Here is a 58,630-nt window from a genome sequence, read left to right as displayed (position 1 = left end):
TTTACAACTTTGACCTGGCCAAGATAAAGCAAAGCAGTGTGACAAAAACAACAATACAGAATTACACATAAACAGACGTACAGTCGAAAACACAATAGAAAAATCTATGTACAGTGTGTGCAAATGCAGAAGAGTAGGGAGGTAAGGCAATAAATAGGCCATAGAGGATACATAACTGCAATTTAGCATTAACACTGGAGTGATAGATGTGCAGATGATGATGTGCAAGTAGAGATACTGGGGTGCAAAAGAGCAAGAGGGTAAAGAGTGCTATATAAAGGGTAGGTAATCAAGGGAGTAATGAAGTCCAGGTGTGACTGATGCTGAGAAGCAAGTGTACGTAATGATGGTTGCCAAGTGTGCGTTAAGATGGGTTGCCAGGATAAAATCAAATCAAATTTATTTATATAGCCCTTCGTACATCAGCTGATATCTCAAAGTGCTGTACAGAAACCCAGCCTAAAACCCCAAACAGCAAGCAATGCAGGTGTAGAAGCACGGTGGCTAGGAAAAACTCCCTAGAAAGGCCAAAACCTAGGAAGAAACCTAGAGAGGAACCAGGCTATGTGGGGTGGCCAGTCCTCTTCTGGCTGTGCCGGGTGGAGATCATAACAGAACATGGCCAATATGTTCAAATGTTCATAAATGTTCAAATAATAATAATCACAGGCAGAACAGTTGAAACTGGAGCAGCAGCACGGCCAGGTGGACTGGGGACAGCAAGGAGTCATCATGTCGGGTAGTCCTGAGGCATGGTCCTAGGGCTCAGGTCCCCCGAGAGAGAGAAAGAAAGAGAGAAAGAGAGAATTAGAGAGAGCATACTTAAATTCACACAGGACACCGGATAGGACAGGAGAAGTACTCCAGATATAACAAACTGACCCTAGCCCCCCGACACATAAACTACTGCAGCATAAATACTGGAGGCTGAGACAGGAGGGGTCAGGATACACTGTGCTCCCATCCAATGACACCCCCGGACAGGGCCAAACAGGAAGGATATAACCTCACCCACTTTGCCAAAGCACAGCCCCCACACCACTAGAGGGATATCTTCAACCACCAACTTACTATCCTGAGACAAGGCCAAGTATAGCCCACAAAGATCTCCGCCACGGCACAACCCAAGGGGGGGCGCCAACCCAGACAGGAAGATCACATCAGTGACTCAACCCACTCAAGTGATGCACCCCTCCTAGGGACGGTATGAAAGAGCCCTAGTAAGCCAGTGACTCAGCCCCTGTAATAGGGTTAGAGGCAGAAAATCCCAATGGAAAGAGGGGAACCGGCCAGCAGAGACAGCAAGGGTGGTTCGTTGCTCCAGAGCATTTCCGTTCACCTTCACACTCCTGGGCCAGACTACACTCAGACTACACTCAATCATATGACCCACTGAAGAGATGAGTCTTCAGTAAAGACTTAAAGGTTGAGACCGAGTTTGTGTCCCTCACATGGGTAGGCAGACCATTCCATAAAAATGGAGCTCTATACGAGAAAGCCCTGCCTCCAGCTGTTTGCTTAGAAATTCTAGGGACAATTATGAGGCCTGCGTCTTGTGACCATAGCGTACGTGTAGGTATGTACGGCAGGACCATATCAGAGAGATAGGTAGGAGCAAGCCCATGTAATGCTTTGTAGGTTAGCAGTAAAACCTTGAAATCAGCCCTTGCCTTGACAGGAAGCCAGTGTAGAGAGGCTAGCACTGGAGTAATATGATCAAATTCTTTGGTTCTAGTCAGGATTCTAGCAGCCGTATTTAGCACTAACTGAAGTTTATTTAGTGCTTTATCTGGGTAGCCGGAAAGTAGAGCATTGCAGTAGTCTAACCTAGAAGTGACAAAAGCATGGATACATTTTTGCATGTAGTGTGTTTCTATTTGGGCTGCATGCATCTCGTTCCGCGCTCCTCTCCTCGCCAGGACTGGTGGTTAGTAGACCGTTGATGTTGAACACCGGAGTGGGGGAGCGGGATTGGACGTGACAATTATGTGACTAGTTAAGCACATTTTTACTCCTGAACTTATTTATCTTTCCATAACGAAGGGGTTGAATACTTATTGACTCAAGACATTTCAGCTTTTCATTTTGAATTCATTTGTAAACATTTTAAAAAACAACGTTTCATTTTGACATTATGCGGTATCGTGTGTCCGCCAGTCACACATTTTCTGTATTTAATACATGTTTAATTCTGGCTGTAACACAACAACATGTGGAATAAGTCAAGGGGTGTGAATACTTTCTGAAAGCACTGTATATGTACATAACTACCTTAATTACCTCGTACCCCTGCACATCAACTGGGTACTGTTACTCCCTGTCACAGGAGTAACAGGCACCTTAATTGGGGAGAACAGGCCTGTGGTAATGGTATCAAATACATCAAACATGGGATCCATACTTTTTATGCCATTCCGTTCGCTCCTTTCCAGACATTATGATGAGCCACCCTCCCCTCAGCAGCCTCCACTGCTCCCTGTGTATAGCCATGTTATTTTTAATCATTATTTTTATTCGTTATTCACGGTGTATTTTATTCACTATTTATATATTTTTATGTTTAACTCTGCATTGTTGGAAAAGCATTTCACTGTTCGTCTACACCTGCTGTTTACGAAGTATGTGACAAATAACATTTTGTTGGATATTTTTATATGATTTCAAATCGTTATGGGAAAGGCTGATTGCTAAAACTCTTGTCTTTCTTCGTTCCTCATAAGAAGGATATGAAAAAAAAACAGTTGTGTTGGATCACACCTTGCTATTCACATTAAAGTCCCTCTCCTTTGTCTGCATGGTGGAGAGTGATTCACTGACCCAAAGCTTCCCTGGAGGCTAGATGCAGTACCTCCAATTTATAGAAGCTCATTTGATTATTCCCATAGTTGATGGGTGGCAATAGTCACTGCTTTATTCCGGTACGTTGTGTGGACCTGGCTCGGCAGAATATGCAATGTAATTCATATAAAAGGCAACACTCTAATAGGCATTTTGTTCTAGGAGCTCTTGGGGAATATGGATTATGAATGAGGGCAGAAACAGACCTGCTGTGGTTTCAATATGTATGAACCCTTTCATGTTCAGAGCACTGGCTCTTTGTCTGCCTCAGCAGGTGAGAGGAGAGGAGGAAGGAGCACTTTCACAGAGTCAGAGAGAGAGAGGGAGAGAAAGAGGGAGAGAGGAAGGAAGGAAGGAAGGAAGGAAGGAAGGAAGGAAGGAAGGAAGGAAGGAAGGAAGGAAGGAAGGAAGGAAGGAAGGAAGGAAGGAAGGAAGGAAGGAAGGAAGGAAGGAAGGAACAGACAGTGTTCTGCTGATGTCCTACAGATTAGGTAGATATATAAAGTGCAAAAGCTACTGTAAACCTCATTATGACTTAACCTGTAAGCCATCCAGCAGAATGCTGTCTGACATGCTACCAGATTATAATGAAGTTTACAGTAACTTTTGCACAGCACATTGTTTTTGCACTACGAAAATGTCCCCCAAAACTGAGGATGAGGGTAATCTTAAATGATAAAGGTGCTATTGGATACAAAGCTTTGGTCAATGTGCTCACTAAATTAACAGGTTTCTGCATACGAGATATGTACTGCTAGCTTTGTAAATACCAGACTGATTACAGTCATAACACATGCATGAAAGACACACACACACAGTAGACCGTTCAGATGGGGCTGGCTGGTGGAATGTTCTTTTTTTACGGTCACTCCAGAGAAGTATTCACAGCACACTGACAGACTGGTTCAACTGGCCCTCCAGCCTCAGCTTAATTAAACACACTTTCATTGCTCCTCCTGCATGTGCCCCTTCTACTCTACCCCCTCCCTCCCTCCCTCCCTCCCTCCCTCCCTCCCTCCCTCCCTCCCTCCCTCCCTCCCTCCCTCCCTCCCTCCCTCCCTCCCTCTCTGCCTGTCTTCTTCCCTGTCTCTCTCCCTTTCTGCCTGTCTACCTCCCTCCCACTCTCTCTGTCTCCTTCTCTACCTCCTTCCACTTTACATTGCTTACTTCCTCCTTCCTCCTTCCCTTACACTCTCCCTCCCTCCCTCCCTCCCTTGCTGCCTTTCTCCCTCTCTCCTTCCCTCCCTCCTTCTATTCCTCCCATCCTCAGCTCCTGTCGGAATTCAATGAAGCGCTCTCCCCCATCCATCGCGTCCATGCCACGCCACGCCACGCTGCTGCCTTTGTTTGCTGGCACCAAGCCATTTGGCTGGGCTCTGTCAGCTCCTCTCCTCTTCTTTCTCCTAATTAGCTGTGTTGTTCTCCTCCTCCCAAGATCCCCCTGTTTCAAGTTCAGACAAACAGCACCAGGCTTTAATCCCACTTCCCCCACCTCCCTCACCCCTCCAGCCACAGGTCTAGGGCCCACCATGGCCCAGATGTGACCTCTGGTGTTGACCTCTGTGTGGAGGCTGTGACCCCTGACCTCTGGTCTGTCTACCACTCTGGGTCTGGTCTGGTACTACAGTTTAACCCAATCACCACCAGGCACTCTGGCTGCCACAATGATCTCTGCCTTTGAGCTGTGAACCTCAGAGTGATGTGGAAGAAAAGGGGATTTTGGACAATGTAGCGTGAGTGATCTGTATCCTTCAGGCACTTTAGGGTGATTGGGATGCAATGTTTTAGTGATGGTTAGGCAATGCATGAGGTGTATAATGATTTAGAGAGAAGAATAATGTTGCTGGAGCTGTTCCTGGGCTGTTCAGGGGATGCTCTCATTAATTAGCTATGTTTCCCTCTCTATCAGCCCTACCCTAGGGTACACATTAACATTCCATTCACATTGTGCTACATCAACGCTAACAGTTAAGACATACTCATCAGCAGAGTAAATATACACCCAAGCTGCCGCATGAAACTTAGTCCTCTTAAACTCCTGCTTCCGTGAGAAAAAGACCCTCAAGTCAAGCGATTCAGACTGAACTCGAAGGAATCCGGAGGTATTGGTTGCTTCAATTCTAATAGACACTTTAAGGTGAGAAGGAACAGGGTTTTTCACAGATCAGACAGTATGCAATTGAGTCATTATTCGGCTATAATTCACACCCATTAGTCCAATTTAATATCCAAGAGTCTGCATGACAGCTAGATATGTAATTATGTTCAATAGTGACCAGTAATTAACTGTTAGCACTGGAGGGGAGACTACTGTGTGTGTGTGTGTGTGTGTGTGTGTGTGTGTGTGTGTGTGTGTGTGTGTGTGTGTGTGTGTGTGTGTGTGTGTGTGTGTGTGTGTGTGTGTGTGTGTGTGTGAGTGCGTGCGTGAGTGAGTGCGTGCGTGTGTGCGTGTGTGTGCGTGTGTGGAGCTTCAGAGACACTGGGAGTCTGCATGGTGCCAGAGACAGGGTGAGCTGCACTCTGGGCCACAGCTTTATTCAGGAGAACTGGGGAGGATATGGGGTTTCTCCATTTAATCGGATCTGACGAACAAACCCCAAAATGTGGAATAAACACATTCATTCTTACTGTATTCTCCTCTCCTCCTGCCCCCCTCCTCCTCAGTACAGGCCTGCAGCTCGCTCTTGCTCTCTAATGGTGAGAAAAGGGAATTGCAGCTCATGAATAAACTGTCCCAGCAGGCCAGGGCCATAGATATGAGTTGAGAAATCTGTATGTTGAAAACAATTAGACCAAATGGGATTTAATTGTGTAATTCTGCACAATGATTTGAATTTACAGCTATTATGTTCAATTAAAGACATCTCAGGCAATAAGTCTGGAAATCAAATGCATGATTTCTGTAGTATTGTGCACCTGTTATTACACTATTATGAGTGTAAACACAGGCAGTTATTACCATATCAAGTGAATCCATAATTCACCCTGTGTCTGCCAGAGCTTTGTGACAGACATGTGTGTACTTAAGGCACATCTGGCTAAGTGAGTAATTAATGATTGGCAGGGTTTGGTACAGTGACAGTACAGTCCATCAGCTGTAAACCTCAATGCTGCTGTATCAATGCAGTGCAGACGTTCCCCACGCAAGGCTGTCACGGCGGGCTGACAAGCCTCAGAAACACACATCTAATCTTAGCCTGCTTTTAATCTCATCCTCAACCACATGTGTGGAGAATACAGGGAGAATGACATGCTGTACAAATATTAAACATCCTTCCAGCGTATTCATACATCATTTTTTCTCTAAAGCTTTTTACATCTCGGCTTTCCCCTATTTTTCTATTTCCTCTTTCACTCTTTCCCCCCTTCCCTCTCTCTCTTCCTCCCTCTCTCTCCGTGTCATTGTCTCCTCAGAAGTCCTGGCAGCGGGATCATCTTCATCTCTTAGTGTCAATTAAAAGTGAAATATCTGCATTTGTCAACGTATCATTTGTGGCCGGCGTGACGCTCCTCTGATTTGTCGGCGATTCCTGACACGTGGGAGAGAGCAGGAGACGGCCGTCTCCCTCATTAGAGCGAGAGCTGGCATCATGATGGCTGACACTGGTGCGCGCCACCTCTTCCTGACATGATACTTACCCAGGAACAGCCCTCATCTGTCAGGGCTGTCACACAACAGCGCTGGGGGAGCAGGCCCCTGCACACCAGGCACCCATCTCTCAGGGCTCAGGAGGAGAAGGGGGAGGGAGGAGGGGTGTTGGAGATCAGTGCAAGGCTGGGTGCTGGATTGTCTTTGTCCAAGTTTTCTATTGACTGTGTCTATCTTTATTTATCTCCCTTCTGCCCTCCTTATCTATACTTAGTGTAGTCTGAGTAATCAGATCAAGGAAAATGTAGTTTATTAGATGAGACCAATCATCTTTTTTTCACAGAAATAGTGTAGCATTCACAGCTTTAAATTGTCTTCATCAGGCTTACCTAAGCTGAGAACATTGTGTATAAATTGTGTTGGAGTCTGTGAAAGCTTTTATGATATATCTACTGTAAGGTGTCAGATACCTGGAAGGTTGTGTTAAGATAGTAAAGTAATAGAAAAGTAAATGCGTTCTACATTGTACAGTAGATTACATCATATCTAGGTAAGGAACCTTATTTTATGGCTACGAGGGGTATCGGAATTCGAGCTGCCCAGTGTGTGTGTGTGTGTACGTGGGTGCGTAGATTCCAGCCCAGCATTCCTGCCTCCTCTGCCCCCACGCTGTGGAAGTCAGCCAGCAATCCTTTCCTCTACAGTTCTGTTCATTAGGGAGGGAGAGAAGCACTGACCACCACTGCACTGCCCTGAGGGTGGGAGTTATGACACAAAGGAATTCACCATGAGCTTTTCAAAGAGGCCAGAGAGTGAGGAAGGAGGGATGGTGCAGAGTGAGAGGAGAGAGGAAGAGAGAGAAAGAGGAGGAGATAAGACAGAGACTGTGATGTTAAAGGATTTTTCTATAAATTGAATGATCTCTCAGGATATTCAGCCACCATCAATGTTCTAACTTTTTCACATATCATAACCTTTAAATGTAAGCACCTTTGTCAGCAATACTGTAAACTGTAATAATAGTCCTTCCCAAATGTTTCTTCTGAGCTCAGCACTCCCTCCTGTGGGTCAGGCTTCACATCTCTGTCTCTGGCTCTTATCCTGGCTGTGTCCCTCTCCCTCTTGGTTTACTTGAGTGAAATCATTGTAGTGCCCTGAGTTGTTCTCATATTATGTCAGCAGAGAAGATTTCATTTAGAATTATTTTCTTGGACCGGATGGGCCCCTCCGTTTCAAAATCATAGGCCAGTTCCCATTCTCTTGGATCTGTGAGCTAATTTTAAATCTGGAATCATACTCTTGGTTTCATTTGGGATGAGCGAGAGAAGATTTCTGTGTCGTGTCTGAAGGGTCCCTTCTTACTTGGTTTTTCCAGACAATTTCCAGGCGGTAAATGTGTTACTTTATGAGAAGAAACAGACCGTGCTTGTGAGAGACTGTATCCCTGTATCATGTATTTTTCAGTTAAGGCGTTGTTAGGCGTTACAAACATGCACTGTGCCACTCTACTCCCTCCCTGATGCCCTTCTTTTGCTACAGCACTGAGAGAGGGGATCCATTCAGGAGCATTGCATTCATTTACAATACACAAACCATAGGCAGTGAAATGCAAATTCTATTTAACAAATAGATAGTCAAACCCTTATAGCAGGGATGTCAAAGTCATTCCACGGAGGGCCGAGTGTCTGCAGGTTTTTGATTTTTCCTTCCAATTAAGACCTAGATAACCAGGTGAGGGGAGTTCCTGACTAATCAGTGACCTTAATTCATCAATCAAGTACACGGGTGGAGCAAAGACCTGCAGATATCTGTCCCTCCGTGGAATGAGTTTGACACGTGCCTTATAGGACAACTGTTGACTTATACGCTAGTTACAAACAGAAACGTACACAGCAGATCCATTACTTTTTATTATCCTCCTTTTATATGAGCTCTTTTGCAGCAGTTCAACTGTTGAAATCCAACAGAAACGTTTACGTTTTGAATAAATCACATTATATACAATTACATCATGTTACAGTGTTACTATCCAATCACATTTTACAGAATCACAGAATACTCCTTGTATATACCAGTGTAGCCTACCCAGCATCCCATACGGTTGAGTATACTGTACTTTGTACTGCGTGAGTAGAGATGCGTCCAGTGTAGGCTCCTACCATACTGTTCAGTGCTGAAATACAGGTCAGTCCAGTCTATCCCCTGTTGTAGATTAATCCAGGGTGTACCAGGATTGGGGTCAAATTAGTTTTTAAATTGACAATTGACTTTGTGAATTGAAAAATGCCCATAGAAAGCCATGGGCTATGTTCACTTCCTGAATTGACTTTATTGAAAACTGAATTGAACACAACCCTGGCATGTATTCTGTGAAATCCAGCACTGGAACAGAGATGATGTCAGTGTATACACAGTCACATGTCTGTACAATATCATCCAGCCCTACAGGAATAAGAGGAGGCCCAACAGAGCTGGAACAGAGATGATGTCAGTGTACACACAGTAACATGTCTGTACAATATCATCCAGCCCTACAGGAATAAGAGGAGGCCCAACAGAGCTGGAACAGAGATGATGTCAGTGTATACACAGTACGATGTCTGTACAATATCATCCAGCCCTACAGGAATAAGAGGAGGAGGCCCAACAGAGCTGGAACAGGCAGCATGCTCTGTCTATCTGTCTGTCATACTGCTCTACAGCATTCCACAAAGACATCAATAACATCATCACAGTGAGTTTCCCTTTGAGACAGTACGTGGCTCCATCAAACATTTAGATACAATATTAAGGAGTAAAATGTTGGGTTTGTCAGCATTCCATCCATTCCGTTAGGAAGGCACATACAAACACCTCATTCATAAAGCAATTTAGAAGTCAATTCATAACAAATACTGATCTTGCAATTATTTGCCTTCAGTAGGGTCTGCATGATCTTCATATCTAGCTAATTTGATAGAAAAATATAGTGCCTTACTTTCAATCAGCTCAGTTACAGTGTAAATGTAGTACAGCATCCATAGTTACAGAGAGCGAAAACGTCCATTGATCACTTGGCTGGTTGAGTTAGTGGCACCGGTGAGCAAAGACTAAGAGACAGGAGTGTAGGTTTGGGTAAATGCAACCTGTCTAAAGACTGTGGCATCAGAGTTGAAGTTAGCTGATAACATTAACATGGTCTCAATCCACTTTCTAGGAGTTTTAGGAGCACCTCGTACATTTGCATAAGACAGTGACATGAACAAAAACACATAAAATATTTAGAAATAGATCATTATTTACATTGTTGGTGTAGCCTGTTAACTTACATAGTGCACATCCCGGGAAAAATACAATGTTTTACCATCAAAGTCGTCGTTCGTGTGAACTCACACATAATCAATGTGGGGTACAGAATGTTCACAGGTAGGTATTTTATAGAAAGACACTTTATGGGTCATCACTCCAGAGAAGGGATTAGCTGAGGAGACTCAACACGACAGCATTTCTCGAGTCTTGGGAAGAAGACAGTCTCTATCCTGCCTTTCTCTGAGGCTCTGACAGATCACATCACTTCTTTCCATAGAGGGATGAGCTCTGGGTTTAACCACCCCCACCACCATGACCCAGCAGCAGCAGTGTGGTGGGGCCACCACTATAAGGGCATATGTCCACACCACTGGTGGCCTTTCACCCCTTGGAAACCTCTTAATGAGTCTGACCAGTCCTCGCCTGTCTGTGTGTGTGTCTGAACCAGATAGTGTAGGTGTATGAAGCCAAGCAAAGGAAGTGTGTTTCTGTTGTGTGTAGGACTCATATGAGCCTCTCCTCAGGGGGTACTTTGAGCACGCTGCCCATCTCCAGCCGTGCCCCTGCCACCTCCTGGGCACTGGGACTATAGGTGCCCTCTGACTGGCGCTTCTTGCGGGCGGTCAGCACCATGAAGACCAGGGCCACCACAGCCAACAGCACACACAGGCTGGCCAGAGGGATGGCCACCACTAGCCAGGGCACACGCTCCCTCTGCTCCTGTCTCTACAGAGGGGACAGAGCAGGACAACAGGCCTAACTTACTTCTCACTCAAACTGAGATTAGAGGAACTACAGTTCAAATAGATCCGATCAGATCTTTTGATCCAATCTGGTCTGTGTATAAGCTTTTGATACTCAACATACATTAGCATTACATACTAGACTACTGTAACATTTAAACCTACACTATGTACTGCTTACATGCAGACTGTCAGTTACTGAGTGCGATATGGGGAGATACAGTATGTGGTCACCTACATTGCTTTCACACTGTGTGCCGCTGAAGCCCGGCAAACACATACACTGGAAGCTGTTGAGTCGGTCCAGGCAGGTAGCACCGTTGAGACAGGAACTGGACTCACACTCATCTATCTCTGCCTCACACCTGGGGGAGAACTTTAGGGGTTCAACACAACACTGACACACCAGCAGTCCCACAGCTCGCTGTACTTACAACAGGAATGGCGAGCCACCCTTGGAGAACACTGAATTTGCACTGCCATACTACGGTGTGGTATGATTTTTCTTGCAAGACATCATTGTATCATACATTGCAGTGGGATTGTTATTATAAGCACATGCACATCTTACAGTGTTTATTGATAAGCACAGTCACTCACATTTGATTCCATGTCTTAGTGGTTTATAAGTCAGTATTTGTGAATTGGGTTGTGTTTTCTGTGGATTCATGTTTATTGTATTGCTATTGAACTTTGAACATTGAAATCTGAGAGACCCTCAGAATAAAATAGAGTTGGGTGCACCCTAGTAAACTATAGGCAGGATATATGTTAGATAGAGTTGGGTGCACCTTAGTAAACTATAGGCAGGATATATGTTAGATAGAGTTGGGTGCACCCTAGTAAACTATAGGCAGGATATATGTTAGATAGAGTTGGGTGCACCTTAGTAAACTATAGGCAGGATATATGTTAGATAGAGTTGGGTGCACCCTAGTAAACTATAGGCAGGATATATGTTAGATAGAGTTGGGTGCACCTTAGTAAACTATAGGCAGGATATATGTTAGATAGAGTTGGGTGCACCTTAGTAAACTATAGGCAGGATATATGGCCGATATCTAAGTCTATTGTACCATTGATGTATTTCATTCATATTGAGCTCATTGTACAAATGTCACATATTAATATTTACTCAAGGTGATTCAGTTTTTGTAAGTATTTTTATTTACAAAATACTAGCAGGCATTCTTTTCCTAAATGATTCAGTTATGTGCTTTTCATTTCTCCCTACTACTCCAGTAGTGAACCTAACTGGCCCAATAGAGTTTAAGCTTAAACATACAATAGCCCATAGTGTTAAGCAATTGTTACACATTCCTCATGAAGCTGGTTGAGAGAATGCCAAGAGTGTGCAAAGTTGTCATCAAGGCAAAGGGTGGCTACTTCGAAGAATCTCAAATATAAAATATATTTTGATTTGTTCAACACTTTTTTGGTTACTACATGATTTCATATGTGTTATTTCATGGTTTTGATGTCTTCACTATTATTGTGAAATGTCGAAAATAGTCAAAATAAAGAAAAAACCTTGGATGAATTGGTGTGTCCAAACGTTTGACTGGTACTGTATATTACAACAAACTCCATAAAAGGCTTAGGGCCAAGGGTTATTTCAACATAACACTGGCGATGTGTTGTCTTATGGAAACAAGTCTGAGGCACTGCATAATGGGCAGGTCTGTTTCATTGTTTTCTTCTTCTTCTATCGTATTACGACGGTCCACAAACACCTCTGATCTCCAGCACCATAGGCATCCCCACAGTTAACATACACAACTCTTTCCACCGATACTACACATTCCTTTGCCCTCCTGCAGACTTCTCACATCTAGGAATCTCCCTCCTACATACTGCTGCAACATGACCATAAGCTTAGCACCTAAAACACTGTAATGGGTTTGGGACAAAATCTCTCATGGGATAAATTATACGTCCTGACTTGACCTTGTCGGGAAAGACTCAGCAGGAAACTCTGCAGGAAAGACAGTATCCTCTCTGTTTCACCACACTCTTCACCGGATCTGTGTCGCACCAAATGGCAGGAATCACAGACACCGGGAAACTTCAATTTCAGTTGATCCTCCACACTTAACGCCACCCCCGTTATCACGCCTTTCAACAGTGCCTTGCTCCAGGGAGCAAAGAAAGTCACAGCTCTTGTCTCTAGTTGTATGGTCTGGAACGCCCGCTCCCGCTGGACAGAAGAAACGCAACAAATCATCACTTCGAGTCCACTTCGAGTTACTTTCACCAATTCAACAGTCCCAACCTCTTCTCCACCCAACCTGACACCACATATGGATCTGCCAGAGGGCAAGAATCCAGCCTCTCCAAAAATCTCACTCCCACTGGGCCAGAAACATCTTTATCATCATCAGGACAAGGCTCAAACTAGGCGCTTTTCACCTCACCTGCCACCGCAGTTAATTCATCTTTTCACATTAAATTACTTTCTGTAGCTCTTCCAAAAGTTCTGTGTGATCCACCATTCCATATTCACTCAAAACATGTTCCACTTTTCTCCTTTTCATTTTTTTTCCTGTCCGCCATCTTCTCCTTCATCAGATCTTCCAGAAGGCTTGTGCGTTCCCCATTCCAGATGTACTTATAATATGTTACATTTTTCTTATTTTTTTCCTGTCCGCCATCTTACCCCCATGGCCACACCGGCTGCCACATTCAATCACCATGCCATGCAACAAAAAAAGTGTGTTTTAGTGTCTGGATGTTCTGGATGCTATATGATTATATAGAGCGTGTGCAGCTGAGAAAGCGCAATCAGCACAGCTGCTTCTCTCATGTTAGTGGGCACTAGGAAAGTGAGCATGATCATCATCCATACTCAACCCTCCAGTAAGTTGTGACGAACTCACTTACAAAACTCAGTTTTGGATGAGACTTTATTGGACGTGACTTTATGGCCAAAATATCCTATTTACACTTTGTATTCAATTTTGTCACTAAAATCAATGCTTCTGACTCATATCGATGCCACATAGGCCGTTTAAAACTAGAGAAGTTGGTTCTAAGAGGCAGTTGACCTTTAAGCCTAGTCCATTAGCCTGCTTTTTAGTCCACGAAAATGTGAAATGTATGAAATGATAGGTTTGTGATCTCACCAGTCCCCAGTGTATCCAGGCTTGCAGGTGCAGTTGGCACCCCAGATCCCATCCATGCAGACTCCACCGTTGTCACACTGCGTATCCTCATCACACTGCTGTGGAGGGAATCTCTGCCTACAGATCACACACATAATAGAGTCATTACAACTTCTACACAAACTAAACACACACACACAGTGTTGTGATTTTTCCAGTCAGAAGCATGCACAAGTTTGTGGTACTCACTGACAGCGGCGGCCGCTGTATCCAGGGAGGCAGACACAGTGGTAGTTGCCCGTCCCGTCCAGACAGGAGCCTCCGTTCAAACAGCTGTGTTCCAGGCAGTCATCCACCTCCTCATCACAGTCTCTGCCCCCCCAGCCTTTGTGACACTCACACCGGTAGTCTGCCAGCAGGTCTGTGCAGGTGCCATGGGCACAGGGGCCTGAGGCACACTCATCTGTGTTCCTCTGGCAGAACTGTCCTTCCCAGCCTGGGGTACAGCTGCAGTTTAACAGGTTCCAGAGGTCCTGGCAGAAGCCCTGGTTTAGGCAGGGCTGGGACTGGCACACATCGGCACCAACACACCCCATCTTGGGCTCCTGGCCCCCCTGCCTGATAAACCGGGCTGCCTGGGGGGCATCCTGGTCGTCCACCAGGGGTAGGTAGACTCCTCCCACCCTCAACTCCCCCAGACAGCCTGTGTAGTTCTCTGCCATCCACACAGTGGTGTCGTTGAGGAAGTTGAGATTCCCGGCTGTGCCCATGGTGCTGCCCACCCTGCGCCCATCCACAGTGAGGCGCCAGCGGGACACAGGCTGCAGGGGGTCTGTCATGGCCAGGTGGAGATGGTGCCAGGCCCCATCTGAGATGGGCAGGTCACTGGTGAATGCCTGCAACTCCAGGCTGTTGCCGCTCAGTAGTTTGACTAGTAGGGAGGAGTTGAGCAGACCCAGACAGAAGACCTCTGCTCCGTTAGTGGCCCGCAGTAGCACGCCGTTCTCCTTCCGCGTCCGTATGTCCACGGAGACACTAGTCACCGAGGCGACTAGCGAGCCGTTAGCAGTGAACTGCAGAGCGTTGCTCTCAAAGGTGGCATTAGTGAGACCTGGGGGAAGAGCAGTATCGTATATACACTAAGTATACAAAACATTAAGGAACACCTGCTCATTCCATGACATAGACTGGCCAGGGGAATCCAGGTGAAAGCTATGATCCCTTATTGATGTCACTTGTTAAATCCACTTAAATCAGTGTGGATGAAGGGGAGGAGACAGGATAAATAAGGATTTTTAAGCCTTGAGACAATTGAGACATGGATTGTGTATGTGTGCCATTCAGAGGGTGAATTGGTAAGACAAAATATTTAAGTGCCTTTGAATGGGTATGGTAGTAGGTGTCAGGCGCACCGGTTTGTGTCAAGAACCGCAACGCTGCTGGGTTTTTCAACAGTTTCCCGTGTGTATCAAGAATGGTCCACCACCCAAAGGACATCCAGCCAACTTGACACAACTATCGGAAGCATTGGAGTCAACATGGGCCAGCATCCCTGTGGAACGCTTTCGACACCTTGTAGTGTCCATGCCCTGACGGACTGAGGCTGTTCTGAGGGCAAAAGAGGGCGCAACTCCATATTAGGAAGGTCTTCTTAGTCATACCTTTCAATATGTAATATTCAGTATTATCTGGTATTTGTTATTTTGTGTGCATGTTTACGGCTGAAAGGGAGCAAGAGACTGAGACTGTCAGAAAGGGAGTGAGGGAGTGAGATAATGTATAAAAAATGTCCACTTACACTCATAACCGTCAACTAGATCCACACACTGGCTGCCCATGGCACAGGGGTCACTGACACACCACACGCGTGTATCACATCGCCTGCCAGAGAAGTTCATGTGACAGGTGCACTCAAAGTCATTCCAGGTGACCATGCACGTTCCTCCATTCTGACAGGGGCCAGTCTGAGGAGAATTCAGAAATTAGTGTCTGTTACAAAGACTGAACTCAAAAGTCTTTATCAGGACCTGACAAATCGAGTCAGCTCTTGTACCAAGTTTCCTTGAACAGTTACACCCACTTCCTGCAGTAATACATCTCGAAAGATTAAAGTTGCCATTGATGTTACTGTACCTTGCATGCCTCATCACTGACACAGCCATCCAACACATTCTCAGCTTTGTTTGGTAAGTAGCACTGGTACGCTTCATAGGTGTGGCACTCCTCCTTTGTGTGGTTGGGATACAGCTGCATGTGGTCCAGAGTGATGTCCTGCAGACAGCCTTTGAAGTGACCTCCCCAGGGGGCAGTGGACTCCCCTGGTGGCAGACCCCCGATGTACACCACATCCCCCCGTTCCATCCTCACCCTCCCCAGGGAGAGCTGTGTACCAGCCTGGCTGAACCCTACCTGACCCTGGCGTATTGTTATAGTAACCAGCTCCCTCTGTCCGCTGGTGAAGTAGATATTGTTAGAGAACAGAGTGGTGGGGGGGCTGTTGAAGACCAGGGTTCCCTCCCGCAGGTACAGGATGAGGTAGGCCCTCCTCCCTCTCCGCAGCTGGAGTAGCAAGCCGCTGGGATTCAGAGAGCGGAGGAAGAAGGAGATGTTGAAGTTCTCACCATCAGTTGTGTTGATGTTGAAGGCAGCATAGCTCACTGTTTCTTCATTACTGAATGTCCATGAGGGGTGTTCTGAGGCAAGAAACAAAAAGCAATGCTTTCAGTGTGAATGACAAAACCTATACAAACCAGTGTAGTTGAGGGAAACTGGTTGTGAGTTGAGTAACCCTCTTTAAATGGCCTTACAGCGTCAACGCCTGGTGTTTACAGTTTATTGTATAATTTTAACATAATTTTAAAAGCAATATTTGAAAACTAAAAAGTAAAGTAGTCAAGCTATAACAGTTCTTACCTTCTTCACACAGGGAGCCATGATAGGGTCGATGACACTCACAACTGAAGCTAGTCCACAGGTCAATACACTGCCCACGATGATGGCAGGGGTCAGGATGACACCAGTCAGTCTTGTTGCAGCCCAGCTCCATGTCTTGGACGTGCTCTCGAGAGAAATCCTGTGGCAGAACACGCTGGTGGTCAACTTGTAGATCCTCCACGCAGCCAATGAAACCCTTCCTACTGTCTGTGTTGGCCAGATACTTCTGGGGGGCTCCCCCCACATAGACTTCTGGGAAAGATCCATGTTGGAAGAAGACCAGTTGGTTGTGTCCTTCGTTCTCCACCGTGCATCCCTCGTCATTGTCACAGACTGGTCCTTTGACCATCAGTACCAGCTTCTCATCCATGGTCACTTTGGCCTCATGCCAGTCTCCGTCGTTGACTGGGAGATGGTAGGTGGCCTGTAGCTTTTTCCCTGATCCAGCTCTAGCCTTGAGGAGACTCCCCACGATCTCCAGGGACACAAAGTAGTGCTCAGCCCCTCCGTAGAACAGAAGCATGTCAGGCAGAGTGGTCCTGAAGCGCAGCTGGACGTGGTGGTGATGGGGTTCTACTTCTGCCCTGCTCCTGTTAGCTGTAGGAGGGAGCTGAATGAGGATATAGCCCTCTGTGTTGAAGGAGAAGGTGGTGGGGATGCCGCAGTGCTTCCCAGTGAAGCCCGGGGGACAAAGGCAGGTGTGGCCATGCTCTTGTTCATCCTCATCCCCATCACTGTCCTCATTACCATCCTCTTGGCTTAGGATAGGCACACAGGGGGCTCCGTTCTCACACAGGTGTTCCCTGCAGCCAATCAGGCGGACATCACAGTTATGGCCGCCCCACGGCTCCTCCCCTGGCTCCGCCTCCACACAGTGACAGGTGTAGGAGTTGGAGCCATCATGGCAGGACCCTCCATTCTGACAAGGCTCGCTCTCACACTCGTCGATGTCTACCTCGCAGTGCACACCTGGAACGAAAACATAACACACCACTAGTTCTTTATGTTATACATGTATCTGGCTGAAGGGTTTTGTCATGTCGTTCTCTGCCAGACAGCACTGTGCCTCAGCCACACAGACGGATTCAGCAGGAGCATAAGGGTCTCCTGAACCAAACCAAATGAGTTAATCAGAGTCTCCCTAACCAAACCAAATGAGTTAATCAGAGTCTCCCTAACCAAACCAAATGAGTTAATCAGTCTCCCTAACCAAACCAAATAAGTTAATCAGAGTCTCCCTAACCAAACCAAATGAGTTCATCAGTCTCCCTAACCAAACCAAATGAGTTCATCAGAGTCTCCCTAACCAAACCCAATGAGTTAATCAGAGTCTCCCTAACCAAACCCAATGAGTTAATCAGAGTCTCCCTAACCAAACCAAATTAGTTAATCAGAGTCTCCCTAACCAAACCAAATGAGTTCATCGGTCTCCCTCACCAAACCAAATGAGTTAATCAGAGTCTCCCTAACCAAACCAAATTAGTTAATCAGTCTCCCTAACCAAACCCAATGAGTTAATCAGAGTCTCCCTAACCAAACCCAATGAGTTAATCAGATATGGAACTAAGTACACTGGCACGCATGAGACTTTCCAGGAAGCACTTGATTAGACTATGACAGTTTACTAATGATGAAATTACTGATGAAGGTAGCCTTACACAATTAAAGTAATGACTGGGACGTTAATTGAATTGATCTGACAGTTGAAATATTGGTAGGGATGTGAGCCCAGTTGCTCTTTTTCTTTCTGCATTCCAGCCAAATCACAGTAAAAAAACACTTGCTGTGAAGCATATTGCTAGACTATTTACAGTATATATATATATAATAAATCAATGGTACGTTAATACACTTAGTAAGAAATGAGCCCAGAAGGTTTATGCATCAGCAAAACCTACTAAAACTACTCTACTCACAAGTAAAAACAATAACAATGTTCCATGTGCCCTCCTCCAGTCCCATACCTCTCCCACATAAACACACAGCCTGTCCTAGCAGCACTTCCCTGTAGTGTAAATCGGAGGTGTTTACCTGTCTGTCCCCATGACCCACACCACACAGCCAGCAGCAGTAGTAGCAGTAGCCTCCTCATTCTCGCAGAGCAGTGAACACACACATATAGCTTAACAGAAGAGATCCAACTCGTGCCCCTTCTCTCCCTCTCTCACACACACACACACACACTCACACACACACACACATACACATAGTCCATACACTCCCCTCTGTACCAGGCAGGCAGAAGTGATTACACGAGCCTAGCCCACCCTCCTTCTCTCCCTCCCTTTTCCCTGCATTCATCCTTCCCTCGGCAGACCAGCCCAGCCAGGGCTCTAAGCCTCCCACCCAGCTGGCTTCTGTCAGTGCTGACAACAGGAATGTTGGGCTGCAGTCCCTCCTGATTGATGTTATGGATGCCCACTCGTGGCAGATGACATTTTAATCACAAGAGATGGGCTTGTGAATAGAGGGGCTGAGCTTGACGAACGAAAAAGACAAAACAAATAGATGAAAATGTATGCACTGGATAAGAGCGTCTGGTAAATGACTAACAGTTTTTTTTTTAGCTCAGTATAACATAGGGGGAAAGGAGGGTCAAGGTGGGCTGGGATGAGGGGGGCTCTATGTCATTTGTCCAGTTCCTGAGTACTATATCTGCACGTGCAAAGGAAACTCATGGAATCACAGATAATATGCAGTCATATTATCTTGTTGTGCACGTGTGTGTTATGTCCCCTCTATTTTGCTGATGTCTGGTTACAACATATGGAAGCATGCTTACAGTGCAAATAGCCTAGGACTAGGTGTATCACAATGCATTCTGTACTAATTGGCAACAGGTTTTGTTTTTGTGATGAGAGGGTCTTCGTGCCTGCTTTCGTTCATTAGCAGTTGATAAGGCTTAAGCAGCTTTGTGGTAATCTCTCTCTCCCCTGGTAAACTAGAGGAAAGACCTATGTTTAATGCACAGCCAGGACTACTGACACATGGCAGCAGGTTTTACGGGCTTTGTTGTTCTTCCACTGCCTTGCCCCTCCATATGGACAACCCTCTTCACAGTCCTCAAGTCCAAAACGAATTCACGGCAACGCACAGTATTATACAGAGCCATGGTCGCATGGAACTCCCTTCCATCTCCAATTACTCAAACAAACAGCAAAATCACCTTTCAAAACGGATTGAACAACATCTCATGGAACGGCGGGGACAGTGAGCGGACACACACACACACACACACACACACACACACACACACACACACACACACACACACACAAACACACACACACACACACACACACACACACACACACACACACACACACACACACAAACACACACACACACACACACACAAACACACACACACAAACACACACACACACACACACATTGCTTTTCAGTTGTATTGTTTATATAGTTTTTTTTGTTGTATTGTTTGTGTATCGTTGCATTTTCACTTTGTGACTATCCATGTCTATTAGTGTATCAGTGTTTGATATGTTACGTTTTTTTGAGGACAACAGGAAGCGTAGCTTCAAAAACGAATGGGGATCCAAATAAACAAATACCTGCCCTGTCAAACCCCTGTACACGGCAGGTCACCCAAGAAACTGGATATATACTTTGTTTTATATTCAGTTGTTTTTCAGAGTTATTCATGGGTGGTTTTCCTGCCCACCTTCACTTGTCCTGATGGTGGTTCCAGCCAGAATGATCAGCAGTGGCAGGATTAACCAATTATTGTATTTCTCACTGCTCAGCAAGCATCTCCAAAGAGGGTTTAGGCATAAGTGCAATAACCGGTCAATTAGGGGACCCAGCCATCAGGGGGTCCCTGACCCAAAAAATTACTCAGTCAGGGTCTCAATTTACTATTGAGAGTAAGAATAGTAGAATACACCAGGTTTAATTTCAAATGTTGGTTGTGCATTAGATTGGTAGTTAGTCTAAACTTGTAGTAATCATGGCCAAATACCGAACGGGCACTCAGGACTCATTCACAGGGGCCCTGATCTTCAGGGGGCCCCCATTGATTGTGTCAATCATTCTCACACACACATCATATTAAGATGGCATAAGTCATTACAAAATGTGCAGAATTGTAGGAAATAATCTGTAAAACTAGAAAAGTGTTCTCTCTGCCCATTGGCAAAATATGTAGAATTGCAGGAAATTAACTTTAAAACAAACATGTTTCACTCTACCGTCAAGGGGGGGATTAATTTTCTCTGTAAACTGAAATATATAATGAGCAGGTCAGGGGCTCTTTGCATATAAAGAGCTGTTTTATTACACAGTGAAAAAGAGAGACAGTCTTACCTGTGAACCCCGGTAGACAGACACACATATATGAGTTGACCAGGTCCTCACAGCTCCCTTTGTTCTGACACGGGGCGGACTCACACTCGTCCACATTCACTTCACAGCTCTCTCCTGCAAGAGACAGGACGCATTACTTACTTACTCAATAACTTACCCTTAACTCAAATTAACATTGACTACAATATCGAAGGATTCCAATTCAACCAGATCTTATTCTTAAATGATCCTGTTCCTATTCAATGATCATGAGGTCACCAAGTATGAATTTGAGTATTTTGCCTTACCAGCAAACCCAGGTTGACAGTGGCAGAGGAACCCAGCTGCATCCTCATAGTTGAACTCCTTGTCTTCCAGCCCAGACAGCACCCCATAGTACAGCAACTCTGAGCGCTGGAAACACTCTCCTCCATTCTCACAGGGCTCCAGCTCACACTCGTCTATATCCACCTGGCAGTTCTTCCCTTCATAACCTGCATTACACACAGCCATTATTAAAACAGGACCACACTGTACCACTTTGTTCAATACACACATACAGTATCTATCATCATGTCTTTATGCATCAAAACACAACAATATGATGTGTTCTCCCATATTATGATATATTATTGAGGATCATCTTTGTTTTCCTACTGCTCATGGCCCTGCAGCTGCACCAGTTCTGCACTAGATGGCACTGTGGTGTGACACCACAGTACTACACTATTGCAGACTATTATAGTTTTTTTGCTATGTCTCATTCCACTCCCCCTTCTTGTCCTCTAAACGACATACCTTTTACCCTTTATCTCATTGATTTATGTCTGGGAAACTCCAAGAACCCAATCTTACCAAGAAGAGGGTTTCAAATGTCTCTGAAAGACTGCGCCTGGAGTTTTTAATTTCAACATACTCCTGACACTTAGGATGTCCCCATATACTTGCTGTTTTAGTGTCAGATAGCAGATCAAATTGCCTTGTCCAATAAACCCTGCATGTGTAGTACTTCCTGTAGTGTAGCGAAAGCTATGCAGACATGTTACTACTCCCTCATTTGGTGAGAAGTGGGTACACAGCGGGAGTATTTGGTGTGTGTACCTGGCCAGCAGAAACAGCCATATTGGTTGATTCCCTCTACGCAGGTAGCTCCATTCTGGCAGGGGTCAGAAGCACACTCTGGGATGTCCACTTCACATTTCTCTCCTGTAAAGCCTGTCCCAGTGCAGTCACACTCATAGCTGAGGAGGAAAGTTACCGAGGCAAATTAGATCCATCTTATTTCAGTGAAACTGGGACAGCTTTGATGTATAAAGTTGTTATTTTGTGGGGCAGTCCCACTCCTTGCTTTATTTAGTTTTATTGGACAGGACAAAGGTAGAAAGGAAAGATAGAGGTGAGATTATGTTGAAACAGCAGTGGGCCTGATCCTAAACAGCTTAGACCACAACAACTCCTTAGACCACCTTTAGGGCATTTTTTGACTAACAAATGTAATTGGTTCAATCTAACGTATCTCTGTCTTAACAACCCAGGTCTGATGAAGCTCTATCAGGTTTTCCTAACTTCCCAACCTCATGTTTAATTACCATCCGAATAAGCGGATTGATCCTTATCCTTGCCCTGTTAAACTTTACTGTCTGGAAGGAATCTCTCGGCTGACATACTGCTCACCGACACATTGGGGTTAAGCAGCTGATTCAGCCTATAAGAGGAGAAAGAGTAGGAGCCGCCTTACCTGTTCACCAGGTCTGTGCAGTTGCCCTCGTTGAGACAGGGTCCACTGGCACACTCGTCAATGTCCAGCTCACATTCATGGCCCTCGTACCCGGACACACACTCACATGTGTACAGACCCACATGGTCATGGCAGCTGGCTCCATTCTGGCAGGGCTGCTCCTCACAGTCATCTATCTCCACTTCACAGTTCACCCCTGCCACACACAGCACAGACACAGCTTCATGTGATGGGTTTCACCACGAGGAAAACAACAGAGCTCTGAGGTCTAATGGAGCAACACTAAACATGGTGCATCAAACGCTTGTAGTTTCTATATGAGGTTGGTTTAGTAGTGAACTCTTAACTAAAGGCACTGAATTAAGAAGAAAGGGTAGCTCCCTAACTCTCTAAGACAGCAGGATGCTGACCTAAACAGAGACCGTCTCACCTTTGAATCCAAGAAGACAGTTGCACTCATAGTGGTCCACCTCATTGGCACAGGTCCCGTTGTTCTCACACGGCCGCGACGCACACTCGTTAATGTCCAGGTCGCAGTGGTAGCCTTGGAAACCAGGCACACAGAAGCACTGGTATCCGTTGACGCCGTCTTTACAGATGGCTCCGTTCTGACAGGGGAGTGACTTACAGTCATCTATGTTCTCCTCACAGTCCCTCCCCTGGAGACCCGGGCCACACTGGCACATGTACCCATCCGGTGTGCCAACACAGGTGGCATCGTTATGGCACGGCTCCTCAGAGCAGTCCCTGATCCTCTCCTGGCACTCTTCTCCTCCATAGCCAGGGGGACAGTGGCAGGTGTAGCCGTCCACCCTGTCCACACAGTGAGACCTGACACCCCCTTTACATGGGTTGCTCAAACACCTGCTGATGTTGAGTGTGCAGTTGGTCCCTGCGAAGCCGACAAGGCAGTGGCAGGTGTAGACCCCTGTGCCCAGTGTGCTGGTACAGTTGGTGCAAGGGGCATCGTAGACACAGGGGTCGTACAGCTCCTTACAGTCCTTGCCCGTGTAGTGGACTGGCCATCTGGGGCAGAGACATGTGTAGTTACCCATATAGTCCAAACAAGTACCTCCATTCTGACAGGGGGATGACAGACACTGGTCTGCTGCTGTGCACAGTATATCTGTAGGCAAAAAAATAAAATACTCCATATTTAACATGAATGAGTAGACCTTATCAAGCTCCAAAGTTTGACTTGATGAAACTGCTGTGAGAAAATCTGGTAAGAAAGTCTGGTAAGAAAGTCTGGTAAGAAAGTCTGGTAAGCTGCGCACTTGTGGGCACACAGCTCCCCTGGGACTGCAGTGCAGAAGACACATCAGCCCCAGCAGAGAAGCACGAGATTGAACTACACTCAACTTTCTAGTTCTCCCCTTTCGTTAACACTATCAACATTTCCCTCTACAGTGGGAATTGACCATTTTAGCCACTTTCAATGCAACATACTGAAACAAAACGAACTATGCAAGACTTAGTGTTGCAAAACTAACTATGCAAGAGATTTTCTTGTAGGCAGAAAGCACCAAAGTAGGATTCTATTCAATTGACAGGCATGACTCTAAAGACAAGTGTGACATAACCAATCAGAGCTGCAGTATCTCCATATGCAAATGACAGTTGTCCTATGTGGATCTGTACCATTCACTTTGAACTGGACTGTGTTTACTGCATGAGTGGTCCCGAGTAGATGAACTTGTATTGAGATCAAAGCGAGAGCTGCATGTTGCTACATGTGCACATTTGTTCATATTATTTGCGAGTAAGTGAGTTAATAGCCCAGTTATAGCTCATTTCTAGTCACCGATGGGGGAGTGGTTGCTTCCTACAAGAGCACAAAACATGTGCATTTCTAGCCATCTTTCAAAAGTGAGTCAGGTAAAGAACAGTTTATCTGTTAAAGGGGCAGTGTTGTATTTTGAGACAGGCTTGCATAAGTTAACTAGCCAATAGGCAGAGGGTAGCATAATGTGTCTGATTCTCTGTAATATTGGTATGGGGATAATAATGGACTTTATTTTGTAAAGTGGTTTCTTGCATGAAACAACATATTGTCAGTCACCTCATTGTCTGAAGGACAAGTGGATAAACAGTCAAGCCCTGCATGTTTTTTTCAAAATGTCTCACGGAATGTAGGCCTACATTGAACACACATTGGCTGCTACTGTAGGCTGAATGATAGAACCGCTGCAGTTTTTCCATGTTAAAATGTTATGGGATGCATTTTCTCCATTGATTTTGATAGTAGGCCACTCTGATAGGCCTACATTATGATCAAATATCCACAGTAGCCTAAAGCGGGTACAGTCTCAGTGTTCACAATAAACACATGCCAGAAGTCGCACAGAATTTTCACAAGGTTCAAATTTGAGCTCAGCAGACCTGAAATTAGCTCAGTGCCTACATTTTTTTGAGGGAACATTGCCAATGAGAAAACCAAGTAGTAGCACTGAGAGTTTTTATAGGCGTGACATCCTACAAGCTCATTAGTAGACTAATACACCAGCTACAGTACCTTTGACCTCTCCCTTTGTCACTGATTTTGAGGCGCTTACAGAGCACTCTCTTAATGAAGAGTAAAAAGCCCCACTTCCCTCTCTTTCTAGTCTCTACAGTGAACACAGCAGATGGTCTTAGGAGTAACTAACAATCATTGTGTGAGCAGCTGTTACCTGAGACTTCATCAATGTTAGTTCCCTTCCCTCTGACCACTACTGCTCTAACTTGGTTCAGACCGAATGGCCCATCGTCATACACAACACAGGTTGTCATTCAGTAGTTTATTAATCACAGACTGTTTGACCCTGGTTTCATTTTCCGCTATAGTTGTTGAGGACATGTCAAATGTAAATGCTGTGTGAGTCCTGATCATGAGTTCCTCATTAAACATTACGTTTATGGAATGTGTATGTTGTCTTAAATCCTGATTTGATTAGATTATCGACTTAATGAACACAGAAGTCCATAGCTTCTGGCTTATCAGAGTTATTCAATATACTGGTATTGTTTATATTGTATTTAACAAAGTTCAATAGAAGGGATTTATAAGATATTAGAGTTGTTTCCATCACTCACAGCTTATAGGTAGCTCACATTGTGAATACTTCCCACTGGGCACAGACATCAATTCAATGTCTATTCCACATTGGTGGAACGTCATTTCATTTAAATGACGTGAGAACAACCAGTGGGTTGTTAGTCACCCCTCCTTATAAAACACCTATCCCTCTATCCATAGTAACACCTACAACTGCCATTTATTTATCCAGGCAAGTCACTGAAGAACAAATTCATATGTTCAATGACGGCCTAGGAACAGTGGGTTAACTGCCTTGTTCTGGGGAAGAACTCGGGGATTAGATCTTGCAACCTTTCGGTTACTAGTCCAACGCTCTAACCAGTAGGCTACCTGCCGCCCCATGCCATTTAGCACGTCTACATACAGTTGCTTTGTCACCCCTAACACCTATCGGGTACCTTCATGTTAACCCTAACACACCTGTTACTATAATGTGACCACCCATAGTGCTGAAGAGCTGCAGGGTGGGCAGGCTTTTGATCGAGTTCAGCACCTGATTCAATGAATCAATTTATCATCACAAAGATTAGTTGTGTGAGATCAGGTTTGGGATTATTGGCAAAATCCAGCACAATTTGTTGCTCTCCATGACAAGTCATTAGACCACTGACCACTGATAATGTCCTACTGTAAGGCAGTGTGTCACAGTCTACTTGCTGTCAGTCAGTCTGCTTCCCCTGCTGTAATATGTCTGTTCAAAACACCTCCCCACCTTCCCTGATACCCCAGACACACTGGAATGTTGGTTTCAGCCCCCAGTTTAATCAGTTCCTCCTACTCTCAACCCATCAACCCACAAGCTTCCCTTAACTCATGGTGTTCCCTTTATATTAGAGAGTGTGTTTAACATGCACACATGTTTACACTCTCATCCTCCGGACATAATCATAAGGCGTAGGATTTTCACTGAGTGTACAAAACATTAGGAACAGGTACTGGTCACCGAGGCAACTAACGAGCCGTTAGCAGTGTACTGCAGAGCATTGCTCTCAAAGGTGCCGTGAGTGATACCTGGGGGAAGAGCAGTATGTCAGTAAGGTAATATCGTATATACACTGAGTACACAAAACATTAAGAACAAAGGACATCCAGCCAACTTGACACAACTGTGGAAAGCATTGAAGTCAACATGGGCCAGCATCACTGTGGAATGCTTTCAACACCTTGTAGAGTCCATGCCCCTGATGAATTGAGGCTGTTCTGAAGGCAAAAGGTGGTGCAACTCAATATCAGGGAGGTGTTCCTAATGTTTTGTGCACTCAAAGATGCTTTGTTTTGTGCACTCAAAGATGCTTAAGTAGTGTAGTGTAGCTGGTACACATGGACCCCATGTCAGACTAGTAGTAGTGTAGTGTAGCTGGTACACATGGACCCCATGTCAGACTAGTAGTAGTGTAGTGTAGCTGGTACACATGGACCCCATGTCAGACTAGTAGTAGTGTAGTGTAGCTGGTACACATGGACCCCATGTCAGACTAGTAGTAGTGTAGTGTAGCTGGTACACATGGACCCCATATCAGACTAGTAGTAGTGTAGTGTAGCTGGTACACATGGACCCCATGTCAGACTAGTAGTAGTGTAGTGTAGCTGGTACACATGGACCCCATGTCAGACTAGTAGTAGTGTGGGGGGTGGTTGGTTTAGACAGTGGGGGTCTATCCTGCTGCAGCCAGACCAGTCATCTCTGAAACATTCCAATGTGTTGATGTCATTGCTGCCTCCCGTGTCATGAAGCAGTTCATAAATCATGGTTATGGGCAGATTACGGCGCTGTTCTCTGGCACTGCACTGCACCAAGCACTTGACCCCCAGGAATCAAGATAAACACAGAGCAGAGCCAGGTACTTGTCACGGGACCATCCTAACGTAGTACGCAGGTAGAGTAAAATAACAGAGAGTTGTCAGCTGTCTGTGCAGAGATGGATCCCAGCCTCAACTCTAGAGTGGGTCTGTCAGAGCATCCCTCTAACAGTGTGTGAGAACGAAGCAGGAAGATAGTAGATGATTAATAGTTATTATATAGGAGAACTTCTTCCCTGCCCCGTGATAACAGTTACCAACGATAGTTAGCCAACATAACCTTTACATATACTCCAAGTCAAATGTCAATTGAAACCCACACTGTGAGGTATGGACCAATGATGCCATGACTAATGTGAGTGGACGCTCCTGGCTCTAACACAAGTTTTAGTAAGAGGAATTCTATTTGGTCACCACAGGGGACTGCTAGCCAAGCCATGCCAGTGTGGAGCTTTCTCCTAAACTGTATTCATACTCAAAAGGCTACACTGTGGTGATTCACTTCGCTTTAAAAAGCACAAATTCTCAACGTTTAGTCACAGTTATCCTGTGATGTCAGTCAGAGATTTAAAGGTTTGTGTTTCGTGTGGGTTTAACATTAAAGGAGCCATATTGTTGTCAAGATAGTATTTTATATGAACAATGGTTAATACAATATTGTAGATATTTTTCCATCAGCCATAAAATTTAAATATCCTGTTTGTTTTTCCACACTTCTCCGAACACTTGCCTCTCTCTCCATTCATAGTTTAGACAAAAAGTGGTGCAGACTCTTAACCCGTCACCATGGTGATGGGTAACAATGGCCCCTGCATGCAATCCGCTCTGGCCGTCCCGTCCTGTCAGTCTGTCCAATTTAACGAGGTTCAGACGCTTCCCACAGGGCATCAGGAAAAATGGGTCAACGCATCATTAGGTGGGGTTCAAAATATCCTCCACCCAACGGCACCCCAATCCCACCCCACAATCCCTCCTGTCTTCATCTCTCTACTAATCCTAATGCTTCTATCATAGAAGACATGGGTTATCAGAGATTAATAACAAAAGCCAATTATCTCACTGTGTTAGTTGATTGTGAACTATGAATTAATTAATGATAAGGGCTCAAGAGAATTATATTTTCAATTGTCTTACATAGTTATGGATGATAAATTATTGTGACATACGTTTTACCACAATTCTTCTTTTATGTATGCTATGTTACAAATGTTTGATAGCTCTCTTCTTGGGGCAAGTCTATCTTGGTTCTCTTAAAGAGATGTATAAATAGGACTAGCCGTATAATTAAAGAATAAATAACTTATTGAAGGGAGACTGCACTCAGCTTAACATCAACTTCAACAACCTGTCTGCCAGCTGGCCTCTAACCACTTGTCCTCCTGTAACATCCTCCCACCTTGCTAATGCCCTATTACAGCCCTGTCCCTATCTCCTACACACACACACACACACACACACACACACACACACACACACACACACACACACACACACACACACACACACACACACACACACACACACACACACACACACACACACACACACACACACACACAAACACACACACACATATACATGTACACACACACATTTTCACATCACTACTTTCCCCATTAATACACACACATACAAGTGCACACACACTTCTCACAACAACAAATGGAATATTGTAGTATTCATACACCTAGTAGTTGATCAGCAGTCCTACCCAGTTTGAACATTATCATGCCGAGCAGCAAAGTTCTTTGGGACTTGAAAAGAAACCTCCCAAACTCCATGGCAGTGATGGGACCCACTGGGTCCCGTAACGTCCAGCCTGAGAACTGCTGCCTGTCACTCCTCCCCAGGGTCCCCGCCTAGCATACTGGTCCAGCCGATCAACTCTCTGCTCTAATAGAAGTTAGCTGGAAGTGTGCTGCAGGCTCTCCATGCTTGGTCAGTAGTCAGCACTGTGTGTGTGTGTGTGTGTGTGAGCTCTCTGGGGATAGTGCTTGGCTGGCTAGAGTAAGGCAGAGTAATCACCCTTCAGAGAGGCCAAAGAAAACATGGCCTGGATTCACTGACATGGACTCTTTCTCTCTCTAGCACTCTCTCTTTCTACTACACCCCTTTGTCCTCTTTCCTCCTCTCTCTTCATTCCTCTCTCCCCACTTTATTTCACTTTCTGAAACCAAACATAAACGCAACATGCAACAATTTCATTGATTTGACTGAGTTACAGTTCATATGAGGAGAAAAATGCATTAGGTCCTAATCAGATATGCATCTGTTGGTCACAGACACATGACACAAACAAATGGGCCTCACAATGGGCCTCAGGATCTCGTCATGGTATTTTTGTGCATTCAAATTGCAAATCAAATCAAATCGCCATCCATAAAATGGTCTTGTGTTTGTTGCCTGTAGCTTATGCCTGCCCATACCATAACCCCACACCACTATGTTCACAACATTGACATCAGCAAACCGCTCGCCCACACGATGCCATACACGTGGTCTGCGGTTGGGAGGCCGGTTGGACGTACTAACAAATTCTCTAAAACGTCATTGAGGCTGTTGGTACGGAAATTAATTTTAAATTCTCTGGCAACAGCTCTGGTGGACATTCCTGCAGTCAGCATGCCAATTACATGCTCCCTCAACACTTCAGACGTCTCTGGCACTGTGCTGTGACAAAATTGCACATTTTACAGAGGCCTTTAATTGTCCCCAGCACAAGGTGTACCTGTGGAATGATCATGCTGTTTAATCAGATTCTTGATGTGCCACACCTGTCAGGTGGATGGATTATCATGGCAAATTAGAAATGCTCACTAACATGGATGTAAACAAATTTGAGCGAAATAAGCTTTTTGTGCATATGGAACATTTCTGGGATATTTTACTTCAGCTCATGAAACATGGGACCAACACTTTACATGTTGTGTTTAGATTTTTGTTCAGTGTAGTTTTATGGCAGAGTGGACCAACAACAAATGCACCTGTTGATATGAATCAAAGTAGACCATGATACTGAACCCACTTTAACAAGATTTTTCTCTCAAAAGTATCCCTGCCTCTTTTATAAATGTGTTAAGCCAGACCTTAATGTCACTATAGCCTCCTGCACTAGCCTTACAACAGTCTCTGGAGTGGAGAGAGGTCCAGTCCAGGTTTAATGAGTGTACGAGGGGTCCATCAATGGCTAGCCGGGTCCTTTGTGAGTGGGGGGCTTATCCCACCGCGCTCTAACACCTAGCGGGACAGAGCAGCCCCCCATGGCAGCTGGGTAGCCCCTCCGCACCCCAGAGCAGTCACCTCTCAGCATTACTGCCTGGCAGGATCACAGTGACGGCTGCAGCTTTCATTAAGCACCAAGACAAAAGAGAGAGAAGGACCTAAAGACAGTCCCAGTTTGTCAGTTGTTCGGCCAACCCAACTAATGAGCACAGGCATATGAAGAAATCATGAGAAGATCATTTAAGATTTTGAATAGTTGATCTGTTAGAGTGGATGTTGTAAAGTAGAAACAATTTCAAGATCACTAGACTATTTATCCCTTTTGATCTCTGAAAAATTATCATTTTTTCAATAGTTTTTATGGTAATTGGAACATTTGAAAACTTTATTTTAAATGACTTGTGTTACTTATGTTTAATCTTCAGGTTCCAGTGAAACGCCTTATCTAGGAGGATGTTTGTTATTGTAGGACCCTGGCAGTATGCTTTATCATTAGATTTATAGCTGTGCCTGGGTAGGTCCTCCTCAGTCATAGACACACCCCCAGACCAATGTTTGTTATATGTGGTCAAGGGTCTGTGGTCAGACGTGATTGATGAGGTAATTTTCTTCCCTAGTCTGAGTTAAAAGACAGGACTTTTAATAAAACTGCTTATATAAAGTCGATGATGTTATTATCTGAAGTCTATAACAATTGGTCATACATAGGGTCTAAATGTTGTTATTGATCAACATAAACAGCTTATTATGTGAATGATAAGTCAGGAGCTTATCAGTGTTTAGCCTGCTAAAAATAAACTAGTGAAACAAGATCTACTGCAGAGAAGTGATGCACTACGGAAAAGCTATATGCACTAAACCCAGTCCCACCAGGAATTTGGGTAACCATGATAAGGGTAGTTATCCTACGCCATAAAACAGTATACTACCCAGATTAGTGCTGGCAGCACAAAAAATCTGTCTGCCCACGATGGAGTTTCCCGTTTACCAGTCATATACCATACGGGCTAAAGGGCTGGGCTGCTGGGCTAGTAATCAAGAAGAGGCTTAAGAGAGAAAACCCCTTTAAACTAGGTGGTCTGTGAGCAAACAAACATGACCATTAGACTTTGATTAAAACACACGGCATACCATGACATCCCCTCTGCTCTGTGTCTCTGAGATTACCATTGTGACAGGAAGCCCAAAGCACCTCTGACTTTACAGCAGCATTGTATGGAAATGTTGTGAATCAATGACGGCTTCCTGTTTCTAGGTGCTGTTCCTTGATATGGGTGGCACTGGAACCGTAATATTGAGAATCTACAGGTAGACCAGTGACTGAATGCTGGCTTGCTGTTATAACAAGCAGGTTTTAACAGTGGGTCGTTTACAGGGGGTGGAAGGATGAGTATGGGGAGGTGATGACCACTTAATGCTAATTCTGTCATTAAGCAATAATAGAGGTTTATGGCAGCGTATCTCATGCATAGCCATGGAAAGTAGTTTTTTGGGGGGGAGGGGGGCAAACTGCAGAAAGCTATATCGGTCTGCTAATAACACTAATACAGGACTATTAAATGCCCCGTGCACTACTTTTGTGGTATGTATTTATTATTCATTTTAAAAATCGAATCAGATTTTTCAGCACCCCGACTTCCCTCTGCTATGATCTCATGACACTGAATCTATTAACACTTTTACTACACTTTTACTGCCATTGAGAGGGAATAGAGCATGCATGCATGAGTGATGCTGAGAGAAAGAGTGATGGCCTCTGGGGCTGAGCTTTCACAGACCAAGTGACATCTGACACTGCCCACCTTTCTTAGAGATGGGGAACCCCCAGGATTTATGAGACTTCTTATAAAGGCCCAGACTGGAGCTTAATATGCCTGCTCAATCACACACTTTGCACTGTCCTCCCTAAAGCACACACGTGCACGCAGACACACACACACACACACACATATTCACATGGAGACATACTCTGTGCAAAACCTTAGAAAAGCTGCTGAATTTCAATTCAAGCCTAAACAATTTTGACATCTCAGAGCTCCGTACGCCTTGTGACCCCCAGCTCCACTGGCTTATAGTTTCCTCTTTTTCATTTTAACAACAGAGAATGCAGGAACAGACTGGAGGGCATTCAGACCCCATTGGATATATAATCCAACATTACCTTTGTTGTCTCACATTTATCTGATTACATCCACAGCAGCTACATTTTGAAGAAGGAGAATGTTTTCTCTCCATTAAAATCTTATTTTCTTCTCCTAAGTTACTTCAGTAGTTGCAGTGTTGCCATCTCACAGAGTACTGAGCCTCTGATTAGGGTGTCCACACAGAAGATGACATTTCACATCCTTATGTTATAAAATACATTTTACCGAGACAATTAGGATTGTTTGTGATCTGAATCGTTCAGTGGGGTCTTTTTATAACATATCATTAACATGATATGATAATGTCAAAAAAGTCGGATGTCGTAACCTAATACATAACAAGCACAGAATTCTGCTGACATAGCGGTGCTGGTTTCTCATAACAACTTTTGAGGATTTTACATTTTCGTGGTTGTCGTCCTCAAAGTTGTTTGCGGGTTCCAAAAAGCTAAATGAACATGACACTAGCAGAATTACATGTAAAAAGGCTTTGAAAATAAAAAGCTTGATATACACTCAGTGCTCCGTTGACATTTCACAGAGATACGCTAACCCTATTCTTAGCCTAAACCTCAGTCTCCGAACCTGCCACGTTATTTCACCTAACCTGCCACGCTATTTCACCTAACCTGCCACGCTATTTCACCTAACCTGCCACGCTATTTCACCTAACCTGCCACGCTATTTTACCTAACCTGCCACGCTATTTTACCTAACCTGCCACGCTATTTCACCTAACCTGCCACGCTATTTCACCTAACCTGCCACGCTATTTCATCTAACCTGCCACGTTATTTCACCTAACCTGCCACGTTATTTCACCTAACCTGCCACGCTATCTCACCTAACCTGACACGCTATCTCACCTAACCTGACACGCTATTTCACCTAACCTGACACGCTATTTCAACTAACCTGCCACGCTATTTCACCTAACCTGCCACGCTATCTCACCTAACCTGCCACGTTATTTCACCTAACCTGACACGCTATTTCAACTAACCTGCCACGCTATTTCACCTAACCTGCCACGCTATCTCACCTAACCTGACACGCTATTTCACCTAACCTGCCACGCTATCTCACCTAACCTGCCACGCTATCTCACCTAACCTGCCACGCTATTTCACCTAACCTGCCACGCTATCTCACCTAACCTGACATGCTATTTCACCTAACCTGCCACGCTATCTCACCTAACCTGACACGCTATTTCACCTAACCTGACACGCTAACTCACCTAACCTGCCACGTTATTTCACCTAACCTGACACGCTATTTCAACTAACCTGCCACGCTATTTCACCTAACCTGCCACGCTATTTCACCTAACCTGCCACGTTATTTCACCTAACCTGCCACGCTATTTCACCTAACCTGCCACGCTATCTCACCTAACCTGACACGCTATTTCACCTAACCTGCCACGCTATCTCACCTAACCTGACACGCTATTTCACCTAACCTGCCACGCTATTTCACCTAACCTGCCACGCTATCTCACCTAACCTGACACGCTATTTCACCTAACCTGCCACGCTATTTCACCTAACCTGCCACGTTATTTCACCTAACCTGCCACGCTATTTCACCTAACCTGCCACGCTATCTCACCTAACCTGCCACGCTATTTCATCTAACCTGCCACGTTATTTCACCTAACCTGCCACGCTATCTCACCTAACCTGACACGCTATTTCACCTAACCTGCCACGCTATTTCACCTAACCTGCCACGTTATTTCACCTAACCTGCCACGCTATTTCACCTAACCTGCCACGCTATCTCACCTAACCTGACACGCTATTTCACCTAACCTGCCACGCTATCTCACCTAACCTGCCATGCTATTTCACCTAACCTGCCACGCTGTTTCACCTAACCTGCCATGCTGTTTCACCTAACCTGCCATGCTGTTTCACCTAACCTGCCATGCTGTTTCACCTAACCTGCCATGCTGTTTCACCTAACCTGACACGCTATTTCACCTAACCTGCCACGCTATTTCACTTAACCTGCCACGCTGTTTTACCTAACCTGCCACGCTGTTTCACCTAACCTGCCATGCTATTTCACCTAACCTGACACGCTATTTCACCTAACCTGACACGCTATTTCACCTAACCTGCCACGCTATTTCACCTAACCTGCCACGCTATCTCACCTAACCTGCCATGCTATTTCACCTAACCTGACACGCTATTTCACCTAACCTGCCACGCTGTTTCACCTAACCTGCCATGCTATTTCACCTAACCTGACACGCTATTTCACAAAACCTGACACGCTAACTCACCTAACCTGCCACGTTATTTCACCTAACCTGCCACGCTATTTCACCTAACCTGCCATGCTATTTCACCTAACCTGACACGCTATTTCACCTAACCTGACACGCTATTTCACCTAACCTGCCATGCTATTTCACCTAACCTGCCACGCTATCTCACCTAACCTGCCACGCTATTTCACCTAACCTGCCACGCTATTTCACCTAACCTGCCACGCTATTTCACCTAACCTGCCACGCTGTTTCACCTAACCTGCCATGCTGTTTCACCTAACCTGACACGCTATTTCACCTAACCTGACACGCTATTTCACCTAACCTGCCACGCTATTTCACCTAACCTGCCACGCTATTTCACCTAACCTGCCACGCTATCTCACCTAACCTGCCACGCTATCTCACCTAACCTGCCACGCTATCTCACCTAACCTGCCACGCTATTTCACCTAACCTGCCACGCTGTTTTACCTAACCTGCCACGCTGTTTCACCTAACCTGCCATGCTATTTCACCTAACCTGCCACGCTATTTCACCTAACCTGACACGCTATTTCACCTAACCTGCCATGCTATTTCACCTAACCTGCCATGCTATTTCACCTAACCTGCCACGCTATTTCACCTAACCTGCCACGCTATTTCACCTAACCTGCCACGTTATTTCACTTAACCTGCCATGCTATTTCACCTAACCTGCCACGTTATCTCACCTAACCTGCCACGCTATTTCACCTAACCTGCCACGCTATCTCACCTAACCTGCCACGCTATTTCACCTAACCTGCCACGCTATTTCACCTAACCTGACACGCTATTTCACCTAACCTGCCATGCTATTTCACCTAACCTGACATGCTATTTCACCTAACCTGCCATGCTATTTCACCTAACCTGCCACGCTATCTCACCTAACCTGCCATGCTGTTTCACCTAACCTGCCATGCTGTTTCACCTAACCTGACACGCTATTTTACCTAACCTGCCACGCTATTTCACCTAACCTGCCACGCTATTTCACCTAACCTGCCACGCTGTTTCACCTAACCTGCCACGCTATTTCACCTAACCTGCCACGCTATTTCACCTAACCTGCCACGCCATTTCACCTAACCTGCCACGCTATTTCACCTAACCTGCCATGCTGTTTCACCTAACCTGACACGCTATTTCACCTAACCTGCCATGCTATTTCACCTAACCTGACACGCTATTTCACCTAACCTGCCACGCTATTTCACCTAACCTGACACGCTATCTCACCTAACCTGACACGCTATTTCACCTAACCTGCCACGCTATTTCACCTAACCTGCCACGCTATCTCACCTAACCTGCCACGCTATCTCACCTAACCTGCCACGCTGTTTCACCTAACCTGCCACGCTATTTCACCTAACCTGCCACGCTGTTTTACCTAACCTGCCACGCTATCTCACCTAACCTGCCACGCTATCTCACCTAACCTGCCACGCTGTTTCACCTAACCTGCCACGCTATTTCACCTAACCTGCCACGCTGTTTTACCTAACCTGCCACGCTGTTTCACCTAACCTGCCATGCTATTTCACCTAACCTGACACGCTATTTCACCTAACCTGACACGCTATTTCACCTAACCTGCCACGCTATTTCACCTAAACTGACACGCTATTTCACCTAACCTGCCACGCTATTTCACCTAACCTGCCACGTTATTTCACTTAACCTGCCACGCTATTTCACCTAACCTGCCACGTTATCTCACCTAACCTGCCACGCTATTTCACCTAACCTGCCACGCTATCTCACCTAACCTGCCACGCTATTTCACCTAACCTGACACGCTATTTCACCTAACCTGCCACGTTATCTCACCTAACCTGACACGCTATCTCACCTAACCTGCCACGCTATTTCACCTAGCCTGCCACGCTATTTCACCTAACCTGCCATGTTATTTCACCTAACCTGCCATGCTATTTCACCTAACCTGCCATGTTATTTCACCTAACCTGTCATGTACTGTCATGTTGTGTCTTGTCTCTGTCCTTTCCCTTCACCCTGTCTCCCTCTGCTGGTCGTTGTTAGGTTACCTTTTCTCCCCCTCTTTCCCCCAGCTGTGCCTTGTCTCCTCCTAACCACCTCGTCACCCCTTTTCCCACCTGTTCCCTTTTTCCCTCTGATTAGGTCCCTATATCTCTCTCTGTTTCTGCTCCTGTCCTTGTCGGATTCTTGTTTGTTGTGTTTCATGCCTGAACCAGACTGTCGTCATGTTTGCTGTAACCTTGTCTTGTCCTGTCGGAATCTGCCGGTCCGTCTGAGCCTACCTATGTTTGGTAATTAAAGATGCTCTGTTTAAGTTAATTCGCTTTTGGGTCCTCATTCACGCTCCTTAACAGAAGAATCCGACCAAGAATGGACCCAGCGACTTCGGATCCTCTCCACTCAGCCGTCGGGATCCAGGGAGCGATGCTAGGCAGACACGAGCAGGAATTGTCTGCTGCTCGACATGCCGTTGAGACCCTGGCCACCCAAGTCTCCAACCTCACAGAACAGGTTCACCATCTCCGCCTCGATCCACCGGCCACTTCCAGGGCTTTCGAATCTCCGGAGCCCAGAATCAATAACCCGCCGTGTTACTCTGGGGAGCCCACTGAATGCCGCTCGTTCCTCACCCAGTGTGATATTGTGTTTTCTCTCCAGCCCTACACTTTCTCCAGGAGCACTGCTCGTGTCGCCTACGTCATATCTCTCCTTATTGGACGGGCTCGTGAGTGGGGCACGGCAATCTGGGAGGCAAGGGCTGAGTGTACTAACCAGTATCAGGACTTTAAGGAGGAGATGATACGGGTTTTTGATCGATCTGTTTTTGGGGAGGAGGCTTCCAGGGCCCTGTCTTCCCTATGTCAAGGTAATCAATCCATAACAGACTACTCTATTGAGTTTCGCACTCTTGCTGCCTCCAGTGGCTGGAACGAGCCGGCTTTGCTCGCTCGTTTTCTGGAGGGTCTCCGCGCAGAGGTAAAGGATGAGATTCTCTCCCGGGAGGTTCCTTCCAGCGTGGATTCCTTGATTGAACTCGCTATTCGCATTGAGCGACGGGTTGATCTTCGTCACCGAGCTCGTGGAAAGGAGCTCGCGTTCTCCGTTGCCCCCCTCTCCGCATCACTACCATCTTCCTCTGCCGGCTCGGGTGCTGAGCCCATGCAGCTGGGAGGTATCCGCATCTCGACTAAGGAGAGGGAACGGAGAATCACCAACCGCCTCTGTCTCTATTGCGGTTCCGCTGGTCATTTTGTCACTTCATGTCCAGTAAAAGGCCAGAGCTCATCAGTAAGCGGAGGGCTACTGGTGAGCGCTACTACTCCTGTCTCTCCTTCAAGATCCTGCACTACCTTGTCGGTCCATCTACGCTGGACCGGTTCGTCAGCTTCCTGCAGTGCCTTAATAGACTCTGGGGCGGAGGGCTGTTTTATGGACGAGACCTGGGCTCGGGAACATGACATTCCTCTCAGACAGTTAAAGGAGCCCACGGCCTTGTTCGCCCTGGATGGTAGTCCTCTCCCCAGGATTCAGCGTGAGACGCTACCTTTAACCCTCACTGTTTCTGGTAATCATAGTGAAACCATTTCTTTTTTAATTTTTCGTTCACCTTTTACACCTGTTGTTTTGGGCCATCCCTGGCTAGTTTGTCATAATCCTTCCATTAATTGGTCTAGTAATTCTATCCTCTCCTGGAACGTCTCTTGTCATGTGAAATGTTTAATGTCTGCTATCCCTCCTGTTTCCTCTGTCTCTTCTTCACAGGAGGAGCCTGGTGATTTGACAGGGGTGCCGGAGGAATATCACGATCTGCGCACGGTGTTCAGTCGGTCCAGGGCCACCTCTCTTCCTCCACACCGGTCGTATGATTGTAGTATTGATCTCCTTCCGGGAACCACCCCCCCCCCGGGGTAGACTATACTCTCTGTCGGCTCCCGAACGTAAGGCTCTCGAAGATTATTTGTCTGTAGCTCTTGACGCCGGTACCATAGTCCCCTCCTCCTCTCCCGCCGGAGCGGGGTTTTTTTTTGTCAAGAAGAAGGACGGGTCTCTGCGCCCCTGCATAGATTATCGAGGGCTGAATGACATAACAGTGAAGAATCGTTATCCGCTTCCTCTTATGTCTTCAGCCTTCGAGATCCTGCAGGGAGCCAGGTTTTTCACTAAGTTGGACCTTCGTAACGCTTACCATCTCGTGCGCATCAGGGAGGGGGACGAGTGGAAGACGGCGTTTAACACTCCGTTAGGGCACTTTGAATACCGGGTTCTTCCTTTCGGCCTCGCTAACGCTCCAGCTGTCTTTCAGGCATTAGTCAATGATGTCCTGAGAGACATGCTGAACATCTTTGTTTTCGTTTACCTTGACGATATCCTGATTTTTTCACCGTCACTCCAGATTCATGTTCAGCACGTTCGACGTGTCCTCCAGCGCCTTTTAGAGAATTGTCTTTTTGTGAAGGCTGAGAAGTGCACTTTTCATGCCTCCTCCGTCACATTTCTCGGTTCTGTTATTTCCGCTGAAGGCATTAAGATGGATCCCGCTAAGGTCCAAGCTGTCATTGATTGGCCCGTCCCTAAGTCACGCGTCGAGCTGCAGCGCTTTCTCGGCTTCGCAAACTTCTATCGTCGTTTCATCCGTAATTTCGGTCAGGTGGCAGCTCCTCTCACAGCCCTTACTTCTGTCAAGACGTGCTTTAAGTGGTCCGTTTCCGCCCAGGGAGCTTTTGATCTCCTCAAGAATCGTTTTACATCCGCTCCTATCCTTGTTACACCTGACGTCTCTAGACAGTTCGTTGTCGAGGTTGACGCGTCAGAGGTGGGCGTGGGAGCCATTCTTTCTCAGCGCTCCCTCTCTGACGACAAGGTCCACCCATGCGCGTATTTTTCTCATCGCCTGTCGCCGTCGGAACGTAACTATGATGTGGGTAACCGCGAACTGCTCGCCATCCGGTTAGCCCTAGGCGAATGGCGACAGTGGTTGGAGGGGGCGACCGTTCCTTTTGTCGTTTGGACTGACCATAGGAACCTTGAGTACATCCGTTCTGCCAAACGACTTAATGCGCGTCAGGCGCGTTGGGCGCTGTTTTTCGCTCGTTTCGAGTTCGTGATTTCTTATCGTCCGGGCTCTAAGAACACCAAGCCTGATGCTTTGTCTCGTCTCTTCAGTTCTTCAGTAGCCTCCACTGACCCCGAGGGGATTCTCCCTGAGGGGCGTGTTGTCGGGTTGACTGTCTGGGGAATTGAGAGGCAGGTAAAGCAAGCGCTCACTCACACTCCGTCGCCGCACGCTTGTCCTAGGAACCTTCTTTTCGTTCCCGTTCCTACTCGTCTGGCCGTTCTTCAGTGGGCTCACTCTGCCAAGTTAGCCGGCCACCCTGGCGTTCGGGGTACGCTTGCTTCCATTCGCCAGCGTTTTTGGTGGCCCACCCGGGAGCATGACACGCGTCGTTTCGTGGCTGCTTGTTCGGTCTGCGCGCAGACTAAGTCCGGTAACTCTCCTCCTGCCGGCCGTCTCAGGCCGCTTCCTATTCCCTCTCGACCGTGGTCTCACATCGCCTTAGATTTTGTCACCGGACTGCCTTCGTCAGCGGGGAAGACTGTTATTCTTACGGTTGTCGATAGGTTCTCTAAGGCGGCTCATTTCATTCCCCTTGCTAAGCTTCCTTCTGCTAAAGAGACGGCACAAATCATCATCGAGAATGTTTTCAGAATTCATGGCCTTCCGTCAGACGTCGTTTCGGACAGAGGTCCGCAATTCACGTCTCAATTTTGGAGGGAGTTTTGCCGTTTGATTGGGGCTTCCGTCAGTCTCTCTTCCGGCTTTCACCCCCAGTCTAACGGTCAAGCAGAACGGGCCAATCAGACTATTGGTCGCATCTTACGCAGTCTTTCTTTTCGCAACCCTGCGTCTTGGTCAGAACAGCTCCCCTGGGCAGAATACGCCCACAACTCGCTTCCTTCGTCTGCGACCGGGCTATCTCCTTTTCAGAGTAGCCTCGGGTACCAGCCTCCGCTGTTCTCATCTCAGTTCGCCGAGTCCAGCGTCCCCTCCGCTCAGGCTTTTGTCCAACGTTGCGAGCGCACCTGGAAGAGGGTCAGGTCTGCACTTTGCCGTTATAGGACGCAGACTGTGAGGGCTGCTAATAAGCGTAGAACTAAGAGTCCTAGATATTGTCGCGGTCAGAGAGTTTGGCTCTCCACTCAGAACCTTCCCCTTAAGACGGCTTCTCGCAAGTTGACCCCGCGGTTCATTGGTCCGTTCCGTATTTCTCGGGTCATTAATCCTGTCGCAGTTCGACTTCTTCTTCCGCGATACCTTCGTCGCGTCCACCCGGTCTTCCATGTCTCCTGCATCAAGCCCGTCCTTCGCGCCCCCGCTCGTCTTCCCCCCCCCCCCCCCCCATCCTTGTCGAGGGCGCACCCATCTACAGGGTCCGTAGAATTTTGGACATGCGTCCTCGGGGCCGTGGTCACCAGTACCTCGTAGATTGGGAGGGGTACGGTCCTGAGGAGAGGAGTTGGGTTCCCTCTCGGGACGTGCTGGACCGTGCGCTGATCGAGGATTTCCTCCGTTGCCGCCAGGTTTCCTCCTCGAGTGCGCCAGGAGGCGCTCGGTGAGTGGGGGGGTACTGTCATGTACTGTCATGTTGTGTCTTGTCTCTGTCCTTTCCCTTCACCCTGTCTCCCTCTGCTGGTCGTTGTTAGGTTACCTTTTCTCCCCCTCTTTCCCCCAGCTGTGCCTTGTCTCCTCCTAACCACCTCGTCACCCCTTTTCCCACCTGTTCCCTTTTTCCCTCTGATTAGGTCCCTATATCTCTCTCTGTTTCTGCTCCTGTCCTTGTCGGATTCTTGTTTGTTGTGTTTCATGCCTGAACCAGACTGTCGTCATGTTTGCTGTAACCTTGTCTTGTCCTGTCGGAATCTGCCGGTCCGTCTGAGCCTACCTATGTTTGGTAATTAAAGATGCTCTGTTTAAGTTAATTCGCTTTTGGGTCCTCATTCACGCTCCGTAACATAACCTGCCATGCTATTTCACCTAACCTGCCACGCTATTTCACCTAACCTGCCACGCTATTTCACCTAACCTGCCACGTTATTTCACTTAACCTGCCACGCTATTTCACCTAACCTGCCACGTTATCTCACCTAACCTGCCACGCTATTTCACCTAACCTGCCACGCTATCTCACTTAACCTGCCACGCTATTTCACCTAACCTGACACGCTATTTCACCTAACCTGCCACGTTATCTCACCTAACCTGCCACGCTATCTCACCTAACCTGCCACGCTATTTCACCTAACCTGCCACGCTATTTCACCTAGCCTGCCACGCTATTTCACCTAACCTGCCATGTTATTTCACCTAACCTGCCATGCTATTTCACCTAACCTGCCATGTTATTTCACCTAACCTGACACGCTATTTCACCTAACCTGCCACGCTATCTCACCTAACCTGCCACGCTATTTCACCTAACCTGCCACGCTATTTCACCTAACCTGCCACGCTATTTCACCTAACCTGCCACGCTATTTCACCTAACCTGCCATGTTATTTCACCTAACCTGCCATGCTATTTCACCTAACCTGCCATGTTATTTCACCTAACCTGACACGCTATTTCACCTAACCTGCCACGCTATCTCACCTAACCTGCCACGCTATTTCACCTAACCTGCCACGCTATTTCACCTAACCTGCCACGCTATTTCACCTAACCTGCCACGCTAACTCACCCTAACCTGCCACGCTAACTCACCCTAACCTGTTATGTAAACAAATCATATGTGTCGAGAACCCATTAGTCTCATAACATTGGAACTGTACACTATATATATAAAAGTATGTGGTCACCCCTTCAAATTAGTGGATTCGGCTATTTTAGCCACACCCATTGCTGACAGATGTATAAAATCGAGCACACAGCCATAAAATCTCCATAGACAAACATTGGCAGTAGAATGGCCTTACTGGAGAGCTCAGTGACTTTTCAATGTGGCACCATCATAGAATGCCACCTTTCCAACAAGTCAGTTTGTCAAATTTCTGCACTGCTAGAGCTGCCCCGGTCAACTGTAAGTGCTGTTATTGTTAAGTGGATACGTCTATGAGCAACAGCGGCTCAGCCGCAAAGTGGTAAACCAAACAAGCTTCCAGAACGGGTCCACCGAATGCTGAAGCGCATAGCACGTAAAAATCGTCTGTCATCGGTTGCAACACTCACTATTGAGTTCCAAACTGCCTCTGGAAGCAACATCAGCACAATAACTGCTTGTTGGGAGCATCATGAAATGGGTTTCTGTGACTGAGCAGCCGCACACAAGCCTAAGATCACCATGCGCAAACCAAGCATCGGCTGGAGTGGTGTAAAGCTCGCCACCATTGGACTCTGGAGCAGTGGAAACGTGTTCTCTAGAGTGATGAATGACGCTTCACCATCTGGCAGTCCAACAGACTAAACTGAGTTTGGTGGATGTCAGGAAAACGCTACCTGCCCCAATGCATAGTGCGAACTGTAAAGTTTGGTGGAGGAATAATGGTCTGGGACTTTTTTCATATTAGGTTAGGCCCCTTAGTTCCAGTGAAGGGAAATCTTAACGCTACAGCATACAATGACATTCTAGACGATTCTGTGCTTCCAACTTTGTGGCAATAGTTTGGGGAAAGACCTTTACTTTTTCAGCATGACAATGCCCCCGTGCACAAAGCGAGGCACATACAGAAATGGTTTGTCGAGATCGGTTTGGAAGAACTTGACTGGCCTGCACAGAGCCCTGACCTCAACCCCATCAAACACCTTTGGTATTAATTGGAACGCCGTCTACGAGCCAGGCCTAAATGCCCAACATCAGTGCCCAACATCACTATTGCTCTTGTGGCAAATCCCCACAGCAATGTTCCAACATCTAGTGGAAAGCCTTTCCAGAAGAGTGGAGGCTGTTATAGCAGCAAAGGGGTTACCAACTCCATATTAATGTCCATGATTTCGGAATTAGATATTCGACGAGCAGGGTTCCACATACCTTTGGTCATATAGTGTATCAATGGGTGTTTCCTGATATCAGGGAACCCCAAAATCAATAAACACCCCGAATTGTGGTCTGCAATTACACCATATTCTAAATCTTCGAAAAATAACAGTATTTTGAATTAATATGAAAAGCGTATTCTAAAATATTAAAAATACTACGTCATGACTCAAAATCGATATCCATCTTACCTCTATATTGTTTTATGTCCAGTGGATTCGAGGAGAAAGATGAGGAGTTCAATGGGAAAGTGAGTCTGTCTGTCACGTTCTGACCATCGTTCGTGTGTGTTCACCTCTGTCCCGAGCTACCCCTCAGTCCCGAGCTACCCCTCAGTCCCGAGCTACCCCTCAGTCCCGAGCTACCCCTCAGTCCCGAGCTACCTCAGTCCCGAGCTGCCCCTCAGTCCAGTGGGGCCCTTGGTGAGGACTACTAGGCCAAGGTCGGCGGCGAGGGTCGCCTATCTAGAAACGCTAAGGAGGTGGACTAAGACTATTATGGAGTGGGGTCCACGTCCAGCGCCAGAGCCGTCACCGCGGACAGATGCCCACCCACACCCTCCCCTATTGGTTTAGGTTGTACGTCCGGAGTCCGCACCTTGGAGGGGGGGTACTGTCACGTTCTGACCATCGTTCGTGTGTGTTTTCCTTGTTTTAGTGTTGGTCAGGACGTGAGCTGGGTGGGCATTCTATGTTGTGTGTCTGGTTTGTCTATTTCTATGTTTGGCCTGATATGGTTCTCAATCAGAGGCTGGTGTTAGTCATTGTCTCTGATTGGGAACCATATTTAGGTAGCCTGTTTGGTGTTGGGCTTTGTGGGTGATTGTTCCCGTCTCTGTGTTTGCACCAGATAGGACTTTTTTTTTTTTTTTTTTTTTTTTTTTTTAAGGTTTTCACAGTTCATTATGTTGTAGTTTATTCATGTATAGTTTTTCCTTTTATTAAACAAACATGAATCATCACCACGCTGCGTTTTGGTCTGCCTCTCCTTCACATAAAGAAAACCGTTACACTGTCAGGTAGCCAGTAGCCTTAATTCTTGAAGCCTAGCTGACGCCATGCAATTTTCCAGTTTTTTTTCTTCTCTCTAGCCTCAATTGATTAAGTCACCTTAATTCTAACCATCTTACAAGGGTGAACACTCCAATAACTTTTGAACAGATTATGGTAGCAACATTACGTTTGGACCATTGTTTTTCTTAGAGAATTATCTACACAACATATTACCCATTGCTCAAAATATGTTTAGGATTGGACACCCTACGTTGTTACAGTATAACTGCAGTGTTGCGGTCTGCTTACAGCCACCACTCCCAGAGCTTCAGTCAGAGACCTGTAATGGGAGTCCCTATTGTAATCGGATTCTAAATAGTACAATCTTCTCAGAGAGCAAAAGCTCTGCAGAACCATGACCAAATCCCTGCAGTTTCTCATGGATGGGGAAAGGTGGCCTCCGTCAACTAGCAGCAAGCACCAGCTACACTAATATCCTACACTAACTAGCCTTTCTAATTCTGAAATCCTATTGACTAAATGTATTGAAATGTATATGTTCAATGTAACATCCTATTGGATCGTCTTTTTAGTTTCATTGTGTGTTTGGTGTATATTCTGCTCTTTTGATGTGCTTGTCACTGAGGCTTTCAATCTACTGTAACATGCAGTCCAGCAGCAATATCCAACATATCCTGAGAGGATGTATGGCTAATCTCTGTGCTCAGCATGAAAATGTTTACTGATTCGTAGAACAGTTTCATTAAATGCCACTAATCATATTTTCTATTCAAAGTTCAGTAAGATTCGTTTTTAGGTTCTACATTTTTTTCTAAGATTTTAGAGCTGCTCTCTTATGACCTTGTGTCTATGGTAATCTTGATGAGAGGCTAATAAGCGAGAGAGAGACACTCGTCCCCTAGCGGGGCCCTGAACCCACACAAACATCCCACTTTAACCCTTTCTTTCACGGGCCTGGCCATAGCGATACCCCCCTCAGATGCTGAAGTAATGAAAGGATTCAGACAGGATAAGGGGATTGGAGCAAACTTCCTCTTGTAATATTTTGAAGGTAAAGCTAATGGCAAAATATTGCATTCCATTTAGCTTTTAAGATTGTGTCTGTCTGTAAGCTTACCTAAGACATTACAGGGAATTCATTCACTGAGGGGGCATGCAGACAGAGACAGACAGGCATGTTGTTCTGTTTCAGGGCAACTCTAGCAAAGGTCAGGGAATATGTGTCAGTCTGTACGTATGAACAGTCAGTGCTAGGCAAGGGTACAAATGAACATGAAAATAAATCTTTACTCACAATTAATAACATGTTTAAATAAACTATTTAGAAACCATTTGTACTTTCATTTTCATTATTTACATTAGTCAAAACAATAATTCTAAGAGAAAATACAATCCAACTCCAATCTAAACACCCTGAGAAAATCAATAAACTTAAAGTTCTATCAGAAAGAAATATTACTTGCTGACAGTAGGCCAACAGCATAACTTCATAGTATAAAAGCTCAAGGATCCTGCACTGACAGAGCAACTTGAGTACAGCGCACTGGACAAGGAGCACACCTCTATTCAAGATGACCCTTAGCTGTAAACACCTCAGATATTATACCTGTCAAACATTGAGTGTATCTCAATGTCCTACATAAAAAACAGCCAGACAGATCCAAACTAACTACTGATCCAAACAGAATCCAAACCACTGTGCCAATAATCCCTTAGGACTCGAGCGAGGGGTCCAGTTGTGTCAGAATCACTCATACTAAGTGTAGACTACCTGTGACCAGGCCAGAGACGTGGGCTGCCTCTCTTAGTGGTGCTGTTTTAGCCATGACACTGGGTTGTACTGGAAGACTGCTGAACAATTAGTCACCCAGACTATTTACAGCTGCTACCCGCTGTATATTATCTATGCATAGTCACTTTACAAATTACCTCGACTAACCTGTACCCCTGGCACATTGACTCGGTACCGGTACCCCCTGCATATAGCCTCGTTATTGTTAAGCTTCTTCTGTTACTTAAAAAAAAAATATATATATATATATATATATATTTTATTTTTTTTCACTTTAGTTTATTTAGTAAATATTTTCTTAACTCTATTTCTTAAACTGCATTGCTGCTTAAGGGCTTGTATGTAAGCATTTCACAGTAAGGTCTACGTGACAAATACAATTTGATTTGAGATAGTGGCTCCATGCAGTAGCCAGCACAGTGTCCTTTCCCTGACTGATCCACTGGAGGGCGCTGAGGATGCAGGGGTGTGTCTCCTGGTCTTGGCCAGTAAGAAGAACTTGTCCTGTATCAGCAGCTCCGACTCAGATCCCTGCTGCTTCTCTCTCCCACTCAGGCTCTGCTAGCTGCTCTCGTTGTCCAGGCAACGGGTGAGTATGTTCTCCACCAACACATTGAAATTCTGCTGATCTGTAAAAGAGCAGAGCACACAAAGAGAGTAAAAAACACACACACACACATCTATGACATTTTTCACAGCTGGACAATGAATGTGGTAGCATGTTATTTTACACAGCCAAGAAAACAGATATTCCAACTTGTGTAATCATATATTTATTGTGGCAGTTCTGCTCCAGTAAATAAACATTTATTTGCACGACTTGTCTGTTAAAACCCCAGACAGAGAAGCCCAGAGAGAGAAGATAACTCACCTGTTTTCTGTAATAGTTTCAGTGATGTTTCAGTGATGTTGGGACAAAACACAGTCGAATCAAACTGGCATAGCTGCAAGGACATCAAAGGAAGAAGATTTGATATTTTGTCTATTTCAGTGTTTGATCTGTGTTGTGCTTCTTTGGGTGCTGTACAATATTCAGATCATGGCCAGAGCTGCAGAGTAGAGCAGGACAGAGCAGCATCTGTGTATCTGATCCCAGACCTGTAGTACTCACCACTAGGAGTTTTAGCATGGCAGCAGTCCCTCTCCTCTGTGGTGTTGAACAGCAGTACTCTGACCACAGGGCATCTGTCATACACAGCCACATAGTGAGTAGGCTGTCTATCAAAGAAATACACACTCAAATCTTACCGTAGAACGTATGGCTGATCATTTTGTATCAGATCAATGTGAGCGTCAATCTCAGGTGCGTGCTGATGTTTGGTGCAATGCGACTATTTCCTACATTTATAAGAGCTTACAATTTTCGACAATCGTTTGACCAATATAGGCCACTGTAGAAAATCCTGAGAAAGGACCACCCTCAGCGGGGTCGGCAGTCTCCATAACCTCCAGTTTACAGGGATAGGGTCTCTTCCCCCGGCTCAGGCATTTGTTTTACGCCTGCACCATCACCCCCGGCGATAGAGGAGACGGAGGGAAATTAGTGGAGAAGTGTGGGAAGGGTGAGATAGATTATTATTTATTTTGTACATTCAGGCATTTATTTATCTGGACGTTCCATGGGTGAAAATATGCTATTGACCTTTGACCATGATGGTACTGGGCTGAAAAGCTGCTGCCTGGGAGACCAGCCTGTTCTCCACTACTGGGGTAGTGAGCTGGTCATCTGCAAGTAAGCAGGGGCACACAGTCACTGAACCTCATCACAATTGGAATGTGTACTGTTATTTTGAGAAATACATTCCCACACTAGCTAGAATAACATTGTCATACTTTGGGAGTTATAATCTAACACACACGCACACACATCCACACACACACACCAGACTGTTGGTAGCAGTGTAGCCAGGTCTTGCTGTGCTGCAGGGCAAGTGGTGCATTGCAGCGCTGCTGTTGTCCAGCCAGGCCCAGACACAGAGGGTCAGCCCCAACTTCATACTGCTCCAGATCTGGACATACCCACAGGGGACACTACACAAGGCAGGGGAGAGGGGGCCAACTCAGCATGTGAAATATGGGCGCACTCAAACAAATGCATAGCAAAATCAATGCAAATCTACTGGTTTTATGCCAAAGCCATGAGAAAAGGCCACAGTGACTCACCCGTCTCTTTGCTCTGTCCGGTAGAACAGTCATGGGCCTAGTAGGATGCCTCTCAGTGAATGCTGGCACCCCTGGCTGAGGAGAGATAGGACTTTATTCAACTACATTCACCCCTGGCTGAGGAGAGATGGGACTTTATTCAACTACATTCACCCCTGGCTAAGGAGAGATGGGACTTTATTCAACTACATTCACCCCTGGTTGAGGAGAGATGGGACTTTATTCAACTACATTCACCCCTGGTTGAGGAGAGATGGGACTTTATTCAACTACATTCACCCCTGGTTGAGGAGAGATGGGACTTTATTCAACTACATTCACCCCTGGCTGAGGAGAGATGGGACTTTATTCAACTACATTCACCCCTGGCTGAGGAGAGATGGGACTTTATTAAACTATATGCACCCCTGGTTGAGGAGAGATGGGACTTTATTCAACTACATTCACCCCTGGCTGAGGAGAGATGGGACTTTATTCAACTACATTCACCCCTGGTTGAGGAGAGATGGGACTTTATTCAACTACATTCACCCCTGGCTGAGGAGAGATGGGACTTTATTCAACTACATTCACCCCTGGTTGAGGAGAGATGGGACTTTATTCAACTACATTCACCCCTGGCTGAGGAGAGATGGGACTTTATTCAACTACATTCACCCCTGGTTGAGGAGAGATGGGACTTTATTCAACTACATTCACCCCTGGCTGAGGAGAGATGGGACTTTATTCAACTACATTCACCCCTGGCTGAGGAGAGATGGGACTTTATTCAACTACATTCACCCCTGGTTGAGGAGAGATGGGACTTTATTCAACTACATTCACCCCTGGTTGAGGAGAGATGGGACTTTATTCAACTACATTCACCCCTGGTTGAGGAGAGATGGGACTTTATTCAACTACATTCACCCCTGGCTGAGGAGAGATGGGACTTTATTCAACTACATTCACCCCTGGCTGAGGAGAGATGGGACTTTATTCAACTACATTCACCCCTGGCTGAGGAGAGATAGGACTTTATTCAACTACATTCACCCCTGGTTGAGGAGAGATGGGACTTTATTCAACTACATTCACCCCTGGCTGAGGAGAGATGGGACTTTATTCAACTACATTCACCCCTGGTTGAGGAGAGATGGGACTTTATTCAACTACATTCACCCCTGGTTGAGGAGAGATGGGACTTTATTCAACTACATTCACCCCTGGTTGAGGAGAGATGGGACTTTATTCAACTACATTCACCCCTGGCTGAGGAGAGATGGGACTTTATTCAACTACATTCACCCCTGGCTGAGGAGAGATGGGACTTTATTCAACTACATTCACCCCTGGCTGAGGAGAGATGGGACTTTATTCAACTACATTCACCCCTGGTTGAGGAGAGATGGGACTTTATTCAACTACATTCACCCCTGGCTGAGGAGAGATGGGACTTTATTCAACTACATTCACCCCTGGCTGAGGAGAGATGGGACTTTATTCAACTACATTCACCCCTGGCTGAGGAGAGATGGGACTTTATTCAACTACATTCACCCCTGCAGACAGACTGAGTGGCACTTGCATCTTGCATCAACGTGCAAGAGGCGTCACTACAGTCCCTGATTCGAATTCAGGCTGTATCACATCCGGCTGTGATTGGGATAGGGCGGCGCACAATTGGCCCAGCGTCGTCTGGGTTTGGCCGTGATAGGCCGTCATTGTAAATAAGAATTTGTTCTTAACTGACTTGCCTAGTTAAATAAAGGTTAAATTTAAAAAATACAAAAAATAGATAGTAAGAATAATGCCACAGGTATACAGTTCATAGGTTGACCTCACACAACACAACATGCATTACTCTCACCTGAAATATACATGCTTTCTCCTCCATGGTGTCTCCTAGTATACTTGATCAATTCCTAAGGAGGAGATCCCACAAACCCATGGCTTCCTGTTCACCAAATGTCAGAAAGAAACTGTAACTGATCAATCTTAGGTTTGACTTTGATAATATAGCCTTTATGATATGCAGCAAAATTACCTGATGATGCTGGTACAGTCATAGGCCCTTCAAATCACAACCTCTGCAAATTTTTTATTTGATTTATTTAACCTTTATTTAACCAGGTAGGCAAGTTGAGAACAAGTTCTCATTTACAATTGCACCCTGGCCAAGATAAAGCAAAGCAGTTCGACACATACAACAACACAGTTACACATGGAGTAAAACAAACATACAGTCAATAATACAGTAGAAAAAATAAGTCTATATACAATGTGAGCAAATGAGGTGAGATAAGGGAGGTAAAGGCAAAAAAAGGCCATGGTGGCAAAGTAAATACAATATAGCAAGTAAAACACTGGAATGGTTGATTTGCAGTGGAAGAATGTGCAAAGTAGAGATAGAAATAATGGGGTGCAAAGGAGCTAAATAAATAAATAGAGTAGGGGGAGAGGTGGTTGTTTGGAATAAATTATAGATGGGCTATGTACAGGTGCAGTAATCTGTTAGCTGCTCTGACAGCTGGTGCTTAAAGCTAGTGAGGGAGATAAGTGTTTCCAGTTTCAGAGGTTTTTGTAGTTCGTTCCAGTCATTGGCAGCAGAGAACTGGAAGGAGAGGCGGCCAAAGGAAGAATTGGTTTTGGGGGTGACCAGAGATATATATCTGCTGGAGCGCATGCTACAGGTGGGTGCTGCTATGGTGACCAGCGAGCTGAGATAAGGGGTGACTTTACCTAGCAGGGTCTTGTAGATGACCTGGAGCCAGTGGGTTTGGCGACGAGTATGAAGCGAGGGCCAGCCAACGAGAGCGTACAGGTCGCAGTGGTGGGTAATATATGGGGCTTTGGTGACTAAACGGATGGCACTGTGATAGACTGCATCCAATTTATTGAGTAGGGTATTGGAGGCTATTTTGTAAATGACATCACCGAAGTCGAGGATCGGTAGGATGGTCAGTTTTACGAGGGTATGTTTGGCAGCATGAGTGACGGATGCTTTGTTCCGAAATAGGAAGCCAATTCTAGATTTAACTTTGGATTGGAGATGTTTGATGTGAGTTTGGAAGGAGAGTTTACAGTCTAACCAGACACCTAGGTATTTGTTGTTGTCCACATATTCTAAGTCAGAACTGTCCAGAGTAGTGATGTTGGATGGGCGGGCAGGTGCAGGCAACGATCGGTTGAAGAGCATGCATTTAGTTTTACTTGTATTTAAGAGCAATTGGAGGCCACGGAAGGAGAGTTGTATGGCATTGAAGCTTGTCTGGAGGTCGTTAACACAGTGTCCAAAGAAGGGCCAGATGTATACAGAATGGTGTCGTCTGCGTAGAGGTGGATCAGAGACTCAGCAGCAGCAAGAGCGACATCATTGATGTATACAGAGAAGAGAGTCGGTCCAAGAATTGAACCCTGTGGCACCCCCAAAGAGACTGCCAGAGGCCCGGACAACAGGCCCTCCGATTTGACACACTGAACTCTATTAGAGAAGTAGTTGGTGAACCAGGAGAAGCAATCATTTGAGAAACCAAGGCTATCGAGTCTGCTGATAAGGATGTGGTGATTGACAGAGTCAAAAGCCTTGGCCAGGTCAATGAATACGGCTGCACAGTATTGTTTCTTACGATGGCGGTTAAGATATCGTTTAGGACCTTGAGCATGGCTGAGGTGCACCCATGACCAGCTCTGAAACCAGATTGCATAGCGGAGAAGGTATGATGGGATTCGAAATGGTCGGTAATCTGTTTGTTGACTTGGCTTTCGAAGACCTGGCTTTCAAAGGCATGGTAGGATAGATATAGGTCTGTAGCAGTTTGGGTCAAGAGTGTCCCCACCTTTGAAGAGGAGGATGACCGCAGCTGCTTTCCAATCTTTGGGAATCTCAGACGACACGAAAGAGAGGTTGAACAGGCTAGTAATAGTGGTTGCAACAATTTCGGCAGATCATTTTAGAAAGTAAGGGTCCAGATTGTCTAGCCTGGCTGATTTGTAGGGGTCCAGATTTTTCAGCTCTTTCAGAACATCAGCTGACTGGATTTGGGAGAAGGAGAAATGGGGAAGGCTTGGGCAAGTTGCTGTGGGGGGTGCAGTGCTGTTGACCGGGGTAGGGGTAGCCAGGTGGAAAGCATGGCCAGCTGTAGAAAAATGCTTAATGAAATTCTCAATTATAGTGGATTTATCGGTGGTGACAGTGTTTCCAATCCTCAGTGCAGTGGGCAGCTGGGAGGAGGTGCTCTTACTTTACAGTGTCCCCAAACGTTTTGGGGTTTGTGTTGCAGGAAACACATTTCTGCTTGAAAAAGCTATCCTTGGCTTTTCTAACTGCCTGTGTATATTGGTTTCTAGCTTCCCTGAAAAGTTGCCTATCACAGGGGCTGTTCGATGCTAATGCAGAACGCCATAGGATGTTTTTGTGTTGGTTAAGGGCAGTCAGGTCTGGATAGAACCAAGGGCTATATCTGTTCCTGGTTCTAAATTTCTTGAATGTGGCATGCTTATTTAAGATGGCGAGGAAGGCATTTTTTTAAATAACCAGGCATCCTCTACTGACGGGATGAGATCAATATCCTTCCAGGATACCCCGGCCAGGTCCATTAGAAAGGCCTGCTCGCTGAAGTGTTTCAGGGAGTGTTTGACAGTGATGAGTGGAGGTCGCTTGACCGCTGACCCATTACGGATGCAGGCAATGAGGCAGTGATCGCTGAGATCTTGGTTGAAAACAGCAGAAGTGTATTTAGAGGGCAAGTTGGTTAGGATGATATCTATGAGGGTGCCTGTGTTTATGGCTTTGGGGTGGTACCTGGTAGGTTCATTGATAATTTGTGTGAGATTGAGGGCATCAAGCTTAGATTGTAGGATGGCTGGGGTGTTAAGCATGTTCCAGTTTAGGTCGCCTAGCAGCACGAGCTCTGAAGATAGATGGGGGGCAATCAGTTCACATATGGTGTCCAGAGCACAGCTGGGGGCAGAGGGTGGTCTATAGCAGGCAGCAACGGTGAGAGACCTGTTTTTAGAGAGGTGGATTTTTAAAAGTAGAAGTTCAAATTGTTTGGGTACAGACCTGGATAGTAGGACAGAACTATGCAGGCTATATTTGCAGTAGATTTCAACACCGCCCCCTTTGGCCATTCTATCTTGTCTGAAAATGTCTGATGAAGATTTCAGAATTTTTGGTGATCTTCCTAAGCCAGGATTCAGACACGGCTAGAACATCCGGGTTGGCAGAGTGTGCTAAAGCAGTGAATAAAACAAACTTGGGGAGAAGACTTCTAATGTTATCATGCATGAAACCAAGGCTACATAAATCCATCTGTTATATAGAAAGATACTGCTCAGAATGGTTTACAACTGTTATCAATTGATTTGGTCGTTAGTACATTTGTAAACAAACTGTACATGAGACAGGGTATGTGAATGTTTTTTATTTTTATTTGATTTTTGATTTTTTTTACCCCCTTTTCTCCCCAATTTCGTGGTATCCAATTGTTAGTAATTACTATCTCGTCTCATCGCTACAACTCCCGTACGGGCTGGGAAGAGACGAAGGTCGAAAGCCATGCGTCATCCGAAACACAACTCAACCAAGCCGCACTGCTTCTTAACACAGCACGCATCCAACCCGGAAGCCAGCCACACCTATGTGTAGGAGGAAACACCGTGCACCTCGCGACCTGGGTTAGCGTGCACTGCGCGCGACCACAGGAGTCGCTGGTGCGCGATGAGACAAGGATATCCCTAACGGCCAAACCCTCCCTAACCCGGACGACACTAGGCCAATTGTGCGTCTCCCCACCGGCTGAGACAGAGCCTGGGCGCAAACCCAGAGTCTTTGGTGACACAGCTAACGCTTCGATGCAGTGCCCTAGACCACTGCACCACCCGGGAGGCCCCTGGGTATGTGAATGTTACCCTCTCCTATAGAAAGACATGGAATGCCAGGATCGTGAGGAAGCGGAGATAGGCCGACATATTAACTCCATGGGAGTATTGAGGATCAGTGCAGTTGTCACGCCCTGACCTTAGAGAGCTTTTGGTGTCTCTATTTTGGTTTGGTCAGGGTGTGATTTGGGTGGGCATTCTATGTTCTATGTTTTTGTATTTCTTTGTTTTGGCCGGGTATGGTTCTCAATCAGGGACAGCTATCATTCGTTGTCTCTGATTGGGAATCATACTTAGGCAACCTTTTCCCCTTTTGTCAGTGTGTGAAGTTGACTTTTGTTAGTGGCACTATAGACCTGTAAGCGTCACAGTCGTTTCTTTGTTTTGTTGGCGACATTTACCTAATAAACAGAAATGTAGGCTCACAACGCTGCGCTTTGGTCCACTTCTTATGACGCCATGACAGCAGTGACACAGTCATAACAAGAAAGGGTCAGAGAGTTATTTTGAGAGTGATGGGCTACATCAATATTCATTCTTCAACTCTCTATGAAGACATACTAGAACTTTGTAGCCTCTAACAGCATACACCTCCCAGAATTATTTGGTGAAGAGCTCATTGCTGATTGGCTGTCCATTGATCTTTATTCTCGCTCTGACATGTACCAGGTGTGGCGAGCTGTAAGGTAAAGATTATATTCTTAATGTTCACAGTAGGATAGAGATGACATCTCTGACTGTATGTTCAGTCATTTCATATTATGTGTGTGATAAGAATGTCGTTTTTCACAATTCCTGACATTTAACCCTAATAAAAATTCCCTCATCAATTCCATCATCAATATTTTCCATAATTTCCTAATTAATAAATCTTTTTTTTTTTAACAGCTGAAAAAAACGTGTTTCTGTCAATTGGTTTAGTTATATTTCAGTCTTCTGTGATGTATAAAGTGAAATAGTGAGATGCAAACTTGAAATGATATGCATAAGAGAAGCTACATGTATCTAATTATAGATAAGTTGACTAACAAATAGCCTACCAGCATGTCAGAAATTGTAAGCAGAAACATATCTAAGTCCTGCAACCCCTTGTTCTGCAGTCTTTGACTGTAGCCTATAGCACATTTTTGCGGGTTAGGGTCAGGTGCAGGCCTCAGATTTTCACTTTATCACATATAGTCAGGTGGTTGCGGATGGGTTATTAGCAATTGCGGCGGGTGTGGGTGAACAAATACCTGACCCGTGCACCACTAGTATGCACATGTACAGTATTTTCACATTACTATACTTACAGATTCTACTTACCCCTTTTGACCTGTTGTCAAGGAGGACCATGACATAAAACTGGAGGCCATTGTTGGTACGATTAACATTATTTATCAAATATTTTTCTGTGTTGTCTTATGTGAACACAGTCAGCAGGTAATGGCTTAAGTTATAATTGATTTTCTCTTGTGGAGAAATGTGGCTGCAACAAAAAAGAGGATCTCAAGACAGCGATGTCAAAGCTGAATGACGACCTCAAATGGACTAAAAGTGTTAATTAATTTAATGAATGTAATACATTTTATTTAAAAAAAATACAATTAAGTTTTTTATAAACATCTTTCTTGTTTTATGAACATGGAGGACTTATGTAGGAATGTGGAGGTTTTAAATCGTACAGTGCATACGGAAAGTATTAAGACCCTTGACTATTTCCACATTTTGTTACGTTACAGCCTTACTCTAAAATGAATTAAATAATTTTTTCTCATCCATTTATACACAATACCCCGTAATGACAAAGCAAAAACAGGTTTAGACATTTTTGCAAATTTATAAAAAATTATAAACTGAAATATAACATTTACATACAGCAGTAATATGTAGCAATTCAATAGTGAACATGTCGGAATGTGTAGGTTTTAAGTAGTAGATACCCAAACGCTCAGTAGTTAATCAATCATTAAGAAATAATTATGTAGTGATTTGAGTAGGAAATGTGTAGTGTTCACCAGTAGTGAAACATCCTAATTTATCACTCATTACTTCTTAAATTACTACATAAATCACTACTGGTGTCATGGCTGTGGGTAACTGGTGAAAGGAGTCAGGCGGAGGAGAGCTGAGAAGCATGGACAAGGGATTTAATAAAGAAAAACACCAGTACAAACACAATACTATGGTGCAGGAAAAAATACCGGTACCACGAATAAACGGGCGTAACAACCAAACCCGGCAACAATAATACCAGCCGTCAGATACAGCCTAACAATAAAACAAACACGCACACAAACATGGGGGAAACCAGAGGGTTAAATAATGAACATGTAATGGGGGGAATTGAAACCAGGTGTGTAGAAAACAAAGACAAAACAAATGGGAAATGAAAAGTGGATCGGTGATGGCTAGAAGGCCGGTGACGCCGACCACCACCCGAACAAGGAGAGGGACTGACTTCGGCGAAAGTCGTGACAATGGGTTTACTACACATCTCAATAGCAATCAAGTAGTAAAACCAGTACGTTTGTGGAGATCTTGTGTATTAGTGATGAGTCGTAATTCAGTAGTACTTTTTCATGAGGGCCCCACAGGCCTCACAAGTCTCCCAGGTACTAGTTGAAAATAAGGGGTTAAATACATGTAAAAAATAGAAATAAAAACAAATGTTCCCTGATCTTTCTTATCTTTCAGAAATAGGACAGACACTTCAGAATGAACTTTATTTAGATTTTTTGGGGGGGACTATCTGTTGTTCCATGTAGTGAATGTTATTAAATGTGTTTGAATGGGTTAATAGTGCTAAAGCCAAAATATCTCATTTCTTTCATATATTTTTGTTTTATACTACAAGGGGTCTTAAAATCAAAATCATAACTAAATTATCCTTGGTATCACCTTCTTAAAACAATTCCATATAGCTTAGTAGAACCCCCCCACCCCTGGCTAAGACATGGCTTAGACCCTTATGGGTTAATGGAGATAATTTTCCTGCTGGGCCAGTACAACCCAGCAAGAAACATGAACATGAAGGGATACTCTAAGGATAACATCCGCCCTGCAGGTAACTGATCGGATTTTTTGATCTTCTCCTGAATTGAATATCACCATGCCATTCATGCTGTTACGGTAAAGAGTCATGGGGAAAAGCGTCGGTATGCATGCTGCTCTTGCACGTAGGCTAAATTTACTAAATCCTTATTCCCATGTCAGCAGGCTCATTCTACCACCATTCTCTGTTGTCTCTTTCCAGTGTAATAAAAGGCTGTACATTGTCAGGTGGTGGTGGTTGCAAGAAGAACAACTCTGGCTCAGGCACCTCTACCCAACCACCTTGCACCAAGACAAGACGAACTCTGCTATAGGAGCCATAAGGATCAGTCTTCTACTTTCAGCATGTCGGACCCTCATCGTTGGTCATGTTGGTCTGCAGCTACTCCACTACACAACAGGCCTACCAAACAACACAAATCATTCCCAATCACCTTCACTGTAAAAACAAATGATGTTGTACTTGTGTTTTATCTTTTTGACAACTAGGTACTGTTTTGTATATTCTAAATAGAAAAATAAAGGTTTGCTTTATAAAACATCTGCGTTGAAATGTAATTTTGTCACAAGATAAACATACAACATTCCATCTTGAGACAGTTGGAGTTCACTTCATTCAAAACCAAGATGATAGTCACTAGGCAA

General features: G+C 45.4%; 1 protein-coding gene across 1 annotated transcript; it reads right to left on the bottom strand.

The window, feature by feature from the left end:
• Window positions 1-8,322: 8,322 nt before the first annotated feature.
• On the bottom strand, window positions 8,323-29,390 carry LOC110525486 (protein crumbs homolog 1). The gene is made up of 13 exons (XM_021605621.2): window positions 29,124-29,390; window positions 22,964-23,659; window positions 22,534-22,729; window positions 21,897-22,036; window positions 21,104-21,289; window positions 20,817-20,930; window positions 16,473-17,462; window positions 15,693-16,252; window positions 15,358-15,523; window positions 13,809-14,670; window positions 13,581-13,697; window positions 10,697-10,823; window positions 8,323-10,441 (listed from the first exon to the last, which is right to left on the bottom strand). Exons 1-13 carry the CDS (start codon window positions 29,191-29,193, stop codon window positions 10,220-10,222), a joined length of 4,446 nt encoding a protein of 1,481 aa, XP_021461296.2. The 5' UTR covers window positions 29,194-29,390; the 3' UTR covers window positions 8,323-10,219.
• Window positions 29,391-58,630: the final 29,240 nt, after the last annotated feature.

This window comes from Oncorhynchus mykiss, chromosome 6, assembly GCF_013265735.2.
Source record: "Oncorhynchus mykiss isolate Arlee chromosome 6, USDA_OmykA_1.1, whole genome shotgun sequence".
Classification (NCBI taxonomy): domain Eukaryota; kingdom Metazoa; phylum Chordata; class Actinopteri; order Salmoniformes; family Salmonidae; genus Oncorhynchus; species Oncorhynchus mykiss.
Note: the sequence above shows the minus strand (reverse complement) of the source record. Positions and strands in the feature narration are given on the sequence as shown.

Excerpts from the sequence above, each read along its gene's own strand:
- LOC110525486 (XM_021605621.2), bottom strand. The coding sequence starts at position 29,193 with ATGGAGTTTGGGAGGTTTCTTTTCAAGTCCCAAAGAACTTTGCTGCTC. Across the intron at positions 21,290-21,896 it reads TGGCTGTTTCTGCTGGCCAG|GTTATGAAGGGAAGAACTGC; the intron begins GTACACACACCA and ends TGTGTAATGCAG. Across the intron at positions 13,698-13,808 it reads TACAGCGGCCGCCGCTGTCA|GCAGAGATTCCCTCCACAGC; the intron begins GTGAGTACCACA and ends TGTGATCTGTAG.